The following is a 61303-nucleotide window of genomic DNA, read 5'->3' as shown; positions in this document are numbered from 1 at the left end:
TAGGGGCTTGTATTGTGAGTATCCTATTGGGTTCCTCCACATTGCATCGTTTCCCACCACTGACTCCTGGAAAATGATCGGATGTGCCAGAGTGTATGGCCCATGCAGAAGTTACTTGTGTCACAGGTTTGGACCTGCCACCATGGCAGACTTCAAGATGTGACCTCTGCAGTTAGACAGAGCCTCACTCTCAGAAGGTCCCCACATTTGGCTTAATGCTTTGTTGTCACCATCTTGAAATTATTAACCATTTTATCTTTAAACTTATGTTTTGTTAAATGAAGTCTAGTGGCAGAGATCGTATGCATGAACAGAGGAGATAAATCAGGATAGAGGATACATCAGGCAGCAGTCAGATAACAAGCAATTGTCACTTGCACATGCCTCAGAGCAGTCCAGCGAGTCTCTGGGCTCCAAAGCAAAAACGGAGCCCAGGTTGGCGGCAGCCACAGCAGAGAGAGCAGTGTGAAGCAATGGAGAAGCAGTAGTAGTGGTGACAGCAGTTGGAAAGAAAAGGCACTCTATGTAAGGCCAGTGCTGGGCTTTCTATGGAGGTCTAGCTTGCCCATCTGTTCCCCAAATCCCATCTTTGCAATGTTTGCACAAATTTTTGAGAGCTGGAGCAGAACCGCAGCTTTCAAATAATATACTTTGTCAGTAAATCATTACAAAATAAAAACACATATAGATATTGTAATAAAGCACATCAGAAAATTATTAGAATTCTTCAAAAAGTTTAGAGTCTCTGGTTTTAAAAACTTCTGTAACATGACAAATCAAATATCCACAAGCTTAGAAATAAACATTAAATTTAAAGATCATCGCATTTGATGGAAAAGAGTATTATTTTCATGTGAAGCTCCAGATGAATCAATTAATAATGATAAAAACAATTTAATTTTCCCTTGTAATTGAAGATGCAGTGACAGAATGCATAAACAGGCACGTAGAAGCTTGAAGCCCCTTGAGGTTTCTTGTACACCCTTCACAAGTTACAGAAAATGTCAGAGGAAATATTACAATGTAGCTATTACACCAGTTATAATTTTGTAATTGCAAAATTACAATATTTATGATTTACATTTAAAATTAAATTCATATCAAAATAAAACTGATCTGTAGGAAGAATTAAAGTTTGTAGAAAAATTGTTTCACAAGAATCACTAGCTCTACATGTGCTAAAATTTTTATTTTAAAATAATCTGTCAAAAATTTATTCCATTGTTATACAGCCTATCAAATACTCTTAACAGCTCTGGTAACAATTACACTGAAAGAAATATCCTCCTCAAAATTAAATATCATCAAAAATTATTGGCAATAATGCATTTGCCAAGAGCAACTGACATTGCTTTCAAATATATCAACTAAAAATGAAGTTGCTAAAAGTATACATTTTAATAGCCTAAGAAATAGATTTACAGGAAAGCAAGCCAGAAAAAATCATATAATCAATCAAGATATCACACTGATAAGGTATCTTTATTGTATTATATAAATTATAACACCAAAAATATTTTTTGCAGTTTGTAAGATTTTGATGTTACTCATGTATCATGATAAACTCCACTGAATTTTGTAAGTAATATAATATTTTTAAAAGAAGAGGCTTTATTTTTTAGTACTGAATTGCCAGCATCACTACTCTTATGTTTTGGAGTTATTATTAAGTAAAATACAGGTTTCTTGAACACAAGCACTGCGAAACCTCGATAGTGGATCTGATAACCAAAATGGTTACTAAATGACTAATGGGCAGGGAGCATATACAGCATGGACACGCTGGACAAAGGGAAGATTCACGTCCTGTGTTGGGTAGAGGAGAACTGGTACAAGAGTTCATAATGGCATACAATTTAAAACTCATGAAGGGTTTATTTCTGGAATTCTCCATACAATATTTTCTGACCATGGTTGACCACGAGTAATTGAAACTGCAGAAAGTGAAACTGTGGAAAAGAGGGAACTACGTGAGCCGCGACAGAATCTCCAGGTGGAATGGGTTACGTACAGAATACAAAAAGGTCTACCAAGCACTGTGCTTCCTTCTTTGTAGTAAGAAATGCAAGGTGCAGCAACTTGTTTCTTCTCTGGAGGCAATGCCCTGGCACACCTTTGAACCCCTAAAATTGTTAACTGAAGTGCCAAGTCTCTGAATTTTCATAAGGTCTATCTCCCACCATCTGGAGCACATGTGTCATATCAAAGATTTCAGCACATTAGCTGCCTCTTATTCATTCTGCCTGATCAGCATTACATCATCAACGTAATAGATGGATATGTTCTGTAGGATGCCCAGAGAGTCTATATTATGACATATAGTCATAGTAGGTGTTTTAACACCCAGGTCTGTTAATTCCTTCATTTCTGTTATTCATTATGTTCCTATGAACTGATTTTCCTGCTGGTTATTGGTCATATTTTCCTGTTTGGGGGCCTGTGTAGTTATTTTTTTTGTTGGATGTAGGACATTGTGAATTTCATATTGTGAATATTTAGATTTTGTAGTCTTCCTTTAAAGAGTGGGGGCCTTGTTTTGGCAGGTAAGTTATGGTTCTTGCAGATCAGCTTCCTATCTTGAATACTTGTTGTAAACTTTGTTATCATAGGCATACAGTACTTTTCACCCTTTTCTGGGTTCTTCTCAGCTGAATGTCCCTTGTGATTAAGCAATCTTTCCCTCCTGGCTGGTTTTCAAACATCTCCAATTCCTTTGAAAATTACTGTTTTTCCATAGTCATTAATTGTCTTACCTTATGGTGCCTTTACCTTATGCACACACACCTCTAGCGTTCAAAAGGATATTTATGCAGATTTATGGAGCTTTTTATCTACACAGCTTTCTCCGCTTTGGAACTTTGCCCCACAACTTCCAGCTGCCTCAGTTTCCCCTAAACTTAATCTCTGTTCCCTCAACTCAACTTTGTTCTTTATGGAATCCTCTTTCTGACTTCCTGGTTCAGAATGTGCCTCCAGGTAGAAAATTGGAGCAATACTTCCTTCTGCCTAATACTTGTAGTTGTATATATAGCATTTCGAAGTACTTCCACAGTTATTTTGACATTATAGTATAGTGCTTTCACAAGTTTTAAAAGATCTTTTGTGTTGAATAACCCAGCTTAGAGAAAATACACTTTGTTAGGACCCAGAAGGTATAGCCTGTTGTTGAGTTGGGAATAAGTCTTGACAGACAGTTCACCGTGCCACGGATATTTGTTTTCATAGACTTCAGCAGAGGGGCATGATAGAGCTGCTCTAGAGCTACCACAGAAATTTCTGAAGCCCTAGTTTCATGGAATTTTTCCCTAAAGGTTACTTAATAATGTGGTTGGGTGACCATGTTTCAGGGGTTTTGTTTTTGTTCAATGTGCACATCCTTCCACATCTTCTAAGAGGGTTTTCAAAAATTTACCAAGAAACATTAGGCTGTCAGGATATTCCTAAAATTGTTGGTTTGTTGGAAACCACTGTAACAGCTGAAGAAGAATAATCAGGCTTAAGAGTTAAGAGACCTGACTTGAAACTCAGCTCCAAATTTAACAGCTGAGTTGTAGACAAAATCAAAAACGATTAAATATAAGGACCCCCAATTAGTGTTCGTTGTCTTGGGAATTAAAACATAGTAGAGCCCCGACTTTACCCACCAGCTGATCTTACTATCTAGTAAATATATTCCTCTTTCCTCTTAATCGCTTACTTGGCTGAATCTCTCCTCCTTTTCGACTTATCTTCCCTCCATTTTAGTTTTCGCAACACGTACTCAGAAACAGGCCCTGCCGGAACCCAACCCGAGCCTGACAATGACTGAAATATAAGCGCGCGCCCCGCACTCCGCCCGGGTCTTCGCGAATTTCGACCCACTTCCGGATTTCCCTCTCTGCTGCTCCCGCCCGCCCTTCTTTTCGGCCCGCAGCTCCGCCCCGCCGCTGTCACGTGACCACACGGCGTGCTCCGCCCCAGTCCCGGCTCACGTGATCACGCCTGGGGAGAAAACGCCTGACTCTAGACCCCGGCCTTCACCATACGGCCTTTTTCTTCTTGCGGCTTATCAGCCTCTTACCCTTCAGCCACCTGCGGGTCTCTCGACACTGTCCCGGGGTCCTCCCCGGAGCCCTGTCCACCATGCGGCTCCTGCCTCTGGCCCCAGGTGGGCCCCGACGGCGCAGCCCCCACCACTTCCCCTCCTGCAGTCTAGCACTGCTGCTGCTTTCGCTGGGCTGCTGCCTGGAGGTCTCCCGGGTGGCGGCGGGCTCTCGGAGGCCCAATGTGGTGCTGCTCCTCACCGACGACCAGGACGAAGTGCTCGGCGGCATGGTAACTCCTCTCTGTTTCTGCCCCGCCCCTCTATCTCTTGGGCTGACTCCCTGGTTTCTTGCCCTCTTTTCCCATTCCCACCCGACTCCCTGAACTGTCTGCTTTTGCCAAGCCAGGCCCTTTACGAGGTCTGAGGGGCCGCAGGACTCTCTTCTCCTTTCTCCAGCGGCTCTTCTGGATTGAAACGCATACGCGCACCACACAGAGCTACACAGAGCTTCTAGTCTGGACCGTACTGCTGCGGAGTTTGCGTTCATATCTCAAGATAAACAGGTGGACGCCAGTTAGGGGTGGGTTGAACCAATGAGGAGCAGGTGCTGGCTAAGAACACGCAAGCCGCGTTTGGTTTTCTTTAGGATTAGAGGCTCGAAAGACAAGTCAGGCTCCTTCTGTGAGGACCTAGGCCACCTCTGCCTTTGTCCTTGTGTACAGTGTCAGTGCTTGATATGTATAAAATAAGTGCTGAAATGGACTAATCTGGTTGATAGGTTTTCGAACTATTCAGGGTGTGCTTTGCCTCTCAAGAATCAGGAAAGTCCAATTAGCCTAATTGAACACCTGGCTGATGCATTAGATACTGTCAGTGTTACATTTTATATCAAATGGGTGTTGTCACGAGACTTTATTCTTTCCCAGTTCGTTTTGCTTCTGTAAGTTCTCAAGTTTATGACCCTCAGGAACATCTACCCAACTCCCTACTCATGAAGGCCCGGAAAGTGGCTTGCCTAAGGCACATAAATAGTTGAAGCAGTCAGGACGAAATCTTGACTAGTGCTCTGCCCCTTGGATATAGTATTCCTCTTTTTAAGTGCTTAATTGCTTTCTTCATTTCAGTTCTCTTTTTGCTTTCAGCTAAGTGCTGAATTATGGGAACAGGCAAGAGGTTCCTAACTTTTACTGTGTGGTAACACCTTAGCTTAGTGTCCTTCATCCTGCTGATTTCAACCCATTGAGTGAGTTGTGAAGTCAGTTTAGTGAGTAGCTACAAGCATTTTCACTTTCCTATGATATAAAGTAGAATAGAAAGTGTATGGTACATGTGGTAAAGGTAAGCGTATCAATATGTATATATTTCTAGGTTGTGAATTAAAATGTGTTTCTTACTCAGGGCTGTGTTCAGAGTATGAGATTCTTTTCTAGCTAATGTTTAAGATGCTTGCATTTTTGACTCCATACTTCCTGCCACATATGCCTCATTGCCTTTCAGTTTCTACTCAGCCACTTTGACATTGATGTGTCTTGACTTAATTGCCCTTTTGGATTTTATTTTGTTTTTCCACCATTCCAACAGCTAGGCTTATCCTCCTCACAAAACTTGTTTTAATTAATAATAGTTTAATGACTAAAGCATAATTTAAAAATAAAGTTTTCACACGTCTGTTAAAAAAAATTCATCACTTTTTAAGGTGTGTTCAGAATTCTCTTCAGTTCTTGTAGACCACAGATGTGGTCTGTATATATGTATCTGAGGTCTCTTCCCTTTAGCATGTTAATATTTGCTTCTTTAAACCATAGCGGATTCTTTTTAATAAATGTTTATTTATACTGGACAGAAGAACCCAAATTTAGTGGAGAGAAGAAGACAGCTTTCATGTTCCCAACTACCTGGAGAATTCTGGCTTCTCTTGTAGACTTTTCTGGAATATTCTATTACTAGTTGTCAAATGGGACTTGAAGGGGAAGAGCTAAGACAGAAACAGCATTTGAGATCCTACTTGGAGCTAGAGTGTAAGGTGTTTTATACTTGTGCTTCAGTTATCGCAGGAGTCCTTTGCTGTAGGTATTATCCTTATCTCAAATCAGAGGAAATTAGAGTGGGGTAAGTAACTTGACCAAGCTTCGTATAGCTAATGAGGGGCCAAACCTGGTGTCTTGTGATCTCACAGCCCTGTGCTTTCTCCTGTTTGAGAATACTGTGATAATACTGACTTACCAGATGTCATTTCCCATATTCACATCACACAGTTACTTATACCATAGATTACACATTCTTTAGGTGACATTCAAGGGCACCAGGGTGGGTCATGGAACTCTTTAAACATAATTTTCTTTATAATCTTCATTTTTGTGGAGAGAAAGGAGGTCTCTGACCCCCCCAAAAGATTATGAATTGCCACCATAGTTGGCAAAATAGTAATTATTCCCCCAGACTAACTCAGGTGAAAGGATTATAGTACTTGTGTGATTGTGGTTTAATGTGGAATCTTACATCTTTGAAAGTCTTTACGGTTATTAATATAAATTTCTTACTATGCAACCCTGTATCATCCTCTGGCTTCTGCCTAACTCTCTGACATTGTTTTATACCACTCTCTTACAGTGCTGCTTCTGCCACACTGGCCTTCTTTCTGTCTCATGTGCCTCTTTCCTTCTCTGGCAGCCTTTGTACTTGTATTCACTCAGCCAATAAGCATCTTCTCCTGGACCTTTGCATGGCTGACTCATCATGTGACTCTCAGTGCTGAAGTAACCTTCTGAAAGAGGCCATTTCTGACCACCCATCTAAAGTAGTTTCCTCTTTTCCTCCCACCATATGTAAGCACATAATTCTGGTTTATTCCGTTTATAACACTTTTCACTGCCCAAAATGTTTGTTTACCTGAGTCCTCAAAAGTATAAGAATCATCTGGGCAAGGACATTCTGTCATTTGCCTAGATCAGTGCCTGGCACAAATTAAGTGTTTAACTCATGTGTCATGATCACCATATAGTCTTACTATAAATCAGACATTCTTCAGTAGCTTTGCATATTTATTAGTTAGTTTGATGATTAAGTCCCATGTAATCGACTCACATGGTCCTTTTTCCCAGTTACACTTTGTCTTGTTTCCCCTCCCTATGTCCTCACTGTAACTCACATTGATCATCCAACTGATGTTTTATTCAGCCCAGTGTTCTTTACCTGAGGGTAGCACCCAGATCATGGTTGCTGACATTGCTTCTAAAGGTTAGCAAAGACATTATATATCTCTAGCATTTCCTGGGAACCTATTACGGATCTACTCATGCAATTATCAAAGCTCTTCTTGAATAAGAATTCTCATCCTTTTGAGCTTACAAGTTCCTTAGGTTTTTCTACTATCTATATAAAACAATGAGGAAAGTCATTTATACACTACTGAAAGTGAGGCCGTTGTTAACATCATTATATATTTGGATTATTTTTCAGGAATACAACAAAGTACACTTAAAGGTGCATTCAGTATGGTCTTAGATTTCAAAAGTACTTGAGTATCATGAACTGACTCATAATACAACTAAAATAAGCCTCCTAAATAGTTCTTGCTGCGTGGAATCTAAATGAAGATTAGCATTTCTTTGATTTGTATTTGAAGGACCGTCTTCATACTTTTATCGTCGCTATGGGATTTGGTATTAATAGTTCTCTGTACCTGTCTGTGTCTTTGATTTTAAACAAAATATAAAAAGCAAGGATAGAAAAGAAGTAATTTCTTACTAGTCTTTTGCTTGACAGGGTTCTGTATACACACCTATTTACCATCCAGTTCAAGTCCTTACCTGAGGTGATTTATCTAGTGCAGAGGGCTGTGAGCTGTTAGTTGAAAAGTGTGTTTCTGGGCTCCACCACTGAATGTCTGGTATTTGAGTAGGTTTCAGAGCTTCAGGGCGTTGCTGGCTTTCAGAACCTGAGTATTATATTTGTTTTAAAGGTGAAAGACCCTTTTTATATGATTTCCCATATCCTGCTTCTAAAGATGAAATAATAGTTATAGGTCTGCCCTATCTCATAAGGGGGCTGGCGATTAATGAGAAACGGGCACAAAATTTCATTACATTGAAATCAGTGTTGCTAGAATAATGCCATCAGCTGTGAACTTTACCTTCCTGCAAGCATTATAACTTCCTGAACTTTTTGCATAGGAAAGCGCTGACTAGCCAAACCTGTTTGCTTCATCTCCAGAATCACACTCTCTTGGCCATTTCTTAGTGTCAGACAGAGCTGATCGGTTAGGGAAAAAAAGTTGAGATAAGATGCAAAAACCATGAATTTTGGTCCGTGTGTTGTAGTTTATTGGTTTAAAGAAATTGTTTAACAAATGTTTACTTTACAGACACCACTAAAGAAAACCAAGGCGCTCATCGGAGAGATGGGGATGACTTTTTCCAGTGCTGTAAGTTTTGAAGCTAATTTGTCTTTATGTTCTAAGAAGAAACACTCTCTTCGGGGTAGTCTAGTATAATCTGTGTGTTTCTATCTAGTTAAATGCCTGATCTGAAGGAAGGACTTTATTTAATGTGATATAAATTCTTTTAATTAATACTTCTTACCGGTCGAAGATTAACTGCAGGTATTTTCTAAGCCAGTCTGATCTGTAACTCAGAACTAGAGAATTTTGAAACTGAGCTTTCAAAATGAATCCTAAGAACCAAACATTCATGCTATGTAAACTGCTACATGGTAAAAGCTTGCAGGCCACTTTACAAAGCCTAATTAACCCTGATAGCCAAACACGACAAAGGTAATAGGAAAACAAAACCCACAACCACATATGTGTGTATATATGCGTATACATATATATGTATGTAGAAAACAAATAAATGTATATAAACAGATGCAAAGACTCAAAATACTAACAAATTCAAGAACCATATACATACCCAAGTAAGTGGTAGCCTAGCTTAATATCAGAAGATCCATTGAACAGCAGCATAGAATTGTGCTTAAGAGCATCATCCCTGGAGCTCGATTGCCTAGTTTTGAATGCTCTCTGCCTCTTTTCTAGCTGTGTGACCTTGGGCGAGTTATTAACCTTTCTGGCCCTCGGTTTCTACATTTGTAAATGGGGGTACTAAAAGCTATCTCAGGGTTTTTGTGAGGTTAAGTGAATTGATACATGTAAAGCAAGCACTTATATCAGTGCCTGACTTACAGTAAGTACAATCATCCCTTGGTATCTGTGAAGGATTGCTTCCTGCACCACCCTCCACCCGCCAAGATACCAAATCTGTGGATGCTCAAGTCCCTTAAATAAAATGGTATAGTATTTGCATGTATATTGCACACATATTCCTGTATACTTTCAATGGTCCCTTTTTGGCACCTGCAACTGGTGCTTTTATGAGAATCTAATGCCTGATGATCTGAGGTGGAGCCGAGGCAGTGATGATAGCTCTGGGGAGTGGCTGCAAATACAGATGAAGCTTTGCTCATTTGCCTGCCACTCACCTCCTGCTGTGTGGCCTGGTTCCTAACAGGCTGTAGACTAGTACTGGTCCGCAGCCCAGAGGTTGGAGACCCGTGCTTTAAATCATCTCTAGATCACTTATAACACCTAATACAATGTAAATGTTATATAAATAGTTGTTATACTGTATTGTTTAGGAAATAATGACAAGAAAAAAGTCTGTACATGTTCCATACAGACGTACCCATATCATAAACCTAACTACATATAGTTCACATCAACAACATAACTTTTTTTCCCAACTATGAATATTTTCAGTTGGTTGGTTGGTCGAATCTGCGGATACAGAACCCACAAATACTACATAATGGTGATTATTATATTGTCTACCAACATGGTATTAATAGTTGAAAGAAGGATAATTATATGTTCTTCTCAATAGATGCTTGAAAGTCCTCTGAAGTTTTAGCATCTTTTCCTGGTAATTTATTAAACTATTGGAAGAATACATCCTTATGATGAATACCTCAGACAAATAGCACACCTTATAGTTAAGGTGAAAGACTCATGTCACTACTGTTAGGGAGAAGACAAGTGCAGAATACCTCCCAATTAATGTTGTTCTGAACTGTCTAGTTGTTGGCATACGTCTCATGGAATTAAGAGGTAGAACTTATGGGAAAAGACAAATATTTCCACTTATTTGGATTTTCTGCCTAGAAAATAGAATTGTTGGAAAACTTAATAGCATTTAGTAAGGTAGAAATGAAAAAAATTAAAATTTTCTTCCATAAAACCAGTTAGAGAAATATAGCGGGAGAAAAGTTCCCATTCATATAGCAGGAAGAATGTAGACTCTAGGAATAGCTGGTGGTGGCTAGTAATGGTTATTTAAGATCTATGTAAATAAAAGTTACAGAACTCTGTGACTGATATAATATGCTCTACTGGATACTATACTATAGTATGCAGATATAGGAAACAGTATGATATTGGCCTAAAAATAGGTCAGGAGACAAAAGGAAAGAATTAAAAGAGTTGCCAATGTAAAAATTACAAAAGTCAAACATCTAACGAAATTAAAGGGCAAAAGTAAAAAATGGGAAGTATCTGTAACACTACTGAATCCTTAAATTTTATGTAAGAGGCCAACAGCTCAGGAGGAAAAAATGTACAAAGCACATGAACAAACCATTCACATAAATGATTGGTCAGTACGTGTGTGGAGAATGTTCATCCTCACCAGTATTTTAAAATGTCAAATGCAATTTGGAAGACCAAATAAATGCTAAGTATTTAAAAGGGATAATATGTAATTTTGGCAAGGGTGTGTTCAAATGAGCATTCCTACTCGGCTGGTGCAAGTATAAGCTAGTATTACCATCTGTAAAGTGGCTTGGTGATGTATATTAAAAATTATACAAATATTATTGGGTATAATGGGTTAATATATTGATGACAGTAGCTAATAGAAACATAGCATAGAAAAAAAAATCCATATCCCATGTATAAGGTAATACAGGAAATGTGTAAAGCTATAGATCAACCTGAAAATTACCCTCTACTTCTTAGAGACATTACATTCAAGTAGTATCCTTTATCTTTAGTTAAGACCTGGCTCCCACCACACTGTGCTCCTTGCATGTAACTATTTCTTAGGCAGCTGAGATTAGAATAATTTATATTATCCTTCAGAAAGAAACCATCTGCAAAAGAAATCTATTCTCTTGGTTTGCTTTATCTCTAGTTTGTAACTTAAAGCAGCTCAGAAGTGTGTTATGTATAAAGAAAATCTCTATTCGATGGGAAACTGGAAATTTGAAATTAAAGTATTGAGCAGCTTTCTTTATTTTCTTTAGAAATGATGAGAAATCCATCTTTCTTGTGTAACTTTGTTCTTTTTGCTTCTGTTTCCTTTGTAGTATGTGCCAAGTGCTCTTTGCTGCCCAAGCCGAGCCAGTATCTTGACAGGGAAGTACCCACATAATCATCACGTTGTTAACAACACTTTAGAGGGGAACTGCAGTAGTAGGTCTTGGCAGAAGATTCAGGAACCGAATACTTTCCCAGCAATTCTCAGATCAATGTGTGGTTATCAGACCTTTTTTGCAGGGAAATACTTAAATGAGGTATGTTGAATGATCTAATCCTTTTTTTAAAAAAAGTAACAGCTGAATTAATGTAATTCATGTTAATTGTTTTTTAGTTAGCATCCATTCAAATTATGTTAAAGGGGTTTTGGTTTATGTTGTTTTCTCCTAATCTGCCTGTTAAATAAGAACTTACCTACATGAACATATTTACATGACTTGGTTACTACAGTTATTCCTTTAAGTAGTTTCAGGAGCATTTATTTGAAATTATCCCAGGACTGCTGCCGTCTGATGCATCTTCCTCTTTTTCCTCAAGAATTCTGCTTGTCATGTGGCTGTCATGGTATCTTTGTTTCCATTTCCTCTTTATTAGGATCAGAGTGAATTATTTTTTCCTCTTAGTATCTTCTCTGAATTAGAACAACTTATGCTTAACCCATTCTCCAACCTGAAAAGTGGGAATAAAATGTGGAGAAATCAATGATGAAGAGCACCAAGAGCCTGAGATCTTCGGGACATTAAAATATACGGCCGAGTAGTTGGTTTGATGACCTTGTGGACATGGACGAGGAGATACTTCATTGTGACCTGCCAGTGCCGGATTTCATGGCCTCATATCCACCACAGTTGGCCTTGGCTTTTAGAGTTCAAGCTTAAAAGAAATAGCAGATTTGAGAATGTTTGGGGTTATCCCTTATAGTAAAAGTAGGGATGCAGGACAAAGAAGATGTACATTTTCTTATATGCTTTAGATCTGTGGTTGCTAGAGATTTTAATATCTGATCTGACATTTCTTTTACTTCTCCCCCTCCCCACAGTAATTAGATGGGTTTAAAGGAAGATGAGCCAATTTGAAAAGAATCGTGAGAAATAATTAAGGATACTAGGTTATTGGGTTAAGGCTGTGGGTCATAAAAAGAACCTGTACTACTTTATATATGAAAGATCATCTATCCTATATACAAAATAAAGAGAAATTTTTTCAAATAACAAAGATTTAGTTCTCAGGTATTAAATTCTGCCTTTCACGTGCAGTATTAAACCTTGTCACAATACAGTGGGATGATTCTATGGTTTCTTCACTTATTCATCTTATCAAATAAATTGAGTCCCAAAATAAATTTCATCAGCAGGACAACTGAAGTTTTAGGCTGAAAGTTCATAGTTGGATTAGTTTCGCTGTTAGCCACAGGTCATGCTCTCAGTAGTTCAGCAAATGAGCCCTGTGGACTTTTTCTATATAGGGCTAGAAGTAAATAGTTTAGGCTTTCCAGGACAATATATCTCTCTTGTTGCTATTCAGCTGTGCCATTGTGGCCTGAAAGCAGCCATAGACATGTAAACTAATGAATGAGGCTATGTTCCAATAAAACTGTATCATCACTGCAATTTCAATTTCACGTTATCTGTTGCATTTCACAAAATGGTCCTCTTTTGATTTGTGTTTACATTTTTAAATGGCTGGAAAAAAAATTCTTAGCTTGCTGGCCATACAGAACAGTAGGCAGGCTAGATTTGGCCCATTGACCATAGTTTGCTAACTGTTGCTTCAGAGGTTTCTAAGAGTATAGTTTTCTTTACTTTTAGCTGGTTTATATGTTTGGGGAAAGTGAGCGCTTAACTATGTTTCAGGGACTGATGTAAAAAGATTCCAAAAGTTTCCTGTTTCTTTGTGCTCTGGTCATATCTAAGGACTTTTAATGCCCTGCTTCTCTTGTTTTTCAGTATGGAGCTCCAGATGCAGGTGGACTAGAACATGTTCCTCTGGGATGGAGTTATTGGTATGCTTTGGTGAGTGATTATTGAAGTGAGTGACAATTACATACAGTCCTACCGATGCAAAATATGTTTACTTTCTGATTTAGCTCTGACGTTGAAATAACTTGTCCACTTTTGTGATTGGCTATTTTATCTCCTTAAAGGAAAGTCTTTTGACTTGTGAGTCACTTTTTTGTGGGATACTTTTCTTGCATTACAGAAGGTTTAGCAACATTTTGCTGTTCTACTTGATCCACTCCTGGTTTGTTTGTTTTTTAAGTAGGATATATTATTGAAACTATGTTAGAGGTTAATAAATGCTAGTTGAAAAATACAATGTTGACCTGAGTAATTATCTTTTTTACAATGTCTTATCACTCTTTAAACAGAGTATAGTTTAGCCCAGCATGGTTTCTGACTTTCATTTTGTGTACTGACCTCATAACAAATTTTATTTTTGTCTGTTTAATAGGAAAAGAACTCTAAATACTATAATTATACCCTCTCTATCAATGGGAAGGCACGGAAGCATGGTGAAAACTACAGCGTGGACTACCTGACAGATGTTTTGGTGAGTTACTGAAGCTCTGTCCTTGCAGATTTGGCTCACACTTGATTGAAGACTCTGTCTAGAAAACCTGTAGTTGTATTTATCCATCTTGGACAATGTGAATGAATAATAACTTGATCTAACTGCCAAAGAATATTTCCAACTGATTAAAAACTCCTAAGGGTATTTTTCTTTGTATATAAGCCAGGCTCAGATCTAATGTTCTTGAAATCCCAGCAACAAATCCCGTTTCCCAAAGCTAATCTCTAAGACTATAGAGATTACTTCAGAGAGGTTTTACTTTGTAAGGATTTCTACTCTTCACTCCAGTTTTACTCATAAGCTACAAGATAGCGGCTTCATCATAAGGGTTGGGGGATAGGGAGATGGGAGTTCTTTAGGCATTGTGTATTTATATATTAATAAAAAATACTGAAGTTGGGTGAATTTGGGACTTCCCTTTCCTGTCTAAGGTGTTTCTAATGATAACTCCTTAAAGCATTCATTCACCAAATATTTCAGCACTTATTATTCAGCAGGTATTCAGCAGTAAATGAAGCAAAGTCTTTGATTCTGTGGAAAGTAACTTTTTAGTGGCTGATTTTATTTACACGTATGTGTATGTACATACACATTCATTGTTGTTTTGTTAGATGCTGATCAGTTAGAGAAATGATACAGGCTATGGGGATTACTTAGGTAATATTTAAACAAAATCGTGAGGGAAAGGAGAGTGAACTGTAATTTTTTTGAGTGCCACAGACAGGGAATGAAAAATGTGAGGGCACTGAGGCAGCAGTGTGCCTGGCATGTTGGAGAAACCACAGATTTCTGACAAGGCTAGAGTAAATTGGTAGGCAGAGTGACGATAGGCAATTAATACAGTCAGTATCTTTCAAGTTTAGTATTGGGAATAAATGAGGCTATAAGTCAGCTAGAACAGAGCTTGCTTTGGCAACACATATACTAAATCAACTAGAACAATTCGCATGTGTGGGATGCTTTCATTTTCATAAAGTATCTCCAGATAGCAAATGTAGAATATACGTCCATATAAATTAAAGCCCTGGTGTGATTTACTTGGATTTAATATTACTGATTTAGCTTAGCTACTTTAGCTGACCTAACTCATGATATCAACTCTACACATTTTTGTAAGAATAAGGTAATATACCTTTTTCTGTTGTGAATTAGATTGACTATATTCTTTAAGGTATCAAATGTATATACTCTAAGCTGCATTAATGTAAGTTAATACTAAAATGGCCAAATTACTATTTCTTTTGGGAAATAACACTTTATTTTTAGATCATGTAAAATCATCAAGATTTTAATTGCTTTTTTAGGATGGTGTGCTTTTCAGTTTTTATAAGTATTGCCTAAAAGCCAAATATTTGTTCCAACAATATGCTTGCAAATGACCATGACATAGATTATATGCTAAGATTGGTTAAAGGCTAATAGGACCTTGTACCTTCTGTTCACCAGAGAACATGTATCTATCAAGTCCTCAACTAGTGGATAGGGTAGGAGATGACAAATCTTTGTATATGTCAGGCTAATGTCTCCTTGGACTTCCTGGATTACAAGTCCAACTCTGAACCGTTCTTCATGATGATCTCCACTCCAGCGCCTCATTCACCTTGGACAGCCGCACCTCAGTACCAGAAGACCTTCCAGAATGTCTTTGCACCAAGAAACAAGAATTTCAACATTCATGGAACGGTAGCTTCCCTTAATCCTTGAATTAAGCTATACTCAATATAGTTCATTGTATACTAGTCAGGGAGCCTTTGAGCTTGTAGTTGGTTTTCCTTCCAGATCTTTTAAAGCTAATTACACCTGTCTATAGTACAATAGATAGTATAAACTTGCTTCAGAAGTACAGATAAGATTCCTGCCACATATCCAGTGAGCAACTGGAGAGTCCACAGGGAACGTTAAAGAAATGCCATCTTTCTTGACTACAGGCTCTCCTGATAACCTCTGTGCTGGCTCTTCTCTGTCTGGCAGTGGCTAAGACATGTCCTTTGGGGCCAAGTTGGGCCTGCAGCAGCCTACTCTGGGTGGCCCTCACCAGGCCTGAGGCATAGGAAAAAAAGGGGTGACACAGTGCAATATTGTTGGGAAAGGAAGTTGAATGGTGAGATAGATAAGGTAACATAAGAGCTACAACCTATATATTTGTCTCATATGCCAGTTACTTATCCTTCCCTTGGCACAGGGCATTGGCACTGGTTCAAATGCAGGAGGCCTCTACTACTTCATACCTCTTACTCAGAAATCTTAATTGCTTATGAGTTGGTGGAAAGAATGAGTCTTGGAGCTAGTCTCAGCACTACTACTTTCTGACTAAATGACCTAACCATGAGGAAGATGCTAACTTATTTTTCTATCTAAAGTGGGAGATCCTAATCCTCAAGGTGACTGCTATATGGATTAAAGTACATAGAAACATCTAGCATATTGCCTGGAATATTGTAAGCATGCACTTATTAAGTATGATTTTTAAAGCTGAGTGAACTGAGTTTTAAACTAGAAGGCCATCTCAAATTGTGTTCCAGAAGAAATTGATAGAAGTTCTCAGGACCAAGTAAGTTTATAAACTTTAGGTTAAATAAGTCACTCTGCTATAGGATATTTCAGTTATTCAGATTCCAACATGAATTTTCAACAGGAGAATATGCTATAACAGCATTTCTCAAGCATATTAACTAAAGAACACTTTGAGGGTCATAGTTTGGGAGATAGTAGCTTAGGATTTTAAGAACAGGAAGGAAGAAGAGAATAGTGTATGAGAATGTTTTTGTTTTATTAAAAATTTGATTTTTTAATTTAAATGAGAAGAACCCTCCAGATTTAGACTTGAAGTTTTAGTGACAAGATTTTCCCCAAGGTTTGGGATGATGGCTATCTTGGGTAAGAAAATAGAAAGCAATAAAATGTGGACTTATTAGGCAAAACTTAGAGGAAAATAAAGTTAATATTTATCCTTTTGGAGTTTGGGTAGTAGACCCAAAGCAGAGACTCAGTTAAAAATTTAATCTCCTTTGAGCCAGTAGTTTCTCCTTATCTTTCACTAAATCTCTTATTAATGCTTATCAATTCTGTTGACAAAGGAAAAATCTAAGGATTGAGTGATAATCTACAGAAAATATTTTTGGCAACACGGGAGGGAAATGAGGAAGAAAGTCTAAAATAGTTTGAACAGGTTCCAGTTAGTTTTTCCTAAAGTGTAAAATCCTTTTAATTATCTACTCTAGTAGATTATTTGACTGGATGACTCAGTGTTAACATTTTTTTTCTTTGAAATTTTAGAACAAGCACTGGTTAATTAGGCAAGCCAAGACCCCAATGACTAATTCTTCAATACAGTTTTTAGATAATGCATTTAGGAAAAGGTAAGAGCCGCTATAGTCTCTCTTTTTTTTTTTTTTTCTTTTTTAGGCCAGGCAACCCTTGGTTGACCTCACAGATTGCAAGGAACTTGTCGTCTTAAGATCCCTTTTTTTTTTATTTTTTACTCCTACAGTACCTGGTCTTCCTAGGTGATCTCCCATCCAAGTACTAACCAGGCCCAACCCTGCTTAGCTTCAGCGATCAGACGGGATCGGGTTTGTTCAGGGTGTCATGGCCATAGACAAGCTGCTATATTCTCAATCTGGGTGGTCTTTGAGGACCCTCCAAATCAGCCTATGAACGGGACTGTACCACATGGTTATCCTTGAGACAAAATCACATTGACGGAGGAGACTCTTTCATAGGGGATCTACTGCCTCAGAAGCAGAGATTCCTTAACATTCAGGTGTATGAGGTGGCCTTTGGACCCCACAACTAATTAAATAATCCATTTTTTTGCTTCATTAAAACATATTGCAAACTGGAGCCATTTGATTAAGAAAAAAGTTTTCTCCATTTAAAGAAAAAGTAGCTTTGTTAGAGATCAGTCCCCTCAATATTTGCATAAGACCCAAAGGCTTAGACCAGAGCAAAATATTTACCTTTGCTGTTTGGAATTTTCAGGACATTCTTTTAAGTCATTTTTTAAAAATCCATTACTTTCTCTTAAAGGTGTATATTTTAGACCAGGGGTTGGCAAGCTTTTTCTGTAAAAGGCCAGATAGTAAATAATTATAGACTTGCAGATCATTTCTCTGTTGCAGCTGTTTGGCTCTGCTATAGGAGAACAAAAGCAGCTCTAGGTAATATGTGAGTGAATGAGCATGGCAGTGTTCCAATAAAACTTTGTGTGTATAAAAACTGAGTTGTCATTTAATATGGTATGAAGTTTCAGATTTGCAGAAGTTTTGGAAACCTGTTTCACTATGTGAATATATTTAATGGTACTGACCTGTACACTTAAAAATTGCTAAGATGATAAATTTTTTGTTTTTTACCACAATTTAAAAACTGAAAAAATGGGTAATGGGCAGGCTTTGGCCCCTAGCTGTAGTTTGCCAACCCCTAGGTTAGACCAGTAAACACTGTTGTGGTACAGGTCTATCTGAATTAATCTGTATTACTCAGTACTGAATTGACAACTTTCCCTGCCAGTTGTCTCTACTCTCATCACCAGTGGTAGTAATAAAGCTAACTGGTAATAAAAAGCCTTAGTTATTTCTTTGGAAACAGTTAAAGTTGGAATGAACTAACTATATTCTGAATTTTTCTAATCTGTGTTTTTGCAATGAGGGCGTCTGAGAAAAGGAAATATTTGGGATTTGAGTGTTTGGGGAGAATGCTTTAGAGGTTTTGCGGGTGTCCTTCAGCCACGTTTCTGAGGTCCTATTGCTGTCCACATCCAGGTGGCAAACTCTACTCTCAGTTGATGACCTTGTGGAGAAATTGGTCAAGAGGTTGGAGTTCAATGGGGAGCTCAACAACACTTACATCTTTTATACCTCGGACAATGGCTATCACACAGGTAAGGGGCATGGTTAGGTACTCCTGTGACCTTTGCAAGGTGTCTTTTTTTTTTTTTCCACCCAACCAGTAGCAATGGCAGGAGCTCTAGACCTTTTATAGCAGTGGAGAGGCCAGAGGGAGGGTCTTCCCTTCAGGACCCCTCTGGTTAAGGGCCAGCTCATTCCCACATGGAGAGACCATGTTTCATTATTTGCTACATTATATGCTAAATTACATGATATTCTAGGAGTCAGGAGCAGAGTAGGCTTGATGGGTTGGAGGCAGGATTTAAGGAGGCGGTAAACTGAATTAGATTTCAAGGACAAGTAGATCTTAGAGAATAGAGGTAAGATACTTTCCACAGGAAAACCAAGAGAAGGTTGTCTTGTGGGGAAAACTCTTATGAAATTGTGAAATTAGTTATTTTGATTTGTGTGTGTGTGTGTGTGTGTGTGTGTATGTGTATGTATATGTATATGTATGAGTGGTTTTTGTTTTGTTTTTCTTTTCCAAACTGCAGTATAAGTCAGCCCAATGCCCTTGACTTTCATCCTTTCTACTTGGACCTTCTGTGTAATTAAAAAGCAATGTCGTCTTCTTTCCCCATCTATAAATTTCATAAACTTGAATTAACCTGAGGCTTGCTTATTACATAGGAGCAGATTGACTGGGCATTTAATGTAGTATTGTGAATATTTTTAAGCACCCAAAGAGTGTGCTTAAAATACTAGAGACTAGTAAAATAACCTCCATGTGGCCAATCTTTTCAATTCTCTCTACCCTTCCGTTTCTTTTTAGTGAAGTTTTGAAGAAACCCCATACATTGTGATTCCACACATCAACACTTGATTTTGCATCTGACTAGTGTATTGTGTATGAGGATCTAGAAAAAGTCCACGTTACCTTTAGGTTTTACAGGTCCTAAAGTGTCATTTGCCACTGATTTATTGGAAAAACTGGTCTTTTGTCCTGTAGAATATCTCACATTCTGGATTTGGCTAATTGATGTCTTGTGGTGTTCTTACTTGTTTATATCTGGCATTTTCTAGAGATTGGTAGTTAGATCTAGAGTCTTAACAGAAATTTACATTTTCAGCAAGAATGCTTTGTTGGTGATGCTGCTGTGTACTTCCTATTGCATCACTTCGTGATGCCTGTGGTATCTGGTTGCCTTACTTTAGGGATATTAATATTGATTGATGGCTCTTGTGGTATCAGCCTGAGCCTGTCCTGTGAACTTTTTGTGGCTAAAGCTTCTGTTGATGATTGTTGCTTAAATCCATCATTCCCTCAAATTGCAAAATGTTGACTTCGTTAACTCTGTCCTTTTGCATTTATTAGCTGGAATTCCTCAGGGAAGAACTTTCTCTCATCAGCTGTTTGGTTATCTTAACATGCAGTTTATTCAGGAAAGGCCAGATAAATGTTTTTGTCTCTTTATTTAGCAGTTTTTAGAATAAACTCATTAAATTATGATCAGGTCGAGTATCATACATAAATTATCTTTGTGTTTCAGTACTTTCCAGTCTTTCTTTTTGCTTAATTTTTGCTATATTAGACCAGGGAATCCACCTAGGCATTTATTTAAAGAAGACGAACTAATTGTTCATCCTGCCTTATAGTAATAAGATGCTCAGGCAAATTTAAGCTTCCTATTAAAACACCATAATTTAGTAGAACAAAGTTGTTTTGATTATTAAATGAACAAATGAATGAGTGATACTTCTATCTTGGCTCCTTCGTTACCCTATGTGTTTTGTTTTCAGGACAGTTTTCTTTGCCAATAGACAAAAGGCAGCTATATGAGTTTGATATCAAAGTTCCACTGTTGGTTCGAGGACCTGGGATCAAACTAAATCAGACAAGCAAGGTAGGTGCCTGACAAATGATTCTGTTTATAGGTAGCACTTGCTTGAGAAAAGAAAGCTAGTTCCTCCAGAAAGGAGGCCGCTTAGATTTCTCTTCCTATGAAGGAAAAAAGGTGATTGGCTTAAATCTTTTAAGTGTATTTTATTAATAAGTCTTGGAAACAGTGACTTTTTCTAAACTCCTGCCCCCGCCATTAACTGTATCCCGCTTCATATATATATATATATACACATATATACACACATATATGTATATATATATATGTGCGTGTGCATATATATATATATATATATATTTTAACACGAATAGCTTTTGTCTTTTTATTTATTTTAAATTATAGTTACATACAATATATATTAGTTTCAGGTGTACAACATAGTGATTAGACATTCATATATCTTACAGAGTGATCACAATAAGCCTAGTATCCTTTGGGCACCATACGTAGTTTTTATAGTATTGGCTATATTCCCTAGACTGTATTTTACATCTCTGTGACTAACTTTATAACTGGCAGTTTGTATTTCTGAATCCCCTTTACCTTTTTTGCTCCTCCCTTCATCACTATTCTATCTGGCAACCGCTAGTTTGTTCTCCATATCTATGAGTTTGTTTTTGCTTTGATTTTTTGTTTAATTCGTTTTTTAGATTCTACATATAATGAACCATACATTATTTGTCTGACTTACTTCACTTAGCATAATACCCTCTAGGTCCATCCATGTTGTTGCAGATGGCCAGATTTCATTCTTTTTACGGCTGAATAATATTCCACTGTATATACATACGTACCTTCTTTAGTCATCTGTTGATGAGCACCTAAGTTGCTTCTATATCATGGCTATGGTAAATAATGCTGCAATGAACATAAAGGTGCATATATCTTTTCGAGTTAGTGTTTTGGATTTTTTTCAGATAAATACCCACAGGTGGTATTGCTAGGTTATATAGTGGTTCTACTTTTAATTTTTTTGAGGAACCTCCATACTGTTTTCCATTATGGCTGCACCAGTTTCCCATCTTACCAGCAGTTCATGAGGGTTCCCTTTTCTCCACATCCTCATCAATACTTGCTGTTTGTTGATTTACTGATAATAGCCATTCTGACAGGTGTGAGGCGATATCTCATTGTGGTTTTGATTTGCATTTCCCTTATGATTCGTTATGTTGAGCATCTTTATTGTGCCTGTTTGCCATCTATATGTCCTCTTTGGAGACATGTCTACTCAGGTGCTCTGCCCATTTTTAAATTGGATTGTTTGAATTTTTTTGATGTTGAGTTGTATGAGTTCTTTATATATTTTGGATATTAACCTCTTATTGGATTTATTATTTGCAAATATTTTTTCCTATTCAGTTGGTTGCCTTTTTGGTTAATGGTTTCCTTTGCTGTGCAAAAAAAGATTTTTAGTTTGATATAGTCTCATTTGTTCTTTTTTTTGCTTTTGTTATCATTGCCCTAGGACATATATCCAAAAAGATATTGCTAAAACTAACACCAAATAGTTTATTGCCTATATTCTCTTAGGAGTTTTATGGTTTTAGGTCTTACGTATAAGACTTTAATCCATTTTGAGTTTATTTTTGTATATGGTGTAAGGAAATGATCTAGTTTAAATTTTTTTTGTATGTATGTGTTCATTTTTCCCAGCATCATTTACTGAAGAGACTGTCCTTACCTCATTGTATATTCTTGCCTCCATTGTCATACACTAATTGACAATATAAGTGTGGATTTGTTTCTGGGCCCTCTATTCTGTTCCATTAATAGATATGTCTGTTGTTGTGCCAGTACTATACTACTTTGATTACAGTAGCCTTGTAGTATAGTTTGATATCAGGTGGCATAATACCTCTAATTTTGTTCTTTCTCAAGATTGCTTTGGCTCTTTGGAGTCTTTTGTGGTTCCATATAAATTTTAGGGTTTGTTCTAGTTCGGTGAAAATTGCCCCTGATATTTTGATAGGGATTACATTGAATCTGTAGATCGATTTGGATAATATGGACATTTTAATGATATTCTTTCAGTCCACTACAACAGTCTGTCCTTCCATTTATTTGTGTCATCTTTATTTTTTTTTCATTGGTGTCTTACAGTTTTCAAAGTACAAATTTTCTACTTCTGTCATTGAATTTATTCCTAGGTATTTTATTCTTTTTGATACAATTGTAAATGGGATTGTTTTCTTAATTTCTTTGTAATAGTTCATTATTAGTGTGTAAAGCAAAACATTTCTGAATATTAATTAGTGTCTTGCAACTTTACTGAATTCATTTATTCTAACAGTTTTTTGATGGAATCTTTCAGGTTTTCTATATATAATAGCATGTCATCATCAAATAGTGATAGTTTTACTTCTTTCTTTCCAATTTGAGTGCTTTTTATTTCTTGTCTAATTGCTGTGGCTAGGATTTCCAATACTACGTTAAAAAAGGAAAAAAGTGAGAGTGGGTATCTTTATCTTGTTTATGATCTTAGAGGAAAAGCTTTTCAGCTTCTCATCATTGAGTATGATCTTAGCTCTGGATTTGTCATATATGGCCTTTATTATATTGAGGTATATTTCCTTTAGTCCCACCATGCTGAGAGTTTTTAACATAAATAGGTGTTGGATTTTGTCAAATGCTTTTTCTGCATCTGTTGATAAGATTATATGATTTTTATCTTTCATGTTATTTATGTGGTGTCATGTTGATTGATTTGAGGATATTGACCTGACCTTACATCTTGGCAATAAATACCACTTGATTATGGTTTATAATCTTTTTAATGTATTGCTGAATTTGGTTTACTAATATTTTGAGGATTTTTGCATCAGTGTTCATCAGGGACATTGGCCTGTAGTTTTACTTTTTTGTGGTGTCTTTGTCTCATTTTGGTATCAGGGTAATGCTGGCTTTCTGGAATGATTTTGGGAGCCTTCACTCCTCTTCACTATTTTGGAGTAGTTTGAGAAGGGTAGGTATTAATCCTTTGCTTGGTAGAATTCACCTATGAAGCCATCTGGTCCAGAGCTTTTGTTTTTTGGGAGTCTTTTGATTATTGATTTTATTTTATTAGGAGTTATCTGTTCAGATTTTCTGGTTTCTTCCTAATTTAGTCTTGGAAGATTGTATGTTTCTAGGAATTTATCTATTTCTTCCAGGTTGTCCAATTTATTGGCATAAGATTGTGGTATTTTCTTATAATCCTTTTTATTTCTGTGGTGTTACTTGTCACTTCTCATTCATTTCTGATATTTATTTGGGCTTTCTTGATGAGTCTGGCTAAAGATTTATCAATGTTTATCTTTTAAAAGAACTAGCTCTTAGTTTCATTGATCTTTTTTTTTTTTTTTTTTAAATCTCTATTTCATTTACACTCTGATCCTTATTTCCTTCCTTCTCACTTTGGGCTTTGTTTATTCTTTCCTAATTTCTTTAGGGATAAGGTTAGATTGTTTGGAATTTTTTCTCATGTCTTGAGATAGGCCTATATTGCTATGAATTTCCCACTTAGAACTGGTTTGGCTGTGTCTCAGATTTGGGGTCTTTGTGTTTTCATTTGTTTCAAGATATCTTTTGATTTTCTCTCTGATTTCTTTGTTAACCCATTGATTGTTTAGTAGTGTCATTTAGCCTCTATGTGTTTGTGTTCTTTCCAGTTTTCTCCTTATAATTGTTTTCTAGTTTCATACCATTGTCGAAGAAGATGCTTAATATGATTTCAATCTTTTAAAATTTATTGATATTTGCTTTGTGGCCTGACATGTAGTCTATCCTGAAAAATGTTCCGTGTGTGCTTGAAAATAATGTATATTCTGCTTTGGGGTGAAATGCTTTAAAACACCGATTAAATCTATCTGGTCTAATGTATCATTTAAGGCCATTGTTTCCTTATTAGTGTTCTGTCTGGATGATATATTCATTAATGTAAGTAGGGTTTTAAAGTCCCCTACTATGATTATAGTACTGTGACCTCTCCCTTTATGTCCGTTAATATGTGCTTTATGCAGGTAGGGGCTCCTATACATTGAGTGCATCTGTACATTGGGTGTATAGATGTTTACTAGAGTTATATTCTCTTATTAGATTGGTCCCTTTATCGTTACATAGTGCCCTTCTTTGTCTCTTGTTACAGCCTTTATTTTGTTTATTTTGTGTGTGTGTGTTTTATTTTTTGTTTACACTCATTTACTGCAAGCAACTATATTGCAAACTCATATACTATCTGATTTTGTCTTGCTCCTTAGGATTCATGGCCGTGCCATCTTTTTCAGCCTTTGTCTTAAAGTCTATTTTGTCTGATATATTGCTACCCCAGCTTTTTTTTATTTCTGTTTGCATGAAAAATTGTTTTCAATCCTTTCAGTCTCTGTATCTTTCTGAAATAAGTCTCTTCTAGGCAGCATGTGTATGGGTCTTGTTTTTTTATCCATTAGGCCACTTTCTGTCTTTTGGAGTATTCAGTACATTTACAATTAAAGTAATTATAAATGCTTATTTATTGTCATTTTATTATTTTCTGGTTGTTTTGTGGGTCTCTATTTCTTGCTGTCTTCTCTTGTACATTGACTTTCTATAGTGATATGTTTAGATTCTTTTCTCTTTATTTTTTTGTATATCATAGGTTTTTGGTTTGTTATTACCATGTGATTCAGATATATCAACCTATGTTTATAGCAGTCTGTTTGAAATTGATGGTTGCTTAAGTTCAAATATATTCTAAAAGCATTACTTTTTTTTTCAGTTTTTATATTTTATTTTCACATCGAAAACCAGTCAGATTTGCTTTGGCCTCAAAGAGCATGTTTATGTAAAATTAAATTAACACTGGCAGTGAGCTGCATTTTTTTTTTTTTTTATGGTGACATTGGTTAACAAAATCCAGTAAGTTTCAGGTGTACAATTCAACAATAAGGCATATACATTGCATTGTGTGTTCACTGCCTATAGTGCATTACATTTTTTACTTACCTTCCCCACGTTTGTTTTTGTCATATTTTGTATCATGTATGTGTATCTCTTAATTTGTTGTATTTACACGATCTTAACTACTTCTGTCTTCTAATCTTTATATTAGCCTTATAATTATTTAATCGACTACTTTTACTGTTTGCAGTGAAATTTTTTTTCTTGTATTATTTTAGCTTTGGCCTTTTTATTTTCACTTAAAGCCCTTTTAACATTTCTTGTAATGCCAGTTTAGTGGTGATGAACTCCTTTAGCTTTTGCTTGTCTGGGAAATTCTTTCTCTCTCCTTCAATTCTGAATGATAACCTTGCTGGGTATAGTATTCTTAGTTATAAATTTTTCCTTTTATCACTTTGGATATATTGTGCCATTCCCATCAGCCTGCAAAGTTTCCGTTGAAGAATCAACATATAGTTATAGGGGCTCCCTTGTATGTAACTGGCTGCTTTTCTCTTGCTACTTTTACAATTCTTTAACTTTTTAGCGTTTTAATTATGATGTGTCTTTTTGTGAGCCTCTTTGGGTTCATTATGTTTGGTACTCTCTAGGCTTCCTGGACTTGGATGTCTGTTTCCTTCACTAGGTTAGAGAAGTTTGCAATCATTATTACTTCAAATAAGTTTTCTGTTCCTTTCTCTCTGTCCTCCTTCTGGACCCTCTATGATGCAAATGTTGGTATGCTCAATGGTGTCCCAGAAATCCCTTAAACTACTCTCATTTTTCTTTTCGCTGTTCCATTTGGATGTTTTCCACTACTTATCTTTCAGATCGCTGATTCGATCTTTTGCTTCACTTGATCTAATGTTGATGTTCTCTAGTTTATTTTTTCATTGTGGTTATTTTATTCTTCAGTTCTAAATTTTTTTTTATATTCTCTATTTCTTTGTTCAAGTTCTTACCGAGTTCATGTATTCTCCTGAGTTTGATGACCATTGTTTCTAACTCTTTGTCCAGTGGGTTGCTTATCTTTGTTTCGTTTAGTCTTTTTCTGGAGTTTATTCTCTTCTTTCATTTGGAACATATTTCCTTGTCTTCTCATTTTGGCTCTGTTTGTTTTTATTTATCAGATCCACTACATTCCTGGTCTTAAAAGAATGTCTTATGTAGAAGATGTCATGTGGGGCCCAGTAACACAGTCCTCCTGGTCACCTGAGCCAGGTGACCCCTATGTGGGTTGTGTGTGCCCTTCTGTTGTAATTGGGCCTTAATTGCTGCTGGCACAGTGGTGGGTGGGGCTAACTTGTGTGAGCACTAGCTGCAACTACAATGAATAAGCTGTTGTGCATAGGCTGACCTTGTAGAACGGGAGTCACTCTAGCAGGGCCCCAGTTCCAGCCAAGACCTCCTATGTGGTGTATTGTTTATGGAGCCACTTGGGTGGGACTCCAGAGCAGTGTGAAGTTGGCTGTAGGGTACATTGGATCTGGAGCCTCTTGGGCAGAGCACCAGTGCGGGCTCAGGCACTTTGCTGTGCTTGCAGTCACTTGCAGGACCTACGTTATGAGCTGCAGTTCATTGATGCTTGTGTCAGGCTTGGATGCACTCGGGACAGGCTGTTACGCTAGCTGGGACTGGCCGCCAGTTTTGCCATGGTTGGGACTGTTTGGTTGGAGCTACAGTGGGAAAGGCCAGCCACCATTTGTGCCAGTTTGGGGGCCTTATGAAATATAGATATTATTAGCCTTATTTTATAGATGAGGAAACCGAGGTACAGAATAAGATACGGAAGTTAAATGATTTGCCCAAGATCATATAGCTAAACAGTATCAGAGTCCTGTATTTGAACTTGATCAGTATGGCTCCAGAGTCCATATACTTAACCATTACACTGTAGCTCAGACAAGTATTTATTAAGTCTTTTCTTGTTCCAGCACAGTATGCCAAGAGTCTTGGATACACAGCAATGAACAATCAGGAGAAATCAGTTCTTAATTCTCTGTGTCAGGGAGAGCCAGATACTTTAAGGACAGTTATCAGTGAAAGTCTCTGAGGCATTTGAGCAGAGACCTGGATGTTAAGAAGGATTTAATCATACAGGCATCTGTGAGAGGGTGTTCTGAGCAGAACAGTAAATGTGATGGCACAAATTAAGAATGAGCTTGGCTTGTTCAAGAGACAGAAGGTGGCACATGTACTGAACTATCTTCACTTCCTGAGTGAACTATCTTTCTCACTTCCTTCCTCTCTATGACTGACTGTTCCTTTTGTGTGGAATGCCCATTCAGTGCCCCTTTCACCAGTCTACATTAATTGTCCTGTAAGGCTTCAGTTTAGGGGTCCCCTCTGGGAAGTCAATACAGCCCCTTACCACCACATGGAGTAGGTGCCCTTCCCATGTTCCCAGCTGGCCTCACACTTATCACACCCTACTGAGTTTGTTGTTTTTACTTTAGGAGTTCCTGGAAGAGGGGCACTATCTAAGCTCAGAATACCCAGTCCTTAACATATATTGGGAGACATCCACGTTAGTTGAATGGATATTACCAAGGTCACATAGTAAATGGCAGAACCAGGACTGAAAATGAACTGTGTCTATTCTTAAAATTCATGGTTTTTTTACAATGTGCTGACAGATATAGTTTGAGAAGTATGAAATGTCTTGGCTTTCATCTAGCACAAGAATGTCAGAGATGGTGGGTGATTCGTCATGTGTTGGCAGCAGTTGTCTCAGTGCCATTTGTTCTTTGTGAGTGGTATAGGGTTGTGAGTTTGGCATAATGAGCTGAGCTGTCAGCAGCCTAATGGCAAAAACAAGGACATGTTTGACCAGTGGATTTAGCTTCGTGTTGGCTCTTTGGGAGAACAAGGGCAGGTGGTATGTGTAGTTGCCAAAGACTGGCTGTCGAGGTTTTCTCCTCTGGCTAGAAATTATTCTAACTTTCAATTTGGTGATAGACATTCTTCAAACGTGTTTTAAGAAAGGAAAAGATTAGTAGGATAATTAAAATGACACAGCATGATCCAAGAGAAATAGAACTGAATTGGGAGTCAGGAAGACCACATGTTGGCTTTAATACTTTGGATAAAATAAGCATTGGTTTCCCTGTGCGAAACTGGGAGACTGTTAAGTGCACATTCTGAAGTGTAACTAGAAGACACCATGGCTTCTTCCTGTTAGAGAAGCTGGGACTGAGGAGCAAATCCGGATAAAGCAGCCCAAGATGTGGGGAGTTCTCTGCTTTCTCATGCAGTTCCAGTGCTTTCCAGTAAATGGATTTGGGTGCTCTCTGATGTGCTTTGAATTCTTTAACATCAAGGCTTAAATGAATTCTTTAACATCAGGGCTTTTAAATGTCTGTTTGGAAACCCATTGTATCTTCCTAAGAGCCCTCTTATTCTTTTCAGTAATTCTGCAGCACTGTCATTTTTCCAGAGCTAAAAAATAAGCAGATTCAAGGCATGATATCCCTTGATTTCATGCTCCAGAGTTTTTTAGGGGCTTTTATTTCATCAGAATGTCTATGTTTTAAATCCCAGGGACATTCCTAAATAAACTATGAGGCTATGATTTATGAAATAATCTACGTTTGGTCTTGTCAAAGCTTTTTCAGTTCCAATCCATAAGTAGATCTTTGAGTTCATACTTCATGGTAAAACCAGTACAGACAGTCCCCAACTTACAATGTTCTGACTTAGAATTTTCAGACTTTATGATGGGGCAAGAGTGACACACATTCAGTAGAAGCCAGCTAGGCTAAGCCATGATGCCTGGTAAGTTAGGCATATTAAGTGCATTTTCAGTTTTTGATATTTTCAACTTATGATGGGTTTTTCAGGATATAACCCCATCATAAGTCAAGGAGCATCTGTACCATTTTAGAAACTTAAAACACTAAGATTTCTAAAAGTCATTATGGTAATAGACCTGTAGTATCTATTCTAATTCTTGGTTGTGTAAAAACCAGAGATAGATATAATTGTTAATACTTTATACTTGGTATTCACTAGAAGTCTCTCATCTTGTGACATTTTGAGACTCTCTACTTATTAGTCCAACAAAATCCTAGAAGGGAAGAGAATTTGTCCATTATTTTTAGGGGTGATGTAATTATTGTGGCTATCATAGATGAAAGAGTCCTGGGATGGTGTTTATGGTACTTGTGCCAAATCTTAGTGTCTCTCCATGTGTACTGGAACTTACAGAGCTTTTCCCTTTCCCCCATAGAGCAAACCACTATTATGGAGAGCCTCCCATCAGGCAGCTGATGGCCCTTAATTCCTAGTAAGACAGGCAATCAACATTTTATATCTCTGGGTTTTATTATTTTGCCGTTTACCCTGGTCTTTATATAACTGCCATGGACATATTAGTAATACCTGTGGACTTGGCTTCACTTTGTTAATATTCTGATCATCACTGAAGATCTGTTAGTCACACATTAGGGTCTTGTTGCCTTAATCTGATTCTGTACATCATGTTTCTCCTTGTCTCTTCTCTCTTGACATGATCTCTTCCATATTCATACTCATTCTTGTTGCATTATTCCAAGCTGCTTGGTCTGCCCAGGGGACTCGGAACTAGGCAAGATATCTCTAACCTAGGTCTCTAGAGACGTTGTTGTGGGGTTTTCTTTTCCTCCTCGTAACATATGGATTGCTTTTCCCATGAGCTGCCTGACACTGAGTTGTCATTTCTGACAGCTGCAGAATTACACTAATTCAGGCCAGGATCTGTATATCACTGCCTTATTAGCTATCAGGAAGCCTGGCAGTGGTCTGAAGATGTTTTCTTGCCTTTCATGTCTGTACTATGGTGTTTTTTTGGTTTTGGTTTTGTTTTCATTTTAATTAAAAGTACGAGGATTAGTAGTAGGATATTTTTCATTTTTGTTGTTTTTTAGGCGAGGCAACCCTTGGTTGACCTCACAGATTGCAAGGACCTTGTCAGCTTACAATGCCTTAGTTTTTATATTTTATGCCTACAGCACCTGGTCCTCCTAGGTGGTCTCCCATCCAAGTACTGACCAGGCCCAACCGTGCTTAGCTTTCAAGATCAGACAGAATCGGGCTTGTTCAGGGTGGCATGGCTATAGACAGTAGGGTATTTTTTTTAATCCCCATTTGGCCTCTCCTAAGATGATATAAGTTTTCTCAACAATTTTGAAGACTGTTACTTCCTTTGAGTAAATGATAGCTTTTATATTTATAAGCTGTTGACTTTGTTTCAGTTACTTCTATTTCCTATGCATAAAATGGGGGAAATACTGCATCATAGGATTGTGGTGAGGCTTAAACGAGGATAAATACTAAGTACTGGTACAGAATAGGTACTTGGTAAACCTAAGTTCCCCCTGTCTCCCTGGTGGATTGCCTTCACCACTCTAAAGCTTTTCCTAGCCTATGACCAAAGTGACTTCCATGTGTATGCTTAGGTTCTACATAGGCCTGCACTGTCCACTACAATAGCCACCAGCCACATGTGGCTGTTGAACCAAAACATATATGAAATAGTCCAAATCGAGACTATTTAAAATACTTGTTTAAAATACCAGATTTCGAAGACTTGGTTCAAAAGCAAAAAAGTAAAATCTCATTAATTTTCTTGTATTGCTTACATGTTGAAATAGTAATATTTTTATATATCAGGTTAAAATAGGTACAGTTTCCCCTTTTTTAACTTTAATGTGGTCACTAAATAATTTTAAATTACATATGTGGTCCTATTATGTTTCTCTTGGACTGTGCTTATTTGAGTCCTGAAGAGGCATTGTATGCAGAAGGAAAATAGTCTCACGAACCAAGGAATTAGGCAACGTTTAAATGCAGATGTATAAATACAAGAGAATACATGTAATATAACACATTAAGCAGTTATATTTAATTTCTAGAATATTTGTTTAAAACATCTAAGTTTTGTGCTCTTAAAGGAAACTTATTGATGCACAGTGGAAATAAGTTTTCTCCAGTGTTCAAAGCTTATTACAAATAATTTTTTAGCAATGTTGTCACTTTGAAAAACTGAAGAGTTATATCTTCCTTGGTGGCAAGTATTTAACCTTTGAGGTCTTTGAAAATGTCAGGAGTTCCTTTGAAGTCAAATTTAAATGAATAAGAGTAATCAAGTTGTAAAACACTTTGTATAAAATAATTAGACCAACATTTTTCTCATGATTCATAACAGACTACAGGCAATCCCTGTGGAGTTTTAAAAAATGTTTTGATCAATAACAATATGGGTAGAATAAGTATATAACTCCCCAGGGGCATATATTATAACCCTTTATGCCTTTGTTTTGTTTTTTTAAAATTATTATAGTTATATTTGAATATATGAACCAATAAGACCTAAGTAAATATGGGCTGTACAAAAGAAGTGCTATTTGTCTCATGGGTGGTGTGGGGGGAAGAAAGTATAGATAGAAAAGGAAAACGAGACCAAATTTTCTACATTGCTTGTTTTTTCCCTCATGTTCATAGATGCTTGTTGCCAACATTGACTTGGGTCCTACTATTTTGGACATTGCTGGCTATAACCTGAATAAGACACAGATGGATGGGATGTCTTTATTGCCAATTTTGGTGAGTATAAACCCTTCTATCAGGTCTGAGCCAAGATTCTGAAATAAATTCCAGGTTGTGTAAATTTAGACTTAAAAATTTAAATCTTAAAACTGTTAAATTTGGGGAACAGATAATAGAATTTTTCTTTTATCTGTAGCAAGAAGTTTTCTTTTAAAAAAAGACTGGACCACGTATAAAGAGTCTATATCCTTCCTTTCTCTCCTCATCCCCCCCCGCCCCAAAAAATCATCATAAACAAGGTTAAGACAGGTGATAAATTGGGAAAATATTTACAACTTTTGTGGAAAAGGTTAATAAATCCTAATGGATGAGTTCTTAGAAAGCAACTATTAATATCTTAATAGAAAAATGGGCAAAAGAAGTAACTAACCAACTCATAGAGGAATTAAAAATGGCCAAAGTAAATGCAAAAAGATTGTCAGTGCCAAAGAAATGTTTAACCGAAGGAGGCCTTTATCTCCTATATAACTGGCAGAGATTAAAAGGATTAATACCCAGTATTTGCAGAATTCTGAGAAAATGTGAACTACATAGACTCTGTTCATAAAAGTGTAATCAGTATAAGCTATCAGAAAGCTAATTTAATAAGACATATCACTTCAGAATACACACATCAAGCAGTCCCATTTAGGAATTTATTTTAAGAAAACAAAATTCATTCAAAAAATATTCAAGTACCTAATTATGTGCCTGGTACTGCACAGAGCTAAATATAAAAAATGTACAAATAATATTAATAGAAGAAAATGGAAAACCTAAATGTCCAGTAGGGAATTGGTTAAATTGCTGCACAATTAATAGAATATTAAACCAACACTAAATGATATAGATCTGTATATGTTGACTTGGAAAGACGCCTGTCACATACTATAGGGAGAAAAGGAGGTTTTACAACAGCATCTCTTCTCTATTAAAAATATTTGAATATGTTTAAGCATAGAGAAGTTTGGAAGGATCAGTACTAAAATATTTTAGGCATATGGTGACTCTTACTCATTGATATGTCCAAATCTACTACCATTTATTATTAGGTAGCATACTCATTCAAGAGAATACATGTAACTCACATTAGTTACGAAATACAAGAAATACCCATGAACCCCTTGTCCCATTTAAGAATTCGGTTATTCCCAGTCCTAGTGCATCTACCAGTGTGCTCCTCCCCATCCTATCCCTCACCTGTCCCATGGGAGTGATCACTTTACTGAATGTCATGGTTATCATTCTTTGGCTTTTATTTTTTAGTAAGTATCATGTACATATCCCTAAACAACTTACCTAGTTTTGACTTTGTTTCGCGCTTTAAAAATGATATTCTATTGGATGTCATCTGGGACTTTTTTCAGTTCAGCATTGTTTCCAGATTGATCCATGTTGGTCACAGATGCCTAATATTCCATTGTATGAATGCATGACAACTTACCTGTTTCCTTGTCAGTCAGTGGACATTTGTGTTGTTTTAGGAACAGTGCTGCTATAGTATTTATACATCTCTCCCAGTGAACATGTGTGTATACCAAGGTTACAGGACCTGCACATGTTCATTTCTACAACTATTACTGAGTTAATTTACAAAATGGCCATTAACTTACATTCTCACCTGCTATGAATGGGAATTCCTTTTCTGTATGAAACTGTTAGACAACTTAATTTCTGCCAATCTAGTGGGTAAAAATGACCAAAATTGTATTTAGTCCTATAGTGCATTTCTTTATTAATAAGGTGAATCTTTTTTTCTAATAGCTTAAGTCACTTACCATACATTTCACTAAAGTTTACAATTCACCAGTTTCGGGTATATTCACAGAGTTGTGCAGCCACACCATAATCTAATTTTAGAACATTCTCATCACCCCCAAAACATTAGCAGTCACTCTCTCATTGCTCCCTCTTCCAGCACCAGGCAAGCACTAATCTATGTTCTGTCTCTATAGATTTGCCTATTGTGGACATTTTGTGTTAAACAGAATCAAACATGTGACTTCCTGTGACTAGTTTCTTTCACTGAGCATAATGTTTTCAAGGATCATCCACAGTACTTCATTAGTTTTTATTGCTGAACAATATTCTGTTGTATGGATATACCACATTTATTCATTCATTCGTAGGTTGATAGACATTTGGGTTTCCCCTGTCTGGCTATTAATAATGCTGCTGTGAACATTTGTGTACAAATTTTTGATGGACAGATGTTTTCAGTTCTCTTGGATATATAACTAGAAGTAGAATTGCTGGGCCACATGGTGACTTTATGTTTAACCTTTTGAAGAACTGTCATGCCGTTTCTGAAGCAACTACACCATTTTATAAATTCCCACGAGTATTATACAAGGGTTCCAATTTATACACATCCTCACCAACACTTGCCGTTATCACATATCATGGGGGTGTAAAGTGGTATCTCATTGTGGTTTTGATTTGCCTTTTCCTAACGACTGATGATATTGAACATCTTGTCATGTGTTTAGTGGACATTTGTATGTCTTTGGAGAAATGTCTATTCAGATCCTTGCCTATTCCTAATTGAGTTTTTGATCGGTGAATCATTTTTATATATGCCTTTTGTGTATCTTCCTTGTGAAGTGACTGTTTTGTCCATCATATTCCCCATTCGTGACTTATCTTTTCCCTTCATTAAGATACGAGAACACAGGAGTTGAATGTATAAATTGTCTCTTTTATGATTAGTGTTCTTTGTCTCTTGTTTATAAAAATGCTTCTGAACCTCGAGGTCAGAAAACAGTTCTGGATTTTCTTCTAAACTTTTTGTGCTTACATTCAAGTCCTGGATATATCTAGAATTGATTTTCTTGTACGAATTGGGATCCCATTTCAGTTTTTTCTCTGTACTCAAATTGTCTTTTCTAGTCCATGGATCTCTCATGCCAGTATCATACTGTCTTGTTATAAAGCTGTATAATTTAAGTCTTTGGGCACACCTCTCTCACTGATCTTAGGATCCTAGCTACCACTTACATAAACTTCAAAAACAGCTTTTCAGATTACCTGAAAAATCATATTGGCCTTTGGTTGGAATTGAAATTTTACATCTTTTAACTTTCTTCATATAATTCTTATTACCAGATACTGTGGGAGCCCAGGCAGACTGCCCCAAGATATCCCACAATGGTGTGTTGATTGATTAAAGTTACTTAAGAAACTGCCTGTTCAAGAAGAAAACCCCGACCTCTCTATCCCCCTGTAAGCAGGAGATGAATCTCCCATTTGATAGCTGTCCGTTTTGCTTCTGAAGGTTGAGAGACAACCTTATCACAGAGTTAAAAGAATCCAGAGTCAAAAGCTTATATAAACAAGCTTTGTACTGCCTTTAGTAATTTACTACCGAGCCCCAAACTTTGTTTAGATTCCTAATGAATACCCAAACCTGGCTTAGATTCCTTTCTAATGAGCACTAACTTTATTTTTCCTGTCACTTTGTCACAAATTTATAGTTTGTCTAAAAAGTATAAAAGTACCTGGTTCGATCATTTCTTTGAGCCTCATGATCTGAGCATCATATTGCAATTTCCCCATGAACACATATTAAATTGGTTTTTCTCCTTAGTCTTGTGTCAGTTTACTCTTGTACTTCTAGTCCAGTCATAAGGACTAAAAGGTAGAGGGGGGAAATTCTCCCCCTCCCCAACAAGTTCATGGTGTCTTTGTTCTGACCATGAAGTAGTACTTTGAAACCATTGCAGTCCTTAGCACACCAGCCCTGTTTAATATGTTAGTGCTTGTTGTGTGTATTAAACTATAAATTTCTTAGTATGAGCTTAGAGTAGTTCTTATGTAGAGTTTATTGTTTATTCTAGTCTGGACTTCCAGCTTCTTGCCCTGTAACTGATATTCTTGCTTAGCCACTTTGTAGGTTCATGTTCCTGACCAGCCTCACAGAAATAGTCTTGAGCAGTAACTATTAAATGTTCAAAGCATTTGACCATCACTTGTAAGCGCTCTGTAAATACCAGACATGATACTCAGTAGCTTTCATATGCATCAGTTGTAGTCTTTCCCTTTAGTTACTTAGTGAACAGTATAATTAGTTGTGACTCCCAAATCCCCTTTAGCGGAATACATAATTTTTTGGTCTTTTTCAGTCTATATGTCTCGTAGGAACTACTTTTGCTCTTCTTTCTAGAAAGGTGCCACTAATGTGACCTGGCGATCAGATGTCCTGGTGGAATATCAAGGAGAAGGTCGTAATGTCACTGACCCAACATGCCCTTCTCTGAGTCCTGGAGTATCTGTGAGTAATAGTTTGAGTTGGCTTAGCTTTCTTACCAGCAGCACAGTGAGGCATTAGTATAGATAGATGTCAAGTACTGAAACCTTTAATCTGAGTCCTACTCCTCCGTCACATGACTGTGGGAAATTAATAGATGCACAATGCAATAATTCTGAAAATGAAAATAATCCTAAAAATGATGGTGTTGACCTATTGTCATAATGTGTACTTCAAATTCTTCTAATTTTTGTAACAAGTGCACACATCTACCTATATTTCTTTATCAACACCCCTTCCTGTTTTCCTACCCTTCAAACAGCAGTACCATTTTTTATTAGGAATGTTATCAATGGCATCCAGTTGAGACATGGGGATCCCATCTGTAGCCATGCCACCATGAGGGTCTTACATTGGTGGCTACCAGGCTGGTCGTGGAGGTGATAACAGCATCGGCCTCGCTTTGGAGAATGAAAAATAGGCTTCCATTTTAGCAAGGTGTTAAGCTATAGTTAAGAACCAACCAAAAGTCGATATAGGAGAAATGAAGAAATGAGTTAGAGTTTAAGTCTTTTTTAGTGATAAGAACACTCATAAATTACTTACCGCAAATGACTCCACAAAGCTCATTTTAGCCTTGGATGACAGTTCCTAATATATCTTACAAGTGACTCATTTGAATATTGATTTCCTCTCCTTATGAACTACATTTTACAGGTGCCCATTACAACTAATTCTTGTCGGATTAGCAGACAGGCATGGCAACAGTCTATAAACACACACCACAGTCATGCGTTCCTTAGTCAAGTTAGCCATCAGAAAGGAACAAAGCCTCACATCTATTTTGATTCACTTCTCTGTGGAAGATTTCTAATTTCTATCCAGTTGTATGTCTGGTTTGAGCCAGCTTGGTTGCCCCTGCAGGCAAGTAGGTAGTTGTTACTATCTTCATTTAACTTTTTAAATATCTCTACAGCAATGTTTCCCAGATTGTGTGTGTGAAGATGCTTATAACAACACATATGCCTGTGTGAGGACCATGTCAGCACTGTGGAACTTGCAGTATTGTGAGTTTGATGACCAGGAGGTAAGAAGTCCTGCTGCCTCCCCTACCCTTGTGTTTGTGTCTTTTGCAAGAGTGCTTGGATGGCAGAAGAGCAATTCCGAGGATTCTCTAGAGAAGATGTGTTTATCTGTACTTCCACTTAGGTTTCCTTCAGTTAAGAAAATAGAATACCCCAAGACTTCTTTATGACCTTTCTGGATGGGGCTTTCTCCACTCCTACCACCACCCAGATGTACACTTTAAATGCACAGGCCACTTTTTCAGAATGCTGTATGCCTACTCTCTTTGATTCCCTGCTACTTTGGGATAAGGGTAAGACACTTCAACTTGTTCAGAAATTTGTCCCCATGACAGCATGGTCCAGTGCTGCTCAAATAGGTTAGTAGTGGGGGTCAGAGGCAGGACCAGGCTTCTAGCCAGCACAGATCAGTGTGGATTATCTGAAGGATCACATGAACTCCAGTCCCTTGGGGTTTCATACCATATCAGAAGGTGCTAACCAGCCCCATCTGGCAACCCACATCTTGCCATATGGAGCTGATGCTCAAGTTTCTCAGAAATTGACTTACTCACCATTTGCTTGTAGCTTGTAAGCACTTTAGACAACAGGCAAGAGAGTTCCCCTCAAACTCAATTCCTGTTCCCCTTCTCCTATAACATTCATGTTTATCAGTGTCATAACTATAAGTGATAGTCTGAGGGCAGCCATTTGAAGCCATTACAGGCAAAATTTACCTACCATCTTCTTAGCCTATCACTTGATTCCAGTTTGGAGAACAAGTACAGATGGCGGGCCCGGCGGGGATAGTGATACTAGACATTGTTGGAAAGAATAGTACCTTTTGGAGATACGTCCAAAACTCTTTTTTAAAATAAGAAAACTAACACTTGTACAACAAAGGTTAGAGTCTTTCCTTATCTATTCTCATTTGAATCTTTATAATTCTAAGGCAAAAATAAACCTTCACATGTCAACTCCTGTTCAGTAACTTTATAAATAAGTCTAGTTTGAGACCTTGCCATTTGAGGGTCCTGCCTTCTGCTCTCTGCTTTAATTATAGAAAGTAAATCCCTCCACCCCCACTGCTCCCACCTGACTCTGCCTGAAACAAGCCCTTCTCCAGCACGTGGGCCATAGACCCGAAGCAATTTAACCTCCAGAACAGATGCTCCATTGTCTCATGTATACCCTTGGGCTCTTTGAGCATCTTGAGACCAGATGATATTTTCTTGGGCATTGGTGGTTTGTCTACCTCCTTCCTCCCCTTTTATAAATAATTCACATGAGGAGTATTTCTTTCAGTGTAACTCTTATTCTTTTCTCTCATCCATCCTTTTATTTCCTGTAGGTGTTTGTAGAAGTCTATAACTTAACTGCTGACCCACACCAAATCACTAACATTGCTAAAAGTATAGACCCAGAGCTTTTAGGAAAGATGAACTATCGGCTAATGATGTTACAGTCCTGTTCTGGACCAACCTGCCGCACTCCAGGGGTTTTTGACCCCGGGTAAGTTTCCGTTTTCTTCAGTGACTTTGCCAAGCTGTTTCTAGCAGTCATGCTCTTAAAGGCAGAGCCTGATGGCAGAAAATCACTAACATTGCTAAAAGTATAGACCCAGAGCTTTTAGGAAAGATGAACTATCGGCTAATGATGTTACAGTCCTGTTCTGGACCAACCTGCCGCACTCCAGGGGTTTTTGACCCCGGGTAAGTTTCCGTTTTCTTCAGTGACTTTGCCAAGCTGTTTCTAGCAGTCATGCTCTTGAAGGCAGAGCCTGATGTGTCCTTTTTGCTTTGAGCTGATCTGTGTTTCTCATTCTTCCGCTTTAGGGTGGAAATACTTGGTGCATGAGCCTGCTGTGCTGGGAAAAATAGCTGTTTGAATCTTGTGCTCTTTGATGCCAGTCGGTGCTTTAGTTAGCCCTGCTCCTCACTACTGGGGCTCTTCTGCCTCTCCACTTGGCTGTGCTTCTTGTCACTGTACCAACTGATTGCACTACTGACACCTGGGGCTACTTTAAAGTAACGACCAAGTGTTACCCTGCTCCCTAGTGCTTCTAAGAGCATATGCCTTCATTTCTCAGGCACCCCAATTATAGAAATGTGAATGTTTGCCAGTAAATGTAATATATTAGACAATGAAATAGGTGTAAACTCTCAAATGTTGAAATGTATAAGCCCACTGCAGTATGTGAAGGTAGAAAAGATGTTTAACTATCGCCTATTAAGTCAGCTCTTTTCCTCCCACTCTCTTAAACAGTATCTTGTCACCAGTAACACCAGGCTCAGCACACCATGCGTTTGAGCCGCCTTTGGCAAGAAGCCTGTCATCTTTTGCTTTAAAATTATGAAACTAAAAATCAAACTTTCATTGGGAAAGGATTTTTCAGTTCTTATACTCTGTGGGAGAGAGGGAAGAATAATGTCCTACGCTGATAGAAAGTAGTAACTTAATTTTTTAGCGATCTCCATGAGAAGTGATATCTTCAGTCTCAATGAAAGGGGCATGTAAGTTAATGAGTAGAGAAACTGGTGGATTATAGACTGCTTACTAAAAAATGTAATACTTTTGTTTTTAAATACAGCTGACCCTTGAACAACATGGGTTTGAATTGTGCGGGTCTACTTATATGTGGATTTTTTTCAATAAGTATAGTCGGCCCTTCGTATCTTCGGGTTTCACATCCATAGGTTCAGCCAATCATGGATCAAAAACGGTATTTTTGCATTTCCAACCATGGATCAGAAATATGTACCGTTTTTGATCCGTGATTAGTTGAATCTGTGGATGTGAAAGTCTGACACTTGGATTTTCAGCTGTGTGGGGTTTGGCATCACTAACCCCCAGGTTGTTCGAGAGTCACCTGTTGTATACAGAGTCAAAGACACATGGATGCCAGCAAACTAAAACTATGTAACAATACAGAGATAACATTTTTCATAATTTTATATCATTTAACCTAAATAACTTTTTTATATGGATATTCTTGTTAATGCAGTGATTGGTCAAGCCTTCTAACTGCCCAGTTTTGGTCTTTTCTCCAAGTTAGTGAGAAGTGGGTCCTCACGTGGTATCAATTACTTGAAATAGGAAGTTCAGTCTGTAAGATAAAAAGCGTAAGACACCTAGTTGACACATGCTGATTTTGCAGTTTACAATAGCTACTTTGATCAAACCAAATAAAGTTAGATGTCTGTAGTAGTGTTTGGCTGACTCTTGGGGTTTAAGGCCAACATCTAATTAAATCTTGAGGATCAAGGGACTTGGGCATCTTGGACTAGGGTGTTTGGCCAGCATCCCTGAGCAGCTGCTGCTAGAACACAGACCTGCTACACCAGCCGGCATCCAGTTGGCCAGGACAGCAGCAGCAGCCACCCTGTTTCTTCTGAGCATCTGGCCTTAATGTTAGAAGGACTCACCCACAGACCTTCCATACAACCCTTAGAGCCCAAGCAGGTCCATTTCAAATGCAGAGGTAGAGCTTAAGAGTCATGATTTGCCCAAGGGGGTCACCCTGTTAGGAACTGATAAGATCTCCTGACTTCCAGGCAAACATTTTTTTTTTTTTAACACTAAATTGTGTTGCATACATTTTAGAAGCTTATAACTAAGATTCTAGATGCTGGTTTTGCTGCTGGTATGAGCTTGAGCTATTGAAACTCTGATTCTAGGAGAAGGGAATGATGTCCTAAGGATGGAAAGCAGTAACTTAGCCATCTTCATGTGAAATGGTAGAGAGGAATATATGTGAATGAATAGAAGAACGGATTATAGTTTTAGAACTGATTTTCTTTTAAATGCCTTAGCCATAGCTTATTCTTTCTTACCAAACCTTTAGGCATATAGATTCCCACGGGCCCAATCCAGCCACCACCTGGAACACAGTCACAAACATTCATTTACGTATTGTGTGTGGCTGCTTTTACGCTTCAACAAAGTTGGGTAGTTGAGACAGAGACTATATGGGCCTATAAATCCTAAAATATAATCTGGCCCTTTACCAAAAAAAAAAAAATTGGCCAGCCCTTGCTCTAAAATAGTTTGTCCCAAGAGATAGCAGATAAAAGTAAAATACAATGTTATTTCTAGCCTGCACATGTAAAATCTTTTTCTAGCCAATCTGTATTCTTTGCATCTGCCATGTCTCAACTCAAGTTACCATTCGGCATTTATTCTTTCCCTGGGATAGCAAAATAAGTTATTTTATGTGCCAGACATTGTACATGAATTGCCTTACTATTTTATGGGTAGCTAGAGGGCTTAATGACTTACCTAAGTTCATAATGAGCCAGATTCAAACTCAGGCCTGCAGTACATACCTGTGCTCTTATGCACCACAGTCTGGGTCTTAACTGCAAAAGAAGAAAGGGCTTTGAAACTACTGGTAGGGCTTTCAGCAAAGGCTAGACTCTTCCATCAGGCTGCTTTATACCTTAGGGATCACCCCCTCCTCAAAAAAAAAAAACTCAAATCTTGCCGCCTCCTATAATGCTTTCAGGATTAACCTTACTTCATCTTCCTTCTCTCCTCTCCACTTGTATGACATCGCCTCGTGCTCACTGCCTTGTGATGGAAATGCCCTTAGTAAGCACTCCCGTTTTGTACTAAGAACTTTGCCACGAGATTCCCTTCTGGTGATGTAATTGTTCCTTTTATGTCTCTTCCTGCTGTCCCTTCCACTTAACATTCTAAATGAAGTACTCGGTGGCTAACATCAGTTTATGTGACATCTTTTATTTTTCTTCCCCAGATATAGGTTTGACCCGCGTCTCATGTTCAATCATGGCAGTATCAGGACTCGAAGATTTTCAAAACATCTGTAGCAACCTCTGCAGTTGGATCTCTGAACACCTTTCTGATGAAGTGATTATAGTAGGTGTCTGTAGCTAGTCTTTAAGACCATGCCTGGAAGAGTTTCTGGACTGGCTTTAAGTCCTGTTCTAAAAGGCAGCCCAATCAGCTGGCTTCCTTGTGCAATGTGTTAATACTGTGAACCCTGCCCATGTGTCAGGAGTGGCTGTCCCTGGTCTCTTAACTCAGCTGATAACAGATGCTCCTGAGGTCTTTATTCTCACCATACTGTCCCCTATCTGTCTTGGCATTCCAGTTCCCCATTATTCCTCATGTGGTCAAAGTCTAAATTTATAAATCTATTCAGATAAATGGCAATACTTTAGGGGGGAAATGTTTTTGGTATACAGCTTGACCTGAAATCAAAGGACCTGCATATAGCTTTTCAGATTGAGCACTTCACAATCAAAAGTACTAACATCACATGGCTTGAAGAATAACTTAGAGCTGACTCATCTGATTAAAAACAAGTACATTGTTTTTAGGTTAGGAGAAATATAACATCCATCACAGTGTGATAAGGTCACAAATTCAAAATGTGTCAACCAAGCCCTTTTCTTTTTTTTTTTTTTTTGGAATTCTGGGCTGGTGCTACACTGAAATAGAACAGTAAATTTTTAGTGAAGGCTAATTCCAGGTAGTTATTGAAGGTGATAGCCATCTACTTTCCAGTGGCTGCTAACCACATGGAGTACCAGTTAACACCAGGGCTACTGAGGGAATGTCTCTTCTATGAACACTTTCCCCTGAGCTCTGAAAAATAAAGTGGCTTAGGTTTCTCAGCAGAGAAAAAATTCCAAGGGTTAGTGAAGGTTGTATTTTCTGAGGGCCTTCTGTAGATAGGGCTCTAGTTGGGATGCAGTAAGTGCCTGTCCAGCAGGGAGTCTGGGTTTCAGCCCTACATGAGGTTGCTTTGACCCTCTCTGCATTTTACTGACATTCTGTTTAACATATAAAAATTTCTTACAGTTGATGCAAAGTACCAACTACTTTACCCTACCTTCTTCCCTTTCAGATAAGTTCTTCCCGAGTTTTTGGAGTCTTGTATAAGTTGGGCCCCATTAGCTATTTTCCCGTCAAAACCAGATCTTGAGGATTCATCTTCTCTGCTTATGTTCATAACACCTACATTTGTATGTTTCTTGGCTCAAAGGCCAATTCTGTTTCCACTGTTTTCTTCACAAGAAAACTAATCAGTGATAGGACAGCAGGGGAGGAGGAAGAGTTGTGGTTTATAACCTGTTCAACTCAGGCAACAGTCATTTTAGCTTTAAGATCTTAGGTTGAGCTTTAAGCACTTTGTAAGACATGGCCATAGCAGCTTTTCTATCAGAATTCCAGATAGCCATGATGGGTTCATAGCCATTGGGTTTATTCCTTTACCTCGTGCAATCCCATTAATTGTGGTATTTAGAGGTGAACTAGGCAAATGAAATGAACACCTCTGCTGTGAATATAGGGGAAAAAATTCTTAAAATTTCGTAACTGAAAGCAAACTACAATGTTGAATATGGGTATTGGCTTCATTCTACACTTTTGATTCATAACATTAATCAGTCAACTTCTACATTAATGCAAGTTGACCATAGTTATTCCTGAATAAAAAGAAACCAACTCTTAACCAGGTCTTGTACTGTGATGTTATATTATTAGTTTATGATGCTGGTTCCTGAAAGTCGTAAGAGTAACACACAAGTCAGCTGCCAATAATCTCCCTGCCACACTGCTCTTACATTCAGCAGATTCCTGTTTGGGTGGTGGGGATGTGGTTGAGGCCCTCTCTGCACCTCTCTTATTTTTGGTACATTTCCTACCTAACTTTTGAATGGCTTCTAATTTGACTTTCTCTTGGACTGGCTTCATTCTGGATCTGTGCTAAAATCTAAATTCATTTTTTTGTTAACAGGCCTAGCAGACTACAAAACACACTGAACTTTTCAGAATGTCTATGTACCCACTGCAAGAGGCTTGCCTTGTTTCTCTCTTAATTGTACTGATTTAAATTTTGATTATTTTAAGAAGGCCAGGTTCTTATCTGTGTCCTTCAGAATAGACAACTCTATTAGTAATGAACAGAGGCCATAGGAATGAAGAGACTTTGCCTTATAAGATTACCTATTACATAGCTCTTCCTCAGACAACAAAGTGGGCAACACCTTTTGAATATCTCTGAATTCGACCAACGGTGCTGTTGCAAAATACACTTTTTTTGTGGTCAGTACATTTTTTTGTCAATAGAAATTGACAACACGTGGGATTTTGTACAAAATAGTAACCATAGTCATGGAAGTTATACCTTAATCTGTAAGATATTCTTAAACTTAAGTGTCTAAATTAAGGATTAGTACTTTTTTAACAAAAGATGAATTGTCCCAGGATCCTTATTAAGAAAAAGCAAAGGGTATTTAAACTGATCCACCAATGGAACTTGATGGGAATATTTGGGTTCTTTAGTTTTACCACCACTTTGGTCCCACTGAATTTTGTGACTTCCTATGTTCTCATCATCTGTTCCTAGAAGTTATTCTGTCCTGGCTATATGTCACTTTAGTCATTTGACTTAGAAAGTGCCCTTCAAAGGACCCTGTTCACTGCTGCACTTTTCAACGAATTAAAATTTATTTCTGTTCTAGTGGAAATGTGTCCTTTGTTTTAGTCCACAAGTAGTAATTTTAACGTGATGCTGTTTTAATGATTTAATCACTCACCTAGTACTGAAGGATGGGCCGTTTCCACACCGGTTACCATAGTCTTTACCTAGACAGCTCTTCTGTGGTCCCTGCTGACCGAGATCCCTAAGTGAGCACCATGGAGAAAATCTTTCCTGAAAAATCTGTATGCATTTACAGGTTTGGAGAAAAATTGTCTAACATTGGCTGGCTTTAAATTAGATAAACTAAGCTCACCTTTGAAGGTGCTTTGCCTTGATGTCTAGTCATGTGATCAGTTGCCCCAAATACAGAATGACTTCATAGGGGAGTTGGAAAACTTTCCTAAAAGTTAATATTTTAGGCTTGCAGGCCATGTAGTCTTCTGTTGCAACTACTTAACTCTGCTGTTGTAACATGAAAGTAGCCCTACTTAATGAGTAGCTGTATTCCAACAAATCTTTATTTACAAAAACAGGTATACCATGATTTGCCAACCCCAGACCTAGTAGGTTGCCTCATATTATAAATTATGAAGGCAAGTAGAGCTGTTAGAGTACTCCCATGAAGTTGTGAGATTACTAGAAAAATAGGTAACAGGTATATCACAATGCCTAGCCATCAACGAGGGGGAAAAAAAAATCTATTTGCATAGACTCACAAAGTGAGCATAAGTATAGACTCTACCAGATCCATTTTTCTAATTTGCCCCACTTATTCTCACTGAGACTACCCTGCCCTATAGAACCAAATTACCTGTGGAATATTCTTTGTTTCATCTTTCTCTACTAACAATGAGTTTAAAGAACTGGTCATATGATTACCCTGAAGTCTGTGGAGGCGAGAACAGACAGGCCCCAAGCTGAAATAACTGTGCTGAGACTGCTCCTGATGGAATTATGTAAGACAAGGTTTAAATCTGAGACATGGGCGATTGCTCTTAGAGTATCACAGAGTAGATAACCATTCTAAATCTTGGTCTTTGAAAGTTCATAACCACCTTCCACCCAGGAGACCTGAGATCCATAGATACCCTCTTAACTTGCAGCTCTCTGACTGATGCTGATAGGTCCTCACATGTAGAGAGATACAAAGGATACTTGTAATTAGTATTTATTATGATAAAAATAGCTCTGCAGGATGGGTTTTGTTTCTCCTCAGCTTAATTTACCCAGGCTCACAAAGCTAATTAGAGTCAGGATTTCAAAAATCTGGCTTCAAAGCCATCTTTCTGTTAAACTGCTATCTCTGTGATCTAAGGATTGTCCCCTCCATCATATTCCTGAGTGCCTACTCTGCCTGATAGTGAGCTTGGTTATGAAATAGTTATTCTATTCCTAACCTCCAGGACATTAGGTTGAAAAGAAAAAAAAACTTCCAACCAAGAATACTCTATCTGGCAAAGTTATTCTTGAAGGAGAGAAAAAGTTTTCCAGGCAAGAAAAACGGCTTTAGCGTCACCACTAAATCAGCCTTACAAGAAATGTTAAAGGGACTTCTTTAAACTGAAAAGAAAGGGTGCAATTAGTAACTTATGAACGTATAATTCTCACTGGTAAATGTAAACATATAGTAAAAGTAATGAGTTAATCACATTAAATTAGTGTAAAGGTCAAAAGACAAAAGTAAAAATTAAGGGATACACAAGATAAAAAATGTAAAATATGACATCAAAAAGGGAGGGAGGAGTAGAAGTTTAGAATACATTCAAATTTAACTTATATATAAGCGTCAGGTAACCAGAAGGCAAAAACCTATACTGTATACATAAAAGAATCTAAGCATACGCTAAAGTCATCAAACCACGAACAGAGGAACTACGAGACAGCCATAAAACAACAAAATGGCAATAAGTACATACTTATCAGTAATTAAATATAAAGACTAAATTCCCAAATCAAAAGACAGTGGCTGAATGGGTTAAAAAAAAAAGCCACCTTCCACCCCCACCCCTATCTTTATGCTGCCTACAAGAGATTTCAGATATAAGGAAACAAAGTGAAAGGACGGAAAGAATATGTCATGCAAATGGAAATCAAAAGAAAGCTGGAATAAACTTTAAAACAAAGACTAATCAGAGACAAAGATGGGCATTACATAATGATAAACGGATATATCCAACAAGAGGAAGAAACCTGTACCCAATATAGGAGGCACCTAAATATATAAAGCAAATATTAACCTTCTGAAAAAAATACATAGAACTTGTCTCTGATACCTGTATTTAAAGGGAAACTACCGTTTCAGACTAAGAAGGGGAGGTACCACTACCTTTCAAGTGGCATCTTGTCTCACTCCACAGCATGGCTATTGGAAAATAAGTCAAAACAGCTCCTCTCTTTGTACTTCATTTAACTTTCCAGCATGGCTGTGGTAAGCCCGTGTCCAAGTGGCTCCTGATGATCCTGTGAAGTGCCCCCCACAATGCATCAGCACTGGCCCGTGCAACTAACAAGATAGAGTATATGTGAGAGTGTGACTTCTGAGGCTAGATCACAGAAGACACAACCACTTCCATCTTGCTCTCTCTCAGATTACTCTGGAGGAAACCTGCTGCCATATCATAAAGACACCAGAGCAGCCCTGTGGTGAGGTCTGTGTGGTGAGGATCTGAGGCTTCCTGCAAATGACCAGCCCAACCTGTCAGCTATGTGAGGGAGCAGTCTCAGATCTTCCAGCCCCAGTCAAGTTCACATGACGACATCCACCCCAAGCCAACATCTTAACTGCAACCTCATGAGAGACCCCTAAGCCAGAACCATCCAGCTAATCTCCCAAATTCCTGACCCACAGAGACCACAGGATATGTTTAATGTTTTTAGTTGCTGATTTTGGAGTAAATTGTTATATACCAGTAGATGACTAACATAATGACCAAAGCTGGTTTACCAAGAGAAAAGCTGGGGCAAGCCTTTTGTCAAAACCTATCCAACTGTAGTTACCTGGGACAGGGCAAAGCCATCTAGTGGGATAGATACAACTTATCTCCAAAGAGGGGGAAAAAAAAAAACATCCTATGGACATTATATATTTGATGAATATAAATAAACACTGGCTCTCGGCTATTGTTACTAAAACCAAGTAGAAGCTGCTTTGTTGAAGTGGTTGCTAAAATGTAGTTCCCAACACATGTTGGAAAATATTTTAATGGATTCTGTTGGCTGGCAGGCTCCAGTCACAAATCCAAGTCTTCTCTCCAGGGGGTCTCCATAACACACAAGCTGGTGTGGGGGAGAGCAGAGCACAGGGGCAGAGCAGCTCTTAGCAGCTGCAGCATGCCAGGATTCTGGCTTGGTTTCTGAGACACCTGTTGTCCAAATCAAGATTATCAGTCACTACTCCCTTGCCTGGTCCCAAAACTGGGAAAATTGCTCAGAAGTGCAATTAATTCTGTTTCTGCTTAAGTCCCTGCATGAGCACCCCTAGTCCCAGCTGTTCCCAAGTAGCTATTTTGTGTACTTTTCTTCTCCAGTGCCTCTATCTCCTCAGCATCTCCCAGAGTAGGTGAGCAGCAACTCTATTAGGTCTGAGATCAACCTGACAACCTGGATTCTTTGAGCAATCTGGAATGAAAGACTACTGACCGAGTCATCTATCAGGGCAGCCTTCAGCCTTTGACAATGCTTTTATGGATGCTTTCACAGAAAACGGAAGCCCAGGTGCCAACTCGGGTCCTCTGCACGGTAGGGGAAAACAAACACTGGGGCCTCGGTCATCTTGCCCCTTTCTTCTTCCTGTAATGCCACGGAAGGCCCTAGTTAAGAGTTCAGCCGGGGTGAACATTGACTACATGCACGAGAGGCAGGAAGCTGCAGCTCAAGGTCAGACTATACAGGAGCCTTTTCCTATCTCAAAGCAGCCCCAGTGGCTGCTTCCGGACACATCTATGAAATGTTTCAGTCCCACAAATGTGCCCTGCAGCTGGGAGAGATACAAAGTAAGCTGAAGATATGGTCCAGTTCCCCAGGAGATTACTATCTTGGGGGAGGATTCACATGCGTAACAACACTGACCAGAAGGATGAAGGCCCCCAGATTGCACTAACACACGGCTCTCTGGTCTGGATGTCTCAGCATCTCTCTCACCTTACAGGGACATGACGGCACGAGCATCCCTAGTCCCAGCTGTTCTGAGAATGTTGGCGCTAACTTGTCAGAGAAGAAAGACAATACTCTGCCACTTATTTACGGAGAGCAAAAGGGAAGGCACTAAATATGATTTCTTGATCTACCAATTGTCCTGGCATCATCAGTGTTTTGCTTATAACTCCATTTCCTTCCCTGAGTTTAAAAAACAAAGTCTCTGCTTGGAAAAGTGTGCTGCTTGGCTATCACATCTGAGATGATGCTTCCAGATGAATTTCAGTGTCAACATGATTGGTAAGCATCTTGGTAAAGCAGACATTAACACCCCTGTAGGAACGAGAACTTGGAAAATAATACCACCGTGCACCATATCGGGCTGTACAGAGTACAAAGTATCTTCACATTCACCATCTTACTTGGGCCTCACATCAGCCCCGTGAGATAAGCAAACATCTTACAGGGGAAATAAACCGGATATGATCCACAGCAACTGCCATTGTAAATTTTAACCATGCCCTTGTTATTGAGCTCTAGTTTAAGTTCTTTGCTCAAATAGAGGAAAAACAGCAAGAATGACGCTGATAAAACATGCTGCCAAAAGACATCAGAAACCAGTCCCCATCATGTAGGAAATTTTTATGTAAGTTATTAATTCTGATTGGTAACTCTTACTCATCCTTAAGATCTCAGCTCTAAATCACTTCCTCCAGGAAGCCTTCTCTAATCACCTAAATAATAAATTCTCATAAAACTGTCCTTTATCTTCATGACACTTACCAGTTTGCATAACAGGTGGACTCTGGTTTCCATGAAGATAAGGGCTGTGATGTTCTTTCTCACCGTAACTACCCAACACCTAACATCCTCGGGGGGATTTATAAATATTTGTTGAATGAAAAATAAAACACTTGGTGTTCTACTCAACTTACTTTTTGTGCAAAGAACAGAATATAAACGGAAAGTTTAAAACAAAGGAATGGTTATAAGGATACAGATTTAACAGAACCCAACAGTAAATCAGATACACTCATTCCTCAAATATGATTACAATTAGTTCCAAGGTGCTGGCTGGGAAAGAAAAAAGGAAGGGGAGGGGAGGAAGAGGAAGAGGGAGGAGAAGAAGGAAGGAAGGGGAAGGTATCATAACAGTAATTCTCATTTGAATAAATGTAAATCCTACTGTTATTTCCAATATGAAAGTAAGCTTACATGTTAGAATATCATTGACCATATGCATTAAAGCTATACACTGCAGATAACTGTAAACTGTAAATTCCTGAGGGAACCAAGAAGTTTGTAGTAGCAGCAACATCAGTGTTTGTCCCTTGGCAAGCTTTTCAGACATTAGGCAAAACTAAGACTGTGTAGAACTCACTTTTCTGCACAAATTAACAGTACATTTTTTAAGGAAATATTTCAATACGAGGACCTTGTTTTGTCTTGAAATCTCTTCCAGCAGATCCTAACACTGTCCTTTTGCAACTACCAACTTTACAACAAAAACTTTTTCCAAGACCTGCTTATTGTGTCTCTGGCTTCAATAGCCTTACTTGCAAACGAAAATATTAAAAAGCAACCTGGAAGAGGAAAACACAAGGGTGACACAGGTCAGAAACAGTGTTCCTGGCCTCACTCACACCTCTACATACTAGCTGGTTATCGTCCTTGAAGCTCACTCCCTTCCCCACCACATGCCAACTCCCATACAAAGTTTATTTGGAAAAAAGGCAGTGGAACTTGGACTTTTCTGGAGGCTGAGACCCAAGTTCCTCGATTTCTATGGCTGCCCTTATATGCTAGACAAGCATCTTAATTATAATGAAGCATCTTAATTATTGATAATGCATTAGATGACATGCTCAATTTTACCTAAATATAACTGACTTTGAACGTTTTCCTTGAGAGATCACACATGCAGGAAAAAGTTGAAATGTTGGCCATTTTGAAAAGAATCTGAAGACACTATAGTTGAGTAAAAAAAAAAAAAAAATTGAAGCTGTTGCCTCCCCTCCTGCAATCATAATACTTCATAAAGATTCTAAGTTTTGGAAAGACACTACAGTTTGCTTCTCCAGAATTCATAGAATTTAAGCAAAATTTTTTTGCTTTTTTACGGCACTTGAAAATCAGAAAGTCCTCTAGGGCAGAGCCCCCTACAATCCATTTCAAAGGAACCACACAAATCTTAATTAATCCCACATGTCCATAAAGGGTGTCTAAATTGAGGAGAAGTACAAATGGGCCCAGATCTGTGCCACTCAAGATGGAGGCACATTAAAGGTCAAACCCATTGTTTAGAAGGTAAAAAGTATCTAACTACCCTCATTATAGTAACTCCCTCTCCAAAACGAAGCCAAAACCCCAACTTCTTTTGAAGTACACAGAGAGCCCTGATGTTTTGCTGTTTGTGTGCAAGCCATTTGAAACTTCCAATACTCACTTTTCTTGGAAATGGGAAGAGAGGAGATTTAGGAGTTCAGCTGCTACCAAGTGCTACCTCAGCCAAGTCTGAGAATCATAGCTGTCTTTGGAAACTATTATTTAGGATGAAAAGGGTCTGTCCCTCTACCCTGCCATTTTCATTTTATAGAATTAAAGGGAGAGATGTGCAAGGAAGGAAGGAAGAAGGGGAAGGGAGGAGAGAGTAGGGGAGAGAGAAAGGAAGGAAAGGAGGGAGAGAAGGAAGAAGGAAGGGAAGAGAGCAGGAGAAAAGAAACCAAAAACCACTAGCCCCAAACAAAACCAAAAACCCTGCAGTCCTTATCAATGCCCACACCGCTCCCCCTGCTCTTATCCCGCCTAATCCTTATACAAAGCTGCTCTCTTGCACACTTAAACAAGTAATAATCCACACAAGACAAGTGTACACCTTAATGACTTTAAATACTTAGGTTCCTATGTTACTCTGAAGAGGATCGTCCTTGATGGGGAGTAAAACTCCAGCCTTGCAAGTATTTGCTGGCTCCTCTGGAACTTTGAACTCTGAAGCTACTTTTCCTCTGGTGATTCCAGGAATTATCTTGCTAATTGCGGTGAGAACACTGGGTTGGGCTACCTGCCCTGTCAGTTTTGCCCATGCGACAGAACCTATAAATGAAAACACAGGCAGGTGTTTCACTCTGTGTAACTTGGTATACTATATCACTTGAATGGAATGCTAAATGAACAAAAACAATGGATGATAAAGCATTCTGCTATCAAGGCTGCCCTTTCATTTCCCACAAATCCCAACTGCACCAAAAGAGACCTGCTTTCAGATGAATTGCCCATTAGAGGCCACCCAAGAGGCTTTGAATAGGCAGTTTAATAGAAAATCTGGAATGCGCTCATAGGAAAAGGCAGTGGAGAGGCAGGGGCAGCTCAGCTGCCAGGACCTGGCTCTGCCACTCACAGGGAGCCATAGGCAAGCTGCTGGACCTCAGTGCGTATCTGATTCCTCACCTGCAAAATGGGGACAAGGGGGAGGAAATGAGTTAATATATATTAAGCTTTTTGGAGTAACACCTGGCATACGGTAAGCACTTTGTTTGAATTTGCTATTATCATATAGAGGCTTTCCCTCTTCTATATAAAAAAAAGTCCCTAATTGGAATCATCTGACACAGTCCCAAACACAGTACACAATTCTTAAGAGCTAATTTTGCAATATAAGAATATTTATTAAGTTATTGATCAGCGGCAAATCCTGAAGAGAAGCCTAGGGCAGAAAGCTGATTCCTTTTAAGGGATAAAAATTCAAAAACACTCCCCTGCACCTTGGGTAATAATAACCTATATAATAACACTCAAATTAGATTCCTCTGGATATTTCAGTGAAAAAGGAGCTCTGTAGAGAGCTATCATTTTCTATCATCATGTTTTCACCTGTAAAGGTGCTCCTGGCTGTAGCTGAAATGATTCCGCTCACCAATCCATGCAGCCTCGCTCCTTCATCAGTGCCTCTAGGGGGCAGCGCAGTAGTAAAAACACTTGCCTACAGCAGGCTTGGAGGCAAAAGTAAACCCAGTCACCGCTGCTGACCACCAAACACTCTCTACCCATATGAGAGAGTCACACTGGCCACAAAATACAAATACTTTATGTTGAAAATGGTCTGTTTCAAGGATGGGAGACTTCAGGGGCAAGAATGGCAAGGGGGGGAGGGGCGGGAAGAAAGAGAGGATTTCTAAGGAACCTACAATGTTCTATTTTGGTAGTAGCCACACGTAGCAGTCCACTACGAAATAATTCTTTAAACTAGTCACACACTTGAAACACTTTTGAATGTATATACATTTCACAATTAAAGTAATTGTTTTAGGATAGTATTGTACGGGCGAATACTCAGCTAGGGTTATTTTCACCAGAGGATAAAGCAAAGGAAAAATGACATTTGGAAGAACAAATGTGCCTGCTCGAACCTAATAAAAGTTGTCACATTCTGGCACATGTCCCAGTTTATCTGCAAAAGCAGCTCACCCCACTCCCGTGGCGTTCTTTTATCTGGCATATTATCATAAATAAAAACACACAAACATCAACTAACAACATCGACTTTTAATAATGGAAACAAATTGCCATTCCAAAAACAATTTCAGGGAAGAAAAAAATCTTCCCTATAAAAATAAACTCATCAAAATTATAAATATTATAACTTTTTTATGTCTGTGATTTAAAATGCTCCCCTGCAATACTTACCCCTTCATTTAACATCATTCCTGTACCATCACATATCGAAGAGAAAACAGTATTACAGCAAAGCTTAGTTTAATTTAACATAAGAATTTGTACAATGATTTTTAAAAATCTGTGGCCTTAGTGGCCCTCCTTCTTTTACACATCAACAATGCCGCTGCAGTAACCAGTGTTTGGGAGAGAACATCAGTCTTCAAGAACCACGAACTGACAGAATTTCAGTACAGTAAGTTTTCCAAATTGCAACTTGTAGTGCACACGACAATGAGCGAGGTTCTGGATAATACAGGTCAGGATGCCTATTTTAGACAATCTACTTCAAGTTAAAAAAAAAAAAAAAAAAAATTCACAGATACCCATCAGCTACTAGTTTAGGTTCTAACAGTGTCTTAAGCTGAGAAACAAAGGCTTCACAAAATATAAGCTTATTGGGATGGGTAATTAAAAGACCAAGTGGTTGGTAATAGTATACTCAAACCCGAGCCATAGTCTGAATAGTAAAACCAGTATAAAAACCATGAAGGCATTCCCTGAACAATAAAGGTAAAGTGTTGGATGACAATGACACTAAAACCTCATCAATGCACCAAAAAGAAGTTACATGCAAAATTAAACAAGATGTGCCATACATATTTTATACCTAGTTTTACTTTTTTTCCCCAACTTTCCTTAAAAAGCTTAGGAAGATATGATTGTTTCAACGTGTGTGGCACAGCATAACCAACACTTACATCTGCCTCCAACAAGACAGGTGTTCTCTGACAAGTCAGAAGCGCCCCCGAGAGGTAAAGAGAAATGCAATGAAAGGCACAGTTCACTTAAAAGGCAAAGAACTGAAGCACCTTGGAATTTCACAAAGAATCCATTAGGTGTCACCAAAGTGTTAACAATTCCTTGGGAATTTATAAACAAAAAAATATATATCTAGACTAAAAATAGACTGTAAATCCCCCTCTAGAACCACAGCACACCTTTCCCATTGTTTTCAGATTAGCTGCTGCATAAAATGAGGTTATTTAACCTGCTTTAAGGAAGGTTTCTATTGCACATGCATTTCTTTGGTTACCAGGAACGTGCACTTTTGTTAAAATATTTCTACGAGTCCCTCTGGTCAACTGGGGGTGGACTTTCTTTCCTCCCTTTCCTGCTGCCCTCCTCCTTACAGTCTAGTCCCCCTTTGGAACTGAGGGTCTGATAGTACTAGGTCTTTAATCCATATCCCTCTTCTCCATTATGTAAGAACAGACTTCGATTTATAAGAGAAAAGGAGTCGGAAAAGAAGAGACAGGGAGAGGGAAGTGGGGGATGGGGGAAATGGAGGGAGTGACTGGCATAAAGGTGTGCTGTGAGCTCTTTACTGGACAAACCTCCCGGCTAACAATCAGGGAGAAACTGCTGCCCTTACCCGAACTCCTTTTCGGCTTTGAAAACCACCTTGGGGAAAATCTATAACTTAGCAGGAGTCAGCAAATGGTCACTGCTCCACCCGCCCAGAGAAGCTGTTCCCACTGACTTTCCACTCCTGGAAGGCGAATCCTGGGGGGGGCGGTCCACCGAGGGCAGCTCCAGCTCTCCGCCTAGGTCTGGAAGACCCACCTGCCTAAAAGCGGCTTTTCTAGTCAGCTGCAATTACAAGTCCCTCCTTTTTGGTCTAGCTCCTACTTTCTTTGGCTCCATTCCCACATTTTACTCACGAAGAAATCAAACAGTCCTATAGTGGGATCAATGACTCAAAACTCAATGTTTTTAACTCCCTTACAAGCAAATATACCTTTCTCTCTCCACCATCGACTCGTCAGCCAAACCGCCATCCCTCAGAGTGCCCCCCACTTCCACCCACTCCTTCTTCCAAACCTGCCTTTTACTTTCTTTGTCAAGTTCCTCCAAAATCCTTCACAAATTCCTCAGAGTTCCTAGCTTCCTGTGCCCTTCAATTCACGTGGATGTTCCCTCTGATATTAAAAAAAAAAAAAAAAAAATGAGAGACAGGTAGTTTCAACATAAGACAAGTGTTCAGACAGGTTCCTTGTTAAGCTTTTAAAAAAATCATTTGCACATCCTTAAGCTTAACATCATCATCACATAATTCAAATAACTAAAAGAAAATAAGAAAACGAAAACCCAGAGTCCATGCTTCAAAGCACTCTAGAATGCTCCAGATGAGACGACAGATTCACAGCTTGCCGAGAGGTAACACCGCAGTCTGTAACAGAACAAGCTTGCAGAATCCCTTACAGAAGATGCCAAACGTGCAGGATGTTGCGTGACCAAGTTTGGAGAACTAAATCTAGAGATAAAAAGGGGAAGACCCTCGCATCACAGGGCAAGAAAACAGCCCTCCGAGAAGAGACCTTTGCTGCTGGTCCTGCACCAGCCCTGGGTGACAGGGTCCTGCACCATCCCTGGGTGACAGGGAGCCCCGCACTTTAATCGGGTTTCCACACCTCGCTGAGGGCTTCTTCCAGCTTCTGTCTGTAGGCCGCATAGCGCTTCTTCAGGTTTTGCAGCTGCTCATCTTCCTCCTTGTCCAAGATCCGCAAGAAATTCTGTAGTTCTGGAAGGCTGAAGGCTTCCCACTGTGAGAGAACGCAAAGAAGAAAATTGCCAGGTGTTTAACTCTGTCAAGACTTGGCAACGCTGCCCATGAGCACGGGGTGGGGGTGTGGCTGCCCTCCCCTCTGGGGCACTCACAGCTGGGTGCCTCAGACATTGTGGTTCACGGGAGCTGAGCAGTGTAACCAGCCCGGCCACCGCCTCCACTCCCACCCCCACCTCAGCCTGCCCCACTGCCCTCCTGCTCCCCTCCTCCCACAGCCCTCCAAAAGGGCCCTCACTAAGGCCGAGGACTTCCATATCCTGAAGTCCACTAGACACATTCACTCCTGATTGACCCCCAGAAGCATCGGAAACGACTCCATACTCCCTCTAATTTAAAACACTCTCTTCCCTCTACTTGGAGTCATCATTGTCACTGTCTTCTTTCTCACCTCTCACAACAAATTTAGTGACTTCCTAAACAGTTCTCCAATCTGCCTGCTTTTCTCCATCTCAACTGCTCCCTAGCGCCAGTCACCATCACCTTCTCCTACCCTGGGATGGCCTCCTACCTGGCCTCCTCACTCCACTCTTATGCTCGCTTGCCAGTCTATTCCCCAAACAGCCAGCCTGAACACAGAAGTCCCCCACTCTTTACCCACAATATCGTTATCCATGGTTTCAGTTACCCACGGTCTACCGCGGTCCAAAAACATTAAATGGAAAACTCCAGACAAACAATTCATGAGTTTTAAATTGCGCATTAGTCACTTAGTAGCTGTCTTGGTTATCAGACTGACTTGACTGTCCCAGTATCCCAGTGCCTGTGTTCAAGTCACCCTTATTTTACTTAATAATGGCCCCAAAGCACAAGAGTAGTGATGCTGGCAATTCAGACATGCCAAAGAGAAGCCTTAGAGTGCTTCCTTTAAGTGAAAAGGTATGTCTGTATAGGGAAAAAAAACTGTATACACAGGGTTTGGTACTATCCAAGGTTTCAGGCATCCACGGGTCTTAAATCATGTCCCCTGAGGATTAGGGGGTACCACTTGTACTCTTTATAAAATGCAAATCTGGTCGTGACCCTCCCCTGCTTAGAATCATTCAATGGCTTCCCTTTGTTGTTTCTGCTAAGTGTGAAAGATCCTGACTTCTCATACACTGTCGCCTTCACTTACTACCCCAAAGGGCTTTGTACATATTCTCTCCTCCTCCACTTTACCTGGAGAACTGCTAATCAACCTTCAAGTCTCAGCTTAAATGCCACTTTCTCTAAGAAGTCTTCCATGATTTCCTCCCATCCCTTCCCATCCAAGACTGAGTCTATTATAAAGCTCTCACTGAGCACTGGTAATCCTGATCACAAAAGATAAAAATTATAATTATTTGTTTAGTATCTCTCCTGCCTACACCTTACCTACACCGCAGCTGTCATACTTTTCACTATCTAGGCTTTGTCTCTTGCCCTTGAGACTCTGAGTTCTGTCTCCCTAAAAGCACCCACTACATAGCAGGCACAAAATAGGGAATTGTGGGGTTGTTTGGGGCTAGGTTTTTGTTTTTTTTTTTAAAGAGCAGTACATGTCAAGAAGGGTATGTGGTATCACCCTGTCCCACTCTGGGAGGTTTGTTTTCAAACTCCATATTCTCCCCTCCCAATAGGGGGCCCTAGTCCTGGCTGAGAATCACAGCCACGACCAGGGACAATTCTGATGGAGAACCTCCAGGGCCGTGGGGCAGGGCGAAACCAGGAGATAATCTAATACAAGTGAATAGAGAAGAGATGAAATAAAACCACCCAGTGAGCTCAATGACAGAAGACTTCCCAGAGATGAATTCTGAGCTCGCTATTAAAGAAAATGAGAAACATGGACTAACAGAGCAAAACTTTCCACATTAGAATATTCTGTTAATTTTTAAGTTGTTTTAATTAATTTTTTTCACATATGTTCTCTAAAATAAAGTAAGTTCCTCCCACTCCCTGACAGCTATCGAAAGTTTCTTCCCTCAATTCAGTTAACCTGAAAAAAAGAGAGAAACAAGAACACCATAGAGAGATCTAATAAAGCAGTTTGGAACATTAAAATACAATGTAAATTTCAAAACTAAGCCAACATAATTCCCTCCCAGACAATGTGGCTTTAATTGCACTAAACTATGTGCAACACTTAAAAGACCAATACCGAGGAAAATAAAACAGTGATAAGACTATGCTGATACGACTGGCTTAGGCTTTCAGAGAGAAGGTTGACATGTATCAAACTATAAAGCCAAATTAGACTCCTGCACCCAGTTCTTTCCCCAAAATGACAGTGAATTTTAAAAACTTCAGAACATCAGAATCAAAAGCAATTTCAAAAAAGTCCAAAATCACTATCTTCCTAAAATCCCCTAAAGTTCCAATTTACACTGACATATAAACTTACTATTTAGAAACATGTTTATATATATTTCTAACTTATGACTTAAAATCACCTTTTAAAGTCCTTAGTCCCGCTTTACGGATTTTAAAACCAAGTACTGAAAACATTAGTTTTACCCAAGGTCACGATCCTAATCTAACAAGAGAGTAAGTAGAAAGCAGAGTCCTGGTTTCCTCACTTTTAACCTAGAAACTCTATTCTCACTACATCACAAAATAGACGATTCGCACCACTTCCTGGTCCAGACAAAAGACTAAGACCCAGAGCTTGAGAGATTTACTCAAATGTTTTAAAGTTGACACAGGATCTAGAAGGACAGTCTAAAGTGCTTTCTCCTTCAACTGAACTGGCCTAAATACACTCCTCCCTGGAGAGAAAATGGCAAATGATGCTACACACACACACACGCGCGCGCGCGCACACACACACACACACACACACACACGTAATTTCTTAATCATCTGGGCAAAGAGGAAAAAAGATTCTACAAAGTTAAAAGTCTTTCCTGGTAAAGAAATTGAATTCCTTTTTATTTCCCTTTAGAGCAAATTAGCCTGGAGACTTTTGTTAGTAGCAAACATATGGAGAGTATCAACTTTCAAAGTTCAGCTGGATTTTAGGAATTCGGAGGTAGAAGGGGTGAAAATGACTCGGGGTGGAGATCAAGTGAAAAATTTTAATTCTTCCAACTCTGATGATTAGAGACCCATATAATGAGTGCTGTAAAAGAATTATATTGTAGACTAACTTTGGGTTCGTGTCTAACAATTCAAAAACACACAGAAAGCTGCCCTCCGCAGGACCACCTCTCCTCCTCCCATGACAGCAGACAGGAAGGGAGGCCGACACCCATCCCTCACTTTCACCCCCCTCACTAGTCCTTTTCAGTGGTAAAGTCACTAGACTAGAGCAATAAATAACACAGGGTCAACTGCTCTGTATCGTTTAAAGCAATAATATGCAATCGCTTACCTCTCCAATTTCATGTTCACGGAGAACAAAACTAAGTGTGTCTGTTCTTGGCCCGGCTACCAAACGCAGGTAGAGTGGATGTTCCCGGTCAGAGAGCTTGCAGGCGTAGACTGGCGAAGGAAACAAGGAGCATGTCACAGACAAGAGTATTGAATCACTCCCTAGACCACACACTCCCCAACCATCCCTCCTCCAGATCGAGGCAACAGTCCGTGTTATCCTAGCCAAGTCACCATCCTGCCCATCTTCTTACTAACAGCCTACAGTGGAATGAAATCTATACTAGCCTCATTCCAGCTGCACAATATAAACTGTGCTTTGATCAAAAAAGAAATAATCTCCAAGAATGAATTTAAATAGTTATTAGTTCCCAAGTGGGCTTATAATTAATTCTGTTCTTCTTTTTGGGAAGTAAGAAACTTAAAGAATCAGCAACCCCTTTAAAAGCAATAAAAATATACCATCCAAAGAACATGAAATCAGAGCTCTAGGAGAAAATGTCTCTGCAGATTTATTTAGAATTAGCAGCCACAAACAAACTAAGCAATCAGAATACAAGCTCTGGGGGCTTTAAGCAGCTATATGTGTCTTACGCTACACACAGACACACGGTACTGGCATTGCCTGAAGTGTTGAGATTTGCCAGCCACAAGGGTAATATTTCAACAGGGTGCTATTACGGTCAGACAGTACAGCTGAAATCCAGGTGAGCAGGCAAAGAAGCTGGCAAGATAAAAATGCCGTCTGGGCTTATATACATTATTCTGGCACTTCTGGATATAGCCGCATTGTAGGTGCCGTCTTCCCTAGAGCTATAAACTTGCCCACACTGCTGAGCCTGTGGCCTTGAGGGTAGGAAACTCTGCCTGTTCACCTTTGTATTCTGCAGGGCCCAACCCATGGTACGTGTTCAAAAAATATATGCATGCTCAGCAACTAGCTGGGTTCATCCCCATGCAACTGAAGGCGTCCCTACAATGTCAGTTAGTATATTTTCTTCTAGAGCTGCTTTGGGCTTTACCAGAAAAACTAGAGAAAGTGTAAATAGTTGATTGCTCACACACACACACACACACACACACACACACACACACACCATTTTCAAATTAGCACTTAGTGAGTGAATCACTCAATTATCGTTGTCCACCACCAGTATCAATTTCTACTCTAGTACCTGACCTGGGATATCTTATTCCGTTTCACGCAGTAAGTCAGTCAATATTCTCTTTTTATCCACTGAATGTGGATATTAAGTTCAGACAGGCAGACCTCAGGCTACAACATTATTTCACCCACTGTATGTGCCTCTGGGGGGACTGGTTGCCAAAATGCCCCAATGTAATGGCCAGCAAGATAAGCTGAAGGAATCAGAAGAGCCTGGGGCTGGGTCACGTACATCACTAAGTCTGAAATGTGTGTGATAATACACATGTGCCTCCCCATCCTCAAGGTCTTAGAGAACTCCAAGTCTCCCAGGCCACTCCATGTTCAGACGCTCATCAAATGTGGAATGTGCTATTGAAATTTTCAAGCAAAGAGGATTCTTTTTTTGTCCTAAAGCACATTAAAATAAAAAATGATTGGAAAAACAAAACAAAACAGGAAGTTCTGGTCAGGATGGCAGAATAGCTAGACCCTGTGCTTGCCTCTTCTCATGACCACATCAAAATTAAAATTACAGATAATCTACAGAACAGCCATCATTGGG

The 61303-nt window shown here is 38.8% G+C and overlaps 2 protein-coding genes and 2 pseudogenes across 4 annotated transcripts in view; 1 reads left to right on the top strand and 3 right to left on the bottom strand.

Annotated features, from left to right (window-relative positions):
• The first annotated feature begins 3952 nt into the window (after nucleotides 1-3952).
• Nucleotides 3953-44890, top strand: GNS (glucosamine (N-acetyl)-6-sulfatase). 2 transcript variants are annotated; one of them, XM_015598515.2, is made up of 15 exons: nucleotides 3953-4314; nucleotides 8388-8447; nucleotides 11384-11590; nucleotides 13280-13345; nucleotides 13785-13883; nucleotides 15420-15587; nucleotides 17181-17263; nucleotides 18668-18786; nucleotides 20534-20637; nucleotides 32008-32109; nucleotides 36254-36361; nucleotides 37314-37424; nucleotides 38753-38803; nucleotides 39004-39113; nucleotides 42158-44890. In XM_015598515.2, exons 1-15 carry the CDS (start codon nucleotides 4123-4125, stop codon nucleotides 42228-42230), a joined length of 1653 nt encoding a protein of 550 aa, XP_015454001.1. In that variant the 5' UTR covers nucleotides 3953-4122; the 3' UTR covers nucleotides 42231-44890. The 2 variants fall into 2 exon arrangements, with proteins under 2 accessions (XP_015454001.1, XP_006923767.1); XM_006923705.3 differs by lacking the exon at nucleotides 39004-39113 and having other exon boundaries at nucleotides 38753-38913.
• LOC112472402 lies at nucleotides 17386-17504 on the bottom strand (annotated as a pseudogene).
• On the bottom strand, nucleotides 30507-30625 carry LOC112472373 (annotated as a pseudogene).
• Nucleotides 44891-53507: 8617 nt separating the features above from the next.
• RASSF3 (Ras association domain family member 3) overlaps nucleotides 53508-61303 on the bottom strand; it is a 66077-nt gene continuing 58281 nt past the window's right edge. The window contains exons 4-6 of one of the 2 annotated variants that reach the window (XM_015598561.1): nucleotides 59596-59705; nucleotides 56110-56241; nucleotides 53508-55952 (exon numbers count right to left, since the gene is read on the bottom strand). In XM_015598561.1, coding sequence (XP_015454047.1) covers nucleotides 55947-55952; nucleotides 56110-56241; nucleotides 59596-59705 — 248 coding nt within the window. In that variant the 3' untranslated portion in view covers nucleotides 53508-55946. Of the gene's footprint in view, nucleotides 56242-59595; nucleotides 59706-61303 lie in introns of both variants that reach the window. The other variant, XM_006923704.2, reaches the window with a different exon arrangement.

Source organism: Pteropus alecto, unplaced genomic scaffold (genome assembly GCF_000325575.1).
Source record: "Pteropus alecto unplaced genomic scaffold, ASM32557v1 scaffold76, whole genome shotgun sequence".
Taxonomy (NCBI): Eukaryota; Metazoa; Chordata; class Mammalia; order Chiroptera; family Pteropodidae; genus Pteropus; species Pteropus alecto.
Note: the sequence above shows the minus strand (reverse complement) of the source record. Positions and strands in the feature narration are given on the sequence as shown.

Bases quoted from the DNA above. Each gene is read 5' to 3' on its own strand.
- GNS (XM_015598515.2), top strand. From the start codon at position 4,123: ATGCGGCTCCTGCCTCTGGCCCCAGGTGGGCCCCGACGGCGCAGCCCC. The intron at 17,264-18,667 runs GTAAGAGCCGCT...GTCCACATCCAG, and splicing joins GATAATGCATTTAGGAAAAG to GTGGCAAACTCTACTCTCAG. The intron at 18,787-20,533 runs GTAAGGGGCATG...TTTTGTTTTCAG, and splicing joins GGACAATGGCTATCACACAG to GACAGTTTTCTTTGCCAATA.